Consider the following 72,089-nt stretch of genomic DNA (forward strand, 5'->3'; position numbering starts at 1 on the left):
TTCATAGTACAGATAAAAAAAACCCTGCGCTAAAGCGTCCTGTGCCTTGAAGGCAAACCTGAGCGGAATATTAATTGGCGGCGGAAACCGGTTCTACAAGCGACGCATAGCTTCAGAGATTTGACCCTTGCTGCGCATTTCCAGACATTCTTTGTTGTCTGGATCAATCCCTCCCCTGCCCTACAGTATTGCATAGCTTTCCCCTGTTCTTGCGTAGTAGTTGACCTTGGGAAAACTGATTCTGAAAATCTACCGACGCGTTCTCTGATTGGTCAATCAGGTTCTTCCTTTGTTCTGTCGTTGTGACGTCATTTGACCTTGAACGCACACTCCCCAAATTCCTTTCTCCTCTACCTGCGCGGAGTTCACCGTCTTCTGTCTGGCGTGTGAAACCATCGTCTTTCATACCATAATAACATACATTATTACATAGTACTAATTAATAATATTACATATCTCGGGTTCGAATACCGGGACCGTCTTCTTTCGTACCATTACCACCTTTCATAGCGGTTCATAAACCATAGAAAACTTATTTTCAATACTATAAACATTAATTATTATAGTTTCATACATTACATACTTTGTAGTAATGAATATGAAAACATATGCATAGCGTTTAGTACCTCTAATTACCTTTTATATACATATTTTTCATAAAATAAATAAATATATATTCATAAAAAGTTATAAACATGCAAATACATAAATGTAAAGTACTCTAAGTACATGCAAATGAATTCTAAGTACGTGCAAATTAGTTCTAAGTACGTGCAAATTAATTAACACCCGTGCAAATGAATTGCGAATATTAAATAGCGATTGAGCTTATCCCGTTCCTCTACTACTGGTCTAGTCCCAATTAGACCTTCCGTGCATAAAACGAACTTAAAAACAAACATATTACTCAAAAACTTCGATCCAGTCCTAAGTCTTTTTGTTTTTTTACCTTAAGCTTAACGCCCACTGAGACGCGGCAACAGAAGCGTTCTGTTGCCGCGTCTCAGTGGGCGATAACCTGTAGACTTCTGGCATGGAAATTCTCGCTTGGGTTCCGCGCGTTTCGCTGTAGTGGCGTTACACCATTTGATTTCAATAGAAGCAGACAACAGAAGCTCTGTTGCCGCGTTTCCTTGCGTCCCAGTGGGCGATATGCTTTAAATCTTTTAAGCTGATACATAAACCAACTTCCTTGTTTAGCTTTTATCAGTAATATATCAGTCATAAATTATCAGTTTTATAACGAAGCATGTCACTGTTGCACAGTAAACGGAGCTGTTACTTGAATGATCAAGAATTGGCCCTAAGGCACGTCAACGTTCACCTTTCATCTCGTGTTAAAAGTCATTTAATATTAAGTATCAAAAGCAAAGAAGAAGTAGCACATCACAAGTCACGATGTTGCATGATTATACATTTATATAATTAATTTCATGAAATTCTTCCGAAGTCACGAGTTTTACACGTTTATCACGAATGAATTGGACGCTATCAATTGTTGATTATTGTTATTTGTTAAGTTGTCGTGAGCTATGAATTTCTTGAGAGATTCAACAAAATTAAGTTTCTTTTTAGCTTGGTGCAAAAGTTAACTTTCTGGCGATACGAAGAAATGACTTAGTGTATACTAAACGCAAGGCCATGAAAATTGCCTGCTGGGCAGAATTGCGCTGTTGCCACGTATGGGAAAAGCAAAGCGAGAGCGGACAAAAGTCGCTGGTTCTCGCGCACTGTGTGGTGACGTCAACCGGACTTTTGTGTCATCCCTGACCTTATGAGCAAATGCTGTCAGTTTGTATCACATGGATTACAAAGACCAAATCTACAACGAGAGCTTTGATTCTCTTAAACCTCCTAACACACTGAGTTGTGCTTCGACCTGGCAACAGCGCGAACTTCTGCCAGCCGCCTAATTTCATGGCCGTGTCTTTAGGGTGAATTGACATGACAGATTTGTAGCGAACAGGCTAAACAATTACCTGTTATGAATACCCCATGGTAAGCCCAGCTTGCTAAGGCTTGATAGATTGTCACCACCCTGAGCCTGTTGCTGCCTTCATACTTCCCAAAATATTGATAGTTCTTTCGTGGGAAAAACGATGAAAAGCTGTTAGCAGGGACCTTGATTTTAAGTTGCTATTTTTTCCCCATAGGTGGAGTTATTATCCCAAAATCCGTCTTTTAACACGGGTTCAGTCGAGGTAGCTTGAGTTACGTCGTGGGTCGAAGGTGCGACCATGCTTTTCAGGCATATTTCACTTTCCTTAATGTAAAAAAAAAATATTTTTGTGTCTAGTGATCTGTTAATTATATTGCTTCTTTATTACATTTCTTGTTTCAAGATGTTTGTTTTCAAATAGCGTAATACCGTCTCATACCCTTAAGGGGGATCTTTTGGGAATGTAGCTCACTAATCATCATTCATCCTTGATGGTAAGCATGGTGAGCTTGATGGTAAGGCGCTAGAGGTACTAAATTTACACACTTAAATGGCAAACATGACACTTGAGTTTTACACCCCTAAAGACTGGATCAGCATGGGTAATGTAAGGATATACCTGTCACTGTACTGCAACTGAAGATCTGCTGGGAGAGGTTATGCTTGTGACTGTACGTAGAGTCTGACTTGCGACGCGCGTAACACACTCTCCCTAGAACCTCCTCCTCTCTCTCTATTTAATCGTAACTTGCTCCTCAATAACTGCATTAGAACTGCCCCCGAACTCTCTGCCTCCCAGACATTTATTGCAATTCAATTTGCTAAACAAATGCACAGTCAGGCCTGCAGCCTCTCCTGAATTTCGCCTGTTTACATGATTATACCGCTGATGACCAGGAAGAGCTTTAGTGCTGTCTGGCACTGCATTCCTCTGATGTTTCTGAATATTTCCTGATTGGAAAACGATGGTTGAATGACCTGTAAGTTGGAGTTCGTTGTACATAATAATTAAAAGATACTACGGATCGTTACGATACTTACATCGTCGAAGTGAACAACTTTCAGCACTCACAGAAAGCGCATGTTCCTCAAAGGTGCCATGAAGAACTCCGGGACAGTCCCAACTGTGCTCCACAAATATGATTTAATATCAAATCAGTTAGGGTAAAGGGTGAACAGATCGAGCAGGTGGACAGATGGCGCATCACGTGACTAGAAGTGAAGGAGCAGGCCATTGTCGTCACTCTGGAAGAACGAGTGAGCTTTGTGTTCCAGATAAATCAGATAGCAAAGATATTACAAGGCTTTTACGTCGTCAGGATATAGCTGGTAAATGAAATAAATTTATTACTACTATTTAGTAAGCATCATAGATCTCACAAAGGAAGCATTAGAGAAACTTTAATAGCATTCTCGTCTGTTGCACTTCCATAGTTGTTTTGTATATTCGGGTCAGTGTTGCCATCTGTTGAGGTTTTGTAAAAAAAATCATCTCGACGATGTGGGGTAAGCCGGCGCAATGTTGAGTGGGACAGGTGGCGGCACCTTTTTTATTTACAAAAAAATATACAAGTTCAGTAATCTGCTACGGAGTCTGATACTATTGTTTTATCACTCATAATCCAAATGTTCTACTCGTTTCATTACCTCAGCCTTTACTCTTTCCACTTTGTTTACAGAAATATGCCAAGAACACGCCAAAGAACAAAGGAACGAGCATCTTGGAAGACATCAGAAAACTGCACAGCGCCTGATTAACGAGAAGATGAAAGTGCTGGAAGAAAGTCAACAATTCCACAAACCAGAGTCTACCAGTGAAGGCGACTTCTTTCCAGGAACTTATGGATTTAACGCTAGGGGCTCATGATCACCTTCGATTATTCAGTAAGAGTTCTGGTTTTAGCTCCACGTTATGCACAGGAATGCTAATTGGGACTGCACCTACAGTTTAAAGAGGGATCCGAACCACCTGGCCTACACCCGGTATCGAATTCATCTTCGCTTATGTTATCTGACAGCAACGAATCTATTACCGACAATGAAAATGAATGAGTGCCTACAACTGTGCCAAGAGTTATAGCAGAGTATCTCTGGAGCAAGGAAAACAAGTCTCTGAGCAAGTAGTGAGGCGAGAGGGATCCATCAATGAATACGTTAGAGGGAATGGGATTGCGCGGAGGAAAAGCGACTGCAGTTATAGCATGACAAGTTAAGTCCCGATATGCGCAGATCGCTGCGGAGCACTTCCTATTACGTCATCCTCTCCACCACTCTTCTACGTACTGGTCTGGCCTTGAGACTACGAGTGGTGCCAACTCAGCAAAATTAAGCTAAAACAAATATGACAAACTAGTTTTACTGTGTAGATTGTCGGTGCCGGCTCATATCAGTTTATCAGTGGTTCATTTGATTTAATCCGGTCTTTGAAAATGCGAGCGGTGCGCGGATCGTAAACTGTAGTATTACGCACGCGCGTCAAAGTTTATAAGTAAGAGAAACTAATGGGCGAATGACTTCATTTTCTGAATGCGACATCGAGCAGTGGCCTGGTTTTTTTAAATCCGATTGTTGTGGGGGTTATTTTGTTTATCGTACAACAATCACTACGAGAAGGCAATCTGATAACACGCTTGCCTGTGTTCTTTTTTAAAACACTGAAATGTTCTTGCTCTTTACTCTTGGCTGCATATTTTTGAAATGCAAAAATCAAATCATGCCGGGTCCAACGAAATACACAATCTGCTCTGGAATCCCCTTAGAGGACAGGCCAGATAAATTGTTTACAATGTTGCAACATATTAGCGAAATCAGAAGGAGTTACATAAACTTTAGTATAATGTTGTCGAGTCCACAAGCGCCGCCATGGGAGTATCTAAATGGATGGTTTCTCAAGTTTTAAAAGAATTGGATTGGATTGATTTGTTGTTTTAAGTCCACTTTATGCCCAGTAAGGCTAATCGAACCCGGGATCCCTTGATTACAAGGCGACGACGCTACCACTGCGCCATCAAGGAGTTCAAGTTTTAAAAGAAGGAAAAAAATCGTTGGCGGAAGGTGAACTGAAGTTCTGTACTCCGACAGGTAGAAAACAGCCCAGGAAAAAAAGAATACAAATTTCGTTGAAAATCCTCAGACCATTCCGCTCCCTCCAGGTTGCAACACTGCGAACCAACGTCGCTGCGAAGAATGGAGTGGGGAAATGTGGTGTGAGCTGCGCAACAGCTATTTGCAGCGTCTTGTTTTTAAACTTGTCAGGTTATACCAGCCTTCACAGCGGCGTGTACTGCGTCTCTCTGACCAATCGATTTCCCGCCTTTGCCGCTATGCTGGGCCTTGGTCCAGAGATAGACGGGACAGAGTATAGTTGCTAGCAGGCCGTATCAAGGTTTGTGGAGGCCCTTGGGCAAAATGTTTTGTGGGGGGGGGGGCATTTTTCTTTATTATTTTTTACTATGAGCTTTATTAGCTCAATATGTTAACCACCAATGTTCAGCAGCTGAAATGGTAGACTTGATTTTAGAATCAGTAGCCATTCACAATCGAACATATCGCAGATAGGTTTGCAGGGAGAATAGCGCAGTAAAATAAAGTTACAGGTCGAAAATTGTAGCGGTATAGCAGCAGTAAAATTCTGCGTCTAAATGTCTACAGTATATTATAACTACAATATATAGTAAATACTAAGATGGTTCAGACGGAAACAGAGAACTGAGGAGTAGATTGTACTTACGAACATAATTTATTATAAATGATATTATTTACAATTAAGAGTAAATATGTCCCTACATATGCACGGTCCATATACTGGACAATTACCGACAGGTTCATTGTGTAAGTTGTAGTAACTACACTTTCTTCAAAAAAATTCCCAAAGGTTTAACACTTATAGTAGACACAATTTTCTTGCCTTTTTCTCCGAAAATTCATCTACTATATCATCGAAGTTCAATGCACGAAGAAGTTCATGTTTAATGCTTAATAAACAAAGATTGGATAAGCGATCTTGTCCCATGGCAGCACGAAGCCTGTTTTTCACTCATTTCATTTTTGAGAAAGCGCTAGTATCTCCACAAATGTTTTCTCTAGAAAAACTCACAGTTCTAATGTTATTAACGAAAGAAAGTTATGTACATATTGAATTGATTGTTTGAATAAGTGTGCCTTATTTCCACACCACAGGCAAATCAATCCATGATATAAAGTATACTGAGCTTCAGATATTTACAAACAGATCGACTGAGAGCTGTGCTACAATTGGATCCAGAAGAGTGTAGACATACGACAAGATTAAAATTCCTTTTATTTTTAAAATATAACTTCTTACGTAATTTTTCACAAGTATATCCAGATGGTTAATTTTTTTTTGGTGGGGGGCCCGGGGCAATTGTCCCAGTTGCCCATATGTTAATCCGACCCTGGTTGTTAGGTTCTTTGTATTGTTTTGCAGTTCATTCACACAAAGATTGTAATTAAATATCTCCCTGTCAGAAAACCCAAGTCATTACAAACTTTCAAATCGACATTCTGTCGCATATTCTGAAGTTATTGTATAATTTTAAAGCTTTGAATGGAAGCCTCTGTCTGAAACTCATAACTACGACACTGAAAAAAGTACACATCTCTCATAAGAAGTAGGCTGAATAAAACAATGTGGATTCCCATGATATATACAAGCCTTTATTGGGATACTCAGGAACAGAAACAGAACTAAAGAATAAGGAGGTGATTTAAGCTTTGAAACAAGAAGCAGGTGAGACTAAAAGATATTCCAGAACTTTAAAAAATGGTCACACGAGGGAAGCACTGTAACAAGTGTTGGATTTAACCCAGATTACAATTGGCACAGCAATCTCTATGATATGTAGTAATACATTAAATGTGACTTTCCTCTAAAAGTATTTTCGTTCTTTTCCATCTTCCCACTCATTTTTGTATGGCTCCATTAACGTGTACAAGTTCAAGAATCATTTATAATCATCTTCATTTAGTTTTTGACAAGGGAATAGAAACAGGATTATGTTGAATCCCAAATTTATCTAGAGGTTATCATGGTCTAGCATTATTTAAATATTAAAGATTATACTTTTTAAAAAATATATTGAGAATGTTATTTATGAAAGTTTATAGGTTGCACGTACAAGAAAGAGTAAGTCAGTAAGCAGGTGACAAACATTTATTAACAAAATATATATTAAGTGAAACACTCACTTGAAAAACATTTTTTTATTGCAACATATCTCCACCAACATTGATAAGCTCATCATATGGCTTAGAGTACCCGAAAATCTTTTGCATAAGTCTTTGGGCTGCTGTTAGAGCCACCGTAGCACCTCACGTTCAACATCTGCGAAACGTTTGGCGAGAATTTATCGCCACAGTTGTGCACCGTTTTAGGCGACAAACACTTCTCACTGTAAACAGGAAATGTTTCCTTGTGAAAATCCATTGGCGGAAGTCCTTTTGCCGACAAAAAAACGCACAACAGCACGCCGCTCTTCTAACCAGTGCCAGATCTACAAATTTTCGGCCCTTCCGCAAAATATTACTAAAGGCCCCCTTTACACGGTCCTATGAAAGGAAAACATTTGCTGTTATTCAGTTTCTTCAGTAGGCTACGCGTGTGTGTGTATGTGCCTCTGGAAAGATTTTTTTATTATTATTATTATTTAGCGTTGCTTTTCTTCCAGTTTCGGCTAATCACAACATGAAATGATTGGATGATTAGGATGAAATTGATGAAGAGTAACACTTGCAAAGAACACCTATTCCATGGTGGGATTCGAACCAGGAACCCCTGGTGTCGCAACGAGCCGTGCTAACTACCCCGCCACGGAGGTCGGTATACCTCTGCAGAACTACTAGTAGGTAGAACTGTACTTCTCATACAGAAGTTTTGCAAACTTTTGATAAGTCACTTTTGAGTAGCTACTGGGTACAGAGTCTCAAGAAGACCTTGCTATAAGGTTGAAACGTTACGTTTAGTTTATGTTTTAAAATAAAATAAATTTTCTACCTTGGTCAGCATATTGAGTTTTTTACTTTTGAGACATTTGAAAGAGAACTATTCAGCTGTGATTGATGGACCAATACCTGCTTCATAATATTTCTGTAATTGCTCTGCATTTGCTATCGGTTCGTCATAATTTGCAGAGGTACAAACACGTTTTTTTTGTTTGGGGGGGGGGGACAAGTACCAGGAGGATAAACGTGCCAACAATAATAATGGTATTATGATGATTATTATTGGAATTTTCTTCTAGTATCTTTTGAATTTGAATTTGAATTTAAAATTTTGGGTGCGTCAGCACTAAGGCTATTTTGCACCCGTCACACAATACGGGGTCCAGCCCCTTATCTTTACACATAACAACTCTAACGTTGCTTAATTAAAATCATAAAATATTAAAATGTTCTGACTTTCGTTAAAAGCTGAGGCTGCAAAGAACACTCAGCACACACAAGGACATAAAACAGGACAACACACACAAAATTATACTGGCCATAGTGCCAGTCGCCAGAGCCTCGTTAGTCTCTTGTCCAGGGTGCACTACGTGGAAGTGAAGTTGACTTTTGGGCGCCTACGTGGAAGGTACCCCTTACACCCCTTCTAGTATCTTTTCAACGAGTCCAATATCACAGGAGCTGAAAATGGAAAACAAGCACACAAACTGTATTTTTGAAAGACAAAAATGACAAATATATCTAATTATTATTGTACATATGACATGCGTAACTTTCATGTATGTAGAACATATGTTTTACACATGTGCAACATGGAGCGACGAAAAATTGGAAAATACATATGCAACATGTTAACACTAAATAGTGCACATATTCAATATTTCTTAATACATGTATATATTATTTAAATACATTACGTAATCAATTCATCCGCCTCATAACAAACCAACAGCAAAAATGATATAAATTGTCTCTCACAAGCGTTTGCTTCTTTTGCTCAAAACAATTATTCGTAGATTTAAAACAAAAGTGTTTACCAGCAACAGTCTGAAGTACATATTTGGTCTTAATTCTCTCTCTAATAATTTATAATGCATTACAGAAAAGAATAGTAATGCGTGTCAACCGAGGAAGACAATTTTTAGATCCAATATTTTCAAACTAAAAACAATATTGATTTAATAGTGCGCGAATAATTTCAAGGGGAGCCATGGCATTCTCTTTTTTACAACTTTTTAAATTTACATCGTTAGGTGCCCAGGTCCGACTCCTGCCGCCCCCTAGCTACAGCTTTGAACTAGATGATACTAAGAAAAGCAGGTACTGCGAGCGAAGCTAGCAAAAATAAATAATTAAGAAAACAAAGGGGGGAATTGCCCCTCTGTGCCCCCTGCAGGTGATATTGACCATCGGGAAGTAAATGCAAGAAGTATGTTAAAACTAATTCCATCTTCTGTATTATTTTGTTCTGCTGCTCTTAGATTCTGATGTTTAACTTTTCTATAATTCAATGTTTGTCCCCCTTGCCCCCGCTAGAATTTGTTTTCGTCCAAGGTTTGATAGGTAATGTCACCCCTGCCCCCATGTGGTTGCGCCACTGATGATTTGGGTTAGTTAAGTAAGCAAATCAGGTTTGTTGCTGAAAAATGAATGACAAAGGCACGAAATGTGATCAAAATCAGAGAGAAACATTTCAAAAATTCTCAGATTTTTACTGAAAAATGAAGCAAATAGTTTCGATCGATATCAGGTAAAGACGAGTGCAACAATTTCAGAAAAGGGAGAAGGCGACGTGATAACCCCAAAGTAAATAGTAATTTCGTTATATCCACGGGTTTTTTGATCCTTACTCCGCCGAGTAAAAATCAAATCAATTGGTAGTCCTATATCACAAAGCTAAAGAAGAGAAACCCCGTCGTTAGAAAGAAAGTAATGCTTAGTTTGTGGTATGGAGCATCAAGGAGAAGTTATTAACCAAAAAGTACTGCTTGTTAGCCAACTTAAAATACAGGCTGATTCGAAAGTTCCGATCCATTTTCACTATACTTAAGTTCTTGTTTTTTTCTGAGGTAATATAAACCATGCTCACTAAAAAAGAGAGTAAAGCCATAGTGTGTGGACGGATGAAAGGGTTAACCTATACTGAGGTGCAGGCGATGTTTTGGCTGAAATTTCACTAAACTGCTCCGTCCAGGGCAAATATCAGAATCTTGATGAACAAATTTCTCAGAACAGGATCTGTCCTGGATGAAAGACGTTCAGGAAGACCATCGACATCGGCAGAAAATGTGCACAGAATACAGGAGGCAATTGAACGTAGCCCTCGAGCCTCAACACGCAGACTCAGCAGAGTGATAGGTGTATACCAAGCATCCGTATGGGTTACATCAAATCAAAGGTTTACCAGGTGAAGATAATGGGCGGGAAACATCCCGGAATTTAGAAATCGAATTCGAGCTGCTGCGGACACCATTACACCTAAAACTTTTCAACGAGTGTTCCGATCAACTGTGGAGCGGTGGGGATTGTGCCTAGACATGGGGGGAGGTCATGTTGAATTACGAGGGTCACTATTTATATTTTGAGCCTAACATTGAAAAAACAGGAATTTGGCATTGAAAACTGCTTTATTGTTTTTCGAAGTATTCTCCTTTATGGTCAATACACTTTTGCATTCGTTCGAACCATTTGTCAAAGCAGTTTTTCCAATCTTCTTGAGACACCTCCATAATATGGTTTTTGAAAGCATCAACGCGTCATCCGCCGACGAAAATCGTTGTCCACGCAATTTATTCTTGACATTCGGGAACAAGAAGAAGTCATTGGGTGCCAAATCAGGACTGTACGGCGGATGACCCATCAATTCGATGTTTTGACTGCTCATAAAGTCGGTTGTTAGACGAGATGTGTGACAGCTGGCATTGTCTTGATGAAGAATGATCCGACGGCGTTTGTTTGTTTTCCGTATTTGACCGAAGACCTCTGGCAAACAAATTGTTGTGTACCATTCAGAGTTGACCGTTCTACGTTCCTCTAAAGGCACAGTTGCCACATGACCAGTTTTCCCGAAAAAACAGGCGACCATTTGTTTCTATGTGCTTCGAGCGCGAACAACTTTTGTTGGATAGGGTTCATCTTGAAACACCCATACAGTCGACTGCTGTTTACGTTCATATGCATATATCCATGATTCGTCACCTGTTACAATCTTATATACGTCTTTTGAAGCACCACGATTGTATTTATTGAGCATTTGTTTGCACCAATTGACGCGAGCGTCTTTTTGAGTTTTTGTCAAATTGTGTGGGATCCAACGAGAACATACCTTTCTCACAGCTAAATGATCATGTAATATTTTATATATGCTGGTGGAACTAATGCCTATGGTTGCCTCAATCTCACAGTATGTCACATGACGATCTTGCAGTATTAGGTTTTGCACAGCATCAATGTTTTCTTGAACAACAACTGATTTTGGACGACCTTCGCGAATCTCGTCGGTGAGCGAATGGCGGCCACGATTAAATTCGTTATATCAGCGTTTCACAGTGGCAAAGGATGGGGCTTCATCGCCAAATGTGGAAGTAAGTTGATCGATGCACTCTTGTCTTGATAATCCACGTCGAAAATCGTAAAATATCATCGCACGAAAATGTTCACGAGTTAATTCCATTTTATTGTTGTCGCGCAATCTCCAAGGCAACATAAACAACACAAATGAAGCTATTGACAAAACATTTGAAGTACGTTATGGTCAATAATGCCAGACGATTCCGTGCAAACGTCAAATCGCGCCTAACTTCAATCAGTGTTGCCAAGGCTCAAAATATAAATAGTGACCCTCGTACTTTGATTCCACATCCTAGGGAGGCATTGGATTGATATGTGTTGTTTTCCCATCAATAAATCTGTTTTTTCTTGAAAATGGATAAGGACTTTTGTTGTTTTTATATACACATATTTGAGTATTTAAAGTGCATGACAAGGGCCGCCTAAAGGCTTGCTCATCCCCCCGCTCCTACTGCGGGGTTTTGCGATTTTATATTCGGCACTGCATTGTCGTCATTTGTAAACTCACCTACCCATGTATGCTTCTGCTATCTAGCGACTGCTAAGTGAATATCACCAAGCTAAATTGTGCTGCCACCTGATACCACATTTAGAAACTACTCACTAATATTTTCAGTTATCCCACATCAGTTTTGACCAATTTACCGACTCCCCTTCGTATTTTAAGGAAACTGTTAGCTCGCTCTCACGAATAAGGATCAAAAGATAATGGCATACATTATACACTAAAACGTACCCGAGTAATAACTGTCAGTCGGAAGTACTTTATTGTACACAAAGAGCAGTAAATTCACGAACCGTGACATTTCTGGCATCCCTAGAAGATTCTACACAAAAAATCATGTCACACTGCTTACTCTTACTTCATCCGGGTGTAAAGAAAGTGTAGAAAAAAAGAGCTCCTTAAAATTGGTTGGAAGTGACGTCATTCTGTGATCGGTTTTCAGGTGTGTTCGTTCACCTACTGATGGAAGGTTAAAGATATTAGAGATGTGTTAACTATGTATCTGCGATTTACTCTAAGATTATCGTGTAACAAGTTTATTGGTCATTGAGTTTTAATAATTATTAGAGTAATTATTATTATAACAATTTAGAATATGAATTAGATTAATTACACAAAATTTTCTAGCTTTCGTACTTTTCTAAATACTAAAATAGAGATAACTGATCGTCACATTGCAATCAAGGGGTTCCGGTTTCGGTACCCGGTGAAGGCACATAGTGGTTCCACTTTAAACTGTAGGCCCAGTCTGTGCATAAAGTGGACTTAAAGCAAGTACTCAAACTCGAGATAACTGATATATAAAGCCCGGATTTTTATGTAATATCAACCCCTAAAATATGTACATAAATATGTAATAAAAATGTCTGAAATATGTAAAAAATATGTAAATTCATAATGAAATATGTACTATAAATATTTATTCCAAACGTTACTTCCTATTTTTGTTACATTTTTTCCTCACAAAGGGATATGTTTATTTCAAAAAGACTTACAAAAATTGAAGTTACAATATTACAATGCTTACATTAAGTATTTTTTATGTTCTTATAGAGCAAAAATATTAACCACAATTTGAATATATTCAATATTTAATATACAATGTCACCAGGTAGCATTCAAAATGTTCAGTAGTAAATTTTCGTTGCCCAAATTTTTCACTCAAAAAGCACTTACAAAAATTCAGGTTACCTTTGATCTTGGGGCAGGCACTGTATTTAATTATTTAACTTACATTATGTTACCAGGTACATTTCCAAATGTTCAGAAGTAAATGTTTGTCGCCGATCAGATAATATGTTCTTGTACGCAGAGAAACTTCTCTCCACGTCACAAGAAGTAACCGGAGCGTACTTTAGGAGGTGAATGTGGTCGGGAGAAATATCATTGGGAGGGTTAACTGTTTCACCATTGAGAATGCGGCTCACTGTAAATAAGCTGACGTAACCTGGGTTTCTTTCAGTCACTGCGTCAAATTTTCTTCGAGCTTTCTCTCCCACATCTCCTCCAACAGCAGACAATTTCTCTCTTGCATCCTCATATATATCCATGGCTTCCAGGAGAGGAAGCCCAACAGTTTCAAGTTTTTTATGCTTGTATCAATCCAACCAAAATTTGCTGTTTATGTATGCCATATCGCAAGCAAGTTTGGTGTCCTTGAAGAGATTTTGAGCAGTGCGTACCGATACAGCTGAGTCCGCCGAAAATGAGTCAAGCACAGATTTCACTTCTTCAAAATGTTCGTTGTAAAACTTACTTGCCCGGATCCAAGTGCCCCATCTAGTAAGAATAGGTTCCGGAGGAAGTGGTACACCTGGCAATTGTTCCTTGTAAACTTGCACACGTTGTGGTGCCTTCAGAAACACCTTTTTCGTGGAAGAAATAAGTTGGTTGACTTCCGGGAAATTGCCTCTCACCTCCTCAGCAATGCGTTGGAGAGCATGTGCCAAGCAAGTAAAGTGGATCAAGTTAGGATAAGACACTTTAAGTGCCGTAGCAGCTTTAAACATGTATGATGCACTGTCTGTGAACATGAGAAGAACTCTCTCTTCTTGTACGCCATCCGTACAACAATTTAAGACTGTCATTCACAAATCGTGCTATGGTGGAATGATTAGTACGCTCTAGAACTTTGCATGCAATGAGATGTGGTGTAGATGGAGAATCAGCAATTAGCGTTCCAACAATGAAATTACTTACATACCGTCCCAAAGCATCAGTTGTTTCGTCGATGGAAATCCACACATAGGAACAGCCTACTTCTGCCCTAATTGATTCTAAAGTTTCTTTGTAGGAATGTGGAAGATATCGCTTTCGAAGGGTTGACTCGTCAGGAAGTTTACGGCCACAATATTTTTCCAGAAAATCCCGGAACTTCGGTACTTGAATTTTATACCAAGGGATGTTTGCTTTAATCATTGCTTCGCACATTTCCTTGTAAAACACACTGAATGAAGAATACTCTTGCATCTGGGTTAGTAAAACTTGCTTCTTTTCACTCCGTAGTTGTTTGTTTTTCACATGAAGTGAAGTGAGAACATGTTGATCTAATTGAGACTTCATATTGCACCCAACTTTTTTATCGCACACTCGACAAAAAAGAACTTTACCATCCGTAGTAAATGCATCATCGACTGCTATCCAAGATCGCAACTTTTGAGATAACGAGGAGGTAGGCGGAGCCATTCCAGCTTTCTACAGCTAAAACACTGTTTAAATACTGAGGCAAGCTCTTCTTAAAACTCCAATGGTTAAAATGAAAAGGCGACGAAATATATATACGAAATTCTACGGTTGAGTTAACAATACTTCATTCAAGATTTGTCGCCGCCGGCTGCAAAAATCAAAACGATCACAACAATGTACGGATGAAAGGTAAGTGCCTCTCAGCGTTGTACTTGCCGCCTTCCATTCTTGGTTCTCTTCGTTCGCTGTGTGTTGCTTGTCGCTCCATGTTACAAACTGGAAACTGAAACACTGTCGAATCTTGATGTAATTGTTACGATGCGGCGAATCAACGAACTGCTATGTACGTACAACGAAGGCAAATCGCACTTTTAAGTTACTATATTTTTTAGACCTGGAAATGGGGAGGGGAAGTGAGAAGATTCTTTTTTAACTAGTAAGCCAAAAGTTCATTGGATTTTCCTTTTAGGGACTGTTTTATGTAAAAAATATTTCATATCTTAGGAATATGTAACATTTAGTAAAATATGTAAAAATATGTAATATAAAACTTCACTGTGACATCTCTACTGACGTAATTCGTCAATATATTTTAATTCCACGCTTGTACATATAAAGGAAAAAATATGTAATTACATAGAAATCCGGGCAGCCAGATCGGTGGTGTTGGTTTCGTATTTTTGTTATTTGTTGTCGCTTTTCTTCCACTTTTGGCTAATCGTGACGATGAAGCTGAGTGATGACTAGGCGAAATTGATTAGACAATTACGAAGAACATCCACGCCCAGACCGAGTTTCGAACTCGGGAACTTCCGTGACAATATCGAAACGATCACTTAACGAACTTGGCCACCGAGCAGTGGTGACGTCACAACAGACTCACATTTGAGTCCAAACAAATGTGACACGTGTTTTTCTCATATTTATTAACGAGAGAAGCACCAGTAATACGTAACATCTGTTGTTTTTTTTATCTAGGCGTGGCCTTCGTTCATTTGTTTCCAGTATGGCGTCCAAACGGTGATAAGTTGGTGGTGTGATGTCCGCTAGCGCCAGAGTTTCCTGGCGAGCAGCGGCCAAGACGCGAGGCTCGACGAGGAAGTGTTTCGTGCAAAGCACAAAAAGCGAAAACCCGAATATAAGCCACAGCAATGGAGAGGTTTTGTCATGTGCGGGAAACAACCTCCTCACATTGATGCATTCGTTTATGTTATCATCGGTCCAAGGCTCATGGAAAAGTAATCCATAAGTACATCGGTGCCGCTATGTAATCTAGCTGGCGTATTGTTTTTGTGAACTATTGAATAAAAAATGCGATAGGAGCGAGGAATTTCTCATTGGAAGTGGTGTCTTTAATGATTGTGACAGCAGTTATGAAACAAATTTGTGATGTGTATAGTGCATCCATGTAGAAATCAGATATCGGAGAACGCGTCTATATATCGCACATGCCTTATGGAGATTAAGGTAAAGAATAACCTGAGTAAGAAAATCATGCATTTTCATGATTCCACTTCCGAGCACAGCCGAAGCCGGCCCGAAGCTCAGCCGATCTCAGGTGCAGTCACGCTGCCGCTATGCATGATGGGAAACCAGCAGCCTCACGTGACTGCAGCGGCGCCTCCCATTGGCTGCGATTCCGGATCGGACGGAGCATTTTCTTTACTCGATGTCCTACGCCATTCTCATCTGTAAGGTATTTGTTATACACAGACGTATTAATATCGTACTATGTGTAAAGTGAAGCCAAGTTTGAGGTTCCCTTGCTGGCCACTAAAATAGTTTTAATCTGTGGTTTTAAAGTAAAATAAGTCACAATATATAAAAAAGTTATAATATAATAAGCTATACGTAAAACATAACCTATTTTTAGATGCTGACTACTGTATCGTGCAAGGCCCATTCTGAAAGGAGGTGAATGACTCACTCATACAGAAAAACCTTACTGTGTAAACGTAACCTTGAAGTAAAAATAAAAAAAAACTACGTTAATACTTAATTGCTTTTATTCCCTTTCCTTCGGTAGTAAAAACAAAAAAAGAAACAATGGACATTATTGAATTATTCAACCACTCTCTTATAATTTATGAAAATATCAAGCTTTCGTTTTAAGAGCGAATGTTACGTTTAAGTCATTTATTTTTGGCTCATTTTATGTCAAATCAACCGATAAGAAATATTTTTGAACCTTAAGGATTCAGAATTTTTGGATTTTTTGTTTTTAAATTGTACCTATCAAGAGGACAAAAACTTCACAATTTCGGGTCCTAGTTTTTGAGTTATTGACTTTCATAAAAGCAAAAATCCCAAAATTTGACTACATATTGAAATCTTTAAACAGCTTTCGATCAAAATCTATTTGACCTAGACAGCTCAAATTGGTTTCATTCTCTTCTGCTTTTAATGAACTTTAATTTGAAGATCAACATGACTCTTGTATTTGAATTTTGTAATTTTTAAAAAAACTTGAAAAATGTTTTTTTTTTTTAAATCTCAAAAACACCATATTTAATTTTTTTGAAAAAAAAAATGTTTTGAAGACATCAGTTGACTATTTCTGTGCAAAATTTCATAATAGGATGGCAATGGGTTTATATGGAAATTATTTTTTTCTATTCTAATGTTTGCGAAATTTGTTACATTTGTTGACTTCCATGTTAAAACCACAACTACTGAGTTGAAGTCTTCATATTAGTCTATTTTATAATTTTTGGAGTACAAATAACATGAAAATACCAAACATTTTTCACTTTTAATATCAGGTAAGCAAATTTGTAAATGTAAGAGGGAAAGTCATTAAATAACGGGAATATTATTTTAAACTTCATGGAGATTTATGCACAACGAAAATTTGTGTTTCGGCACTCAAAAAGGTTCCTTAGCATCATGCCATAAAGGTGTCGTGACGATCGAGCCGTATGCGCCTGCGCAGTAGCTCGTACAGCATGGCAGCTATAATTTTAATGTCATTCTATGGGTCATTGTTTTAGACGTCCGACCTCTTATGATGAATGTTGGACTTCTGAACTAGACAGATACTTTACCCAGGATTCGAACCTAACATCACTAGCTTTGTAGCGCGTATACATTTATAATTAAGATTTTGGAAAATGATTTCACAATGATGCAATTGTTTTAAACGTTAATACCTGAGCATTTGTCCCGTGGTCGTTTCTGTCTGCAGATACAGGCAAAGCACCTCTTAACATATTAAGTCATTAACTTACATCAAGAAATTTGTGCATTTGGGTCAGCGGTTATAATCCATAGGTAATGCTCTGCTTGCCTTAAGTATTACGCTCGATCTGAAAGAAAAAAAAACGTGAAAAGCCGCTTGGAAATCTTGCAGTCTAGACGGATAATGGGATGTGTGAGTTCAGCGAGGAGGCATGCAGCTAGATCTCCTAAGTCGTTATTAGCCAAAAACCCGAATTGAGTTTCCTCATACGGGGAAGAAGCAGATGGAATCTAAATCACTCTACGTGGACAAGTAATTGCCTACGTTGAGACCATGTAGATTTAGACGAAGTCACGTAACATGGGAGGAAAGATCTCCAAAAGGTGATGTAACAAATCGTATGGATTACAGGTGAAAGATGTTAGAATTGCACCAGGTCTTGGCGGATGGCCATGCATGGATATCTTTTACGCAATCTTCTTCTTCGTGGCCTGGGAATGCAGCGACAGCGGATGATGGTCATTGGAAGACTAATGGCCAACCCGAGGGCATGATCGCCTCTGGATCCGTGATGATTTGTCGAAGATAATTCCCTCAATAAAATTGAATCTGCTGCTTTATCATGACCCACATCCTTGGTAATTTCTTTCCTAATCAACATTCAGATGTCTATAAAATAATATTACGAAAACAACTTCTGATGTCCTTGCAGATTTCATTATTAGACCTCGGATTTTTAGATTCTAAAAGTGTGCTTTTAGGTTTCTAAAATAGGCTCTAAAAATCCAAAAATAGGTTCTAAATATCCTAAAATACGTTCTAAAAGGCTTACGTTAGGCTCGAATAATCTTGAAGTAGGTTCAAAAGATCTTAAAATAGTTAAAAATTCGTGAATAATACTGTGAAAATGGGATACCTATATGCAGAAATATGCACTATCTTGCATAACGTTATGTGTGTTGCCTAACCCTAGCGATGGCCAAACATTTCCTTGGAAATTTGCTATTAATTCTACTCTTCCACGTATAGTTAGGCAACAATCGTTTTTCATGTTATTCACAGTCAAACTCCACAATTTTGTCTGTGAGGATCATCTTATATGCTGAAAATAATCTTCCAAGAAAAGCATACTCAGTGGTGCAAACTTCAATGCTGAAATGTTAGTTTGCAAGGGGTAAATGCCACAAAGCACCGAAGTGACGCGAAAGTGAGCAAGACAACGCCGATCAGAAGTTTGCAGTTTGGACTGTACAGGTAACAGTGGTACCAGACATTTTACTTTGTTTAGAGCATTGAAAAATCACCATGGACTTGGAGGAAGGAAAATCTACAGAGAGTACGTTTCAAACAGGCTTGTCATTGATTTTTTTTCGTGACCAAACAAAGCAAATGCCTCTGTGTGAAATAAAAATCCTGTAAAACCTTTAAAAATATATAAAAACCTAAAAAAAGGGCTTCGTTTAGGCGGTTCTAACAATCAAAACAGGTTTTTTTAGGCATTATAAAACTTCATCAGTCGTTGCGTTTTTTAACGAAAAGCTGACATAACTTATTATTTCTTACATACCTGTAAAGGTAAAAATAGGTTAAAAAACCTAAAATGCGAGGTCTGATCATAAAATAGACACCAAACATTAAGCAATGCCAAAATGTAAAATCTACATTTCGTTTCCAAATATGGCTCTGAAGCATATCGCCCACTGAGACGCGGGGAAACGTGGCAACATAACCTCTGTGGTCTGTTTCTATTGAAATCAAACATCCACTACTGGGATATGCGCGGAACCGAAGCGGGAATTTCCGTGCCAGAAGTCTGCAGGTTATCTTAAAGGTTATGGCTCACTGAGACACACGGAAACGCGTTTGTTGCGTCCCATTGCCGCGGTTCTCAGCGTCTCTTTGGGCGATAAGCTTAAGTCAGCGATTCTCAGATCTCTATAACCACGAAGACTTTACATCTTTCTATACCTGTGAGTGCGAAATTGATTTACAACGTAGTCACTGAATTCAGGAATTTCGTTCCTGAAAAGTAAAGGTTTTACCTAATAGCATATGTAAACTTTTAGTTTTTCTGATGTACTAGGTATCTCTCACTCACTCTCTAGCCTTTTTAAACCCGAAGGTTTATGTCTGCAGCAACACTGACCTTCCATCTGTCCCTATCCTGGGCAAGATCAGTCCAATCTTTTCCATCCTTACAGATTTCCTTTAGGTCGATCTCAACGTTATCTCTCCATCTTCGTCTTGGCCTTCCTACAGGTCTTTTACCATCAGGTTTCCCAACAAGAATCCTGTAAATTCTTCTTTCCTATTTCATTTGTGCCATAAGGCCTGCCCACCAAAGATACTAGCTAACTAAAAAACAATTATATTTCATAATATAACAATAAAAACCAAAGAATAAATAGAAATAGTTGCTCCCTTTCATGTGAATTAGGAGAAATACAAATTCCTGTTCCGCCCACAGTTGCGGTTAGGGTATAATCACATGATCTTATGCTGATAAGCCATTAGGCGAAACGGGAATACACCGCTAATTCACTACTGAATCTAGTTCATTAATTCTCTTTAAATTAACCTAGGGACAAAAAAATAATTTTTAAGAAGCACATACTTGTTAGTTCTTACGAACTATTACGTCACGCTTGCAACCCAAGTTTTCTTCTTGTGAATTTCTGCATTTGTGTGTTCAGAACGGTTCTTTCTACGTTAAACGTGTTAGCTGATGGCCAACTAATAGAAGTCTAGTACTTTAGTCGTCGAACTATATCGCACCTATTTTACAATGGTGTCGCCACAAGAAAGGTGGGCAAAATATCTTGACGTGGGTTCTTCTTGGGTAGTCAATTCTGCTGAGATATTCTCTCCTCCTTTCCTTCTCTCTTCCCCTTCTCTCTTTCTTTCCTTATTCCTCTGCCTCTCTACGTCGTTTTCCATAATTATCTTTCTTTCTCTCTCATTACCATCCTCTGTTTCACTATCTGTATGTTTCTATCATTCTCTCTCTTTTCTCTGCCAAAGATATCATACTCATATCAATTAATCTCAAATCTCTTTTCCATTCAGGACAGGCGAACACACACATCCATGTCTTATCTGGGATTCGAAGTCGGGACCTCTGGTGCCGTAGCGCACTGTGCTAAACACTCCGTCACGGAGGTCGACAGCCGACTAGACTGTACTAGAATAATACCCTTGTTGCCTGAGACATAATATGCATGCCTCGGTTTTTCATTTACAGAATCAGTCAACGAAAGTCCACCACGCCATGAAGATTGCAATGTCCTAGATTTCTAAAGACAATAGACAACACACAGTAAACAGAGTGACTCAATAGATTACGGACACAGCAGCATGACAATCAGCGCCGATGAAGTAAAAAGATTGTGACAAATGTCTCGTACATCTCGTGTAATAACAGTTTTTAACCTTTGTTCCTTTCGTGAGGTGGTCGTTCAAAGAACAATGGAAGGTGTTGCAGCTTGCATTTCTCAGTCCCAATGGAGTGTTTTGTAATCCCAGTTAATTATGAATCAGAGGGGGAAAGTATTTGCAATAAACCACGTCGAGAAAAGATTGATTCTTGTATAAAAGAAACAAGAAAGAAAATTGGTCAATAATCTTTGTTGGATCATTATTTTTGTGAGAAAAATATATCGTTTCACATCACAGCATCTTCATCATAGTCACAAGATGTTTGGGTTAAAAGTGCAAAAATCGGAAACAAAATCTTCATTTTTTTTCGTAACCTTGAAACATATACATACATACATACATATATATATATATATATATATATATATATATATATATATATATATATATATATATATATATATTCACACACAAACAGACATATACAATGTGTGTGCCTTCAGAGGAAGTTAATTTTGTACAACAACGAATTAATTTAATGAATTTATATAAAAGTAACATTTAACTATTACACAATGTGATACATAAATATTAGATACAATTCTCAAAGTTGGAAGGTGTTTAAATTGCAAAAATTGCAATTTAGGGAGGTTTTTGATCTCAAAATTTCAAAATTTTTCAGGGATAAAATTTTTACAGATCTATGTAAGATAAAATTTTTAAGTCCCAAGCGTCTCGATCGAGATACCCAAATGTAACCCTCATGGTCCCAAGCGTCTCGATCGAGACGCTGTGTCAAGGTCGTAGTTTTTACTTTATAACTTTTCTATTTTTGGCTAGAATTTCGATTTTTTTTAATATTGTTCCTAACACATGTATTTAACAGAAATGTTTCTTGCACCTTTTCTTTCTTCATTAAAATGGAGGGGAAAAGACGGGAAAAGGGACTGCTCTTTTGCGTCTCTTTTCAAGGGAAAATTTTTGCCGACAAAGGAAGACGGGCTTTGTTGTTCTAAAGCAATGCTTTTCACTCCCGCCTGTTAACTGCATTCGAAGGAAACTTCTTTATCAGTATCCGATGTCAAAATGAAAGTTTTCCGTGAGGGCGCAAGCATGGGGTGGGGGTGGGGGAGGGGGAAGACTGGTTGTTGAATCTGCGTTTTGAGAATGGAATTTCGAAGCGCGCTGAAGGAAACCTTTGTTTTTTTTTAGCACAAGTGTCCACAAGTTGCAACATGGGTTACCCTGCATTGTCTAAAAATAGAATTTCAAGCAGCTGCAAGAATCGGCGCTCATTTTTCACTGCGTTCTAGCTTTTTGTCCGTGAATGTTGTGCGTAGGTGTCGTTTTGTGCCCAAGTGCGAGGACATTTTTTGGGTGAAGTGACAATTTTTCAAAATAATTTTTTGGGGTTTTCTCCCATCCGCCTCCATATATACGCCAAATTTGCATAAATTTTGCATTTTGTGCATTTTGACATTTTGTTCGGGGGGCGGGGGGAAACAATTTTTTTTAAGAAAAGTATTTTCTAGGGGATTTCCCTCCTTTCCCCCTCCATATGTCGCCGAATGTGCATAAATTATATATCGTCTGAATCTGTGATTCATTCTGCGTACAACGGTATATCTTTTATATCTCTAGAGCATTTAGTTTCTGAGCTATAGTCATTTCAATGTAACTCTGCAGTTCGCTCAATTCCGAAGCTTGAGACAGTGGCGTACAAGCCTTTCGTTTCAGGGGTACAACTCGCGTAATATTGGTCATATGACAAAAATGAAAATATTTTTCTGTTTCTTACATGCCAGCGATAATTTATATGTGCATTTTGAACTTTTCATATCCTTTTTTTCGGGGGGGCGGGTGAGAAACCCCTTATTTTCTTTAAAAAAAAATATTTTGCAGGGGATTTCCACCTTTCCCACTCCACATGTACGCCGAATGTGCATAAATTATGTATCGTCTGAATCTGTGATTCATTCTGCGTACAACGGTATATCGTTCATATCTCCATGGCAAATAGCCTCTGAGCTAAAGCCATTTCAAGGTACCACTGCATTTTGAAGCTTGAATCAGTGGCGTGCCGACCATTACTTTTTGGGTGTATAACTCACGTTACTTTGGTCATATGATAATAATGCAATATTTATGTGTTCCTTACATGTCAGCGATCATTTCCATGTGCATGTCGACACTGTCATGTATTTTTTTTCTAGGGGCTTAGGGGGGAGGGGAACTCCATTTTTTCCCGAAATTTTGGAATTATGAGAGTTAGCCCCTTCCCACCGCCACATATACGCCGAATTTGCTTAAATTTTATATAGTCTGAATCTCTGGTTCATTCCGCGTACAACGGTATATCACTCATCTCTCTACAGCAATTAGCCTCCGATCTACACTCATTTAATTGAAACTCTGCATTTTGCTCAAAATCGGCTCGGGACCAAGGAAGTTACATGTGAAAATGGCCTTGGGACTCAAAAGGTTGTCAATCACTAGATTTATTACAAAGACTGAGTCCATACTATAAATGATTTTCTATTTAAAATTTCTTTATGTATTTGAAAATATAACTTATATATACAAGTGAAGGTGACAATTCCGTGCAGTGGCGGTGATTGGGTTTCAAAACTGGGGGGCAAGAACAGTTTATTTTTCGTTCGAGAATAAGGTTTAGCATAGTGCGGGGGCAAAAATGGCAAAAAGTGGAGGGCAACTCCTCCAACCCCCCCCCCCCCCACAAACACCGCCATTGGTTTCGTGTCATATTTTCGGTCACAGATATCTAGACAACAGGAAAAACAAGCCAAGCAAAGATACACTTGAATACTCAAGAAGAAATTATAAGCAGATGTAGTTTTTCTGAATTTTGGAAAAAATAAGATTTTTTAAAAGGGAAGAATATTACACTAGGAAACAGCCATTTTGTATACTGTTAGCGTATAGGTGTTCTTAACAAATTTCGGTTTGCTGATTTCGGATTTGCCAGTCATTTTCCTTCATACGCGTGACGTCATATTTAGTATAAACTGGGTAATGTATGCACCGCTGAATTTCACTTTTCTTGTAATCTGGCAACACTGCAAACTGTTTGCTTGCCATATCATCATGTATACCTTTAGTCAGTCGTGTCTTATTTGTTGGTATGTGAAGTTTATTGTAACTCTGTTTGTTACAATAAAATATATTATTATATATCGTAAAAAATAAACATGCAGTTTACAGAGTGTGAATTGTGCAGTGACACAGTGGATTGTGCTGTGATAAAATATGTCGACTGAAAGAACACCTTAGCTGCGTATATCACCCTAACACATTCCGTTACATTTCTGACCAATGCAGTCCAAAATTGAAATGCAAAAACATCACAGATTGTTTAAAGATAGTGTACCAACTGTACTTTGGTTGTTCACGCTGGGAGATCAAGACCACCCATGGACCTCACATGGTACATGTCATAGCTGTGTTGTAGAATGGTTGGATGGTATTCAGTCAATGCCTTTTGATGTATCTATGATGTGACTTGAACGAAGGGACCACGTGACAGACTGTTATTTTGTCGCACTGTAATGCGTGGCTATTTCTCGAAGAATAAAAGCATGTATGTATGCCGATGTGCCGAAATCGGTACCACATAGCGAGCGATTCACAATTCCTAAATCACAATCCACCACATTGGAATTGAACATTTTTCGTGACCAGGAAGGTTCTTTCAAATATAAAAGATAGAGTTAGATAGAAAAATATAGGTAGGTTATTTTTCTGCACGATAAATTTCAAATCTTTTATTTCATCTGAAAATTAATTGAATAACATCGCCAGTTGTCGACGCACCTGGTACTGGACTCTGACACGACCAATGTTGCCAGTACATTTCGTTTTTTTTTAAAAAAAACATTTATTTATGAATATGACATAATTAACCTGTAATGCACAGAATTACTCCCACATCTCCTAATATGCCTTCATTGCACGGTACTACATGCACGGGGAACTTTACCTGTTTTTTTTTTACATTCTATGCATAGAATGCATAAAAATGTATTGTTCTTATATCAATTCGATACATACCCATTGAGACCATCGACACACATAAAAAATGTTTTTCTGTCCTTCGTACAATATTTTTTTTACATCTTACAAGCTTTTATTCCATACTGAACGTTCATGCAGATAATTATTTTCATGTTTAATGTTTATAGAATATCCACATAAATAAAGATAACTAATACAAGGTTCATGTCTGTATCGTTTTTTGTACAAAAGTTAAGAACATTCAAAATATCGGTTTCGTGACTTTTGAGACACCCTGTATATGTCGGAATCATCCAGGATACAGAAAAAAAGTTGAAATTTATTCCATAGTGTTATCGAAGACGATTTGCTTGTTTAGGTAAAATGAGCAACGCGGGCCACAGTTTGGCCTCCCTTTTCCCCTTGCAACCAACACATTGCATGTTGCATGTGGTTCACTGGACATAACTAAGAGACCAATTACAAGACGCCTCCAGCCGGTTAAATCCACAAATAGGCATTCTTGAATTACCTGTCCATCACAAGTGAAAGTGACTCATTGTATTTCAGGAGGCAAGCTTCCGTGAACCGCTCAAGAGAACGCCCTTCCGCTACAGGAGGAGGCCAAAGATGATCGAGAACTGATCGCTAAGTAATTTATTTTTCCAACCAGGCCGTGACAGAAAAAAATTAGGCAAGAATCGATCACGTTTTCAGTCTTGAAAGCTACTTTACCCAGTGGCATATTCTAAATAGAAAGAAAGCTACCTCCTTAAGTCCCTAAATCCACATGGGGGCCTCCAAGCCTAGGGCATTTGTGAAGGCTTGAAGAAACGTTACGAGCTGTCATACTTCCCGCAAATATTCAAGGAAAATATTTAAGTTGTATCTAGTAGGATTTATATAGAAACACTCACCAGACACAAGGAAAAAAATAAAATTTCCCGGCCTCGAATCACATCTTCAGGTGTAGAAACAAAGCATTAAAACTACACTCTGTCCTGATTATGTCTGGAGCAAGGCCACGCATAGCGGTAGAGAAAGGGTGGAAATCGAGTGGGCAGAGCGAAACAGTACACGTTGCTGCGAAGGCTGGTAACTGCAGTTTCTTCTCCCTACACCCAATCCCATTCTCTCTAACGTGCTCATTGGTGCAGCCGTCTCGCGCAGGGACTTGCTTTCGTTCGCTTGCTCCAGAGAAAACCGGGACAGAGTGTGTCTTGTGACAGGCTTGTGTCCTGTCCTGGACAAGAGAATGTTCTTTGTGAATCTTCCTTCTTCAACATCACGTAATAATTGATTGAGTTGGTGTTTTAAGTCCACTTTATGCACAGTAAGGATAATCGGGAGCTACAGTTTAAATTGGGATCCCAACCACTATGTGCCTCCACCGGGCATCGAACCCGGACCCCGTGATTACAAGGCGACGACGCTACCATTGCGCCATCGGGGAGGCCCCAGTTCCATGTAATAAACATTCATCGTCATTGTCGCGATTATCCGAAATAGGCAGAAACATGACGTCAAGCAAGACAAATACAAATGACGGACACATCTGAAAGAAAAAAAACTTTCCGTGGATACCGTGTGGTTTGATAGCCATTTATAAAAACATGGGAATTTATAAACGCCCAGCGTGAACAATTTGTTCCATGGCGTTTAAAAGATTAATGGTGGGAACACAATGGTGAGAACTTTGCTGCAACAGAACATCAATTACACTTCGGCTCCTATGGCAATGTTGCAGATATTTTTTGCACATGATTCTCATGAAATAATTGAACGGGAAGCAAGTTGTTGCATAACCTGGGAGTTCTTTTTCACACTCCACAGTACAATTGTTATTCCGCCAGCATAACAATGAAACATAACAGTGGTTTGTGTGAACGGACGCAGTCGAGAGGGACACTCTTGTAGCTCGTTCATTTACTTTCTGATGGTTTGTGTAACGAAGACGATGAGAATAAACAATGTGAATATGATGTTAATCACTTACATTAGAAAGGAAGATTACCTTGGGAGAAGAGAGATGGAAAGTATGATGATGTGATTTCAACCCTCAACTCAGTGACGACCAACGTTTTCTAAATGCACAAAAGCGAGATATTTTAAAATGCAGGCTCTGGCAAAAGTAACGTCTGATGCCCTGACCTAGCACCGGAGGATTTATTTTTGGGACGTGACATTAAGCTTAACGCCCACCGAGACGCGTAGGAACGCGGCAACAGAATTTCTGTTGTCTGCTTCTATTGAAATCAAAAGGTGTACACGGAAACGCACGGAACCGATGCGGGAATTTCCATGCCAGAAGTCTGCAGGTTCTCTGTTCGTGCGTTTCAGTGGGCGTCAAGCTTTAAAGATTTTGTGTGCAATATGATGATTTGAAAGACAGCATCAAGGAATAATTCGCTCACATTACAGTCGAATTATGTCGTAAGATTTGCTTCTTGCAAATTTTGAATATTTTACCTAAAATGTCGTGGAATGTGCTTCCGTGTGGTGGTGTGGTGTGGTTCCATTAATACATGCCTGTAATTTTCTGAATGAACCATGTACAATTCTGATCTTGTAATAAAACATTTGGTGTAGATTAACAACTCATGAAGAAATGGCGTTACTTCGCCCGGAACCGTATTAACCCCGAAGTTTTAAAATTTCTTTCAATTTTGTGTACGCGAAGGTTTTGACTGATTGATTGAAATTAACGTTCCGGATGCTTCAGTCCTTATGCTCTTTGCACCCATCACATTATACAGGGCCAGTCAGGCCCCTTACCATAAATAAGATCAACACGTGTCTAAAATTTCCTCAGCCATGTTAAAAGCTGAGGCTGTACAGGGACACTCAGCACATATATGGACAAAACACATGCCACCTCCCAACTCTGCACATGAATATACTAGCCGTAGGTACAGACTCCAGAGCTTCGTTAGCCTGCAGACTGCAGTTACCGTTGTTTGCCACGGTGAAGTGAGGTGCCTTCTCAAAAGTTCAAACTTATACCCTCTGAAGATTTTGAATTTGAATCCTTATCTGAGCATGGCATTACCCAATGATCATTCGTTCTTATGTTCACGATCACCCTCAAAGACACAAAATTACGTACTATAAGCAAAATACAAAAAACGCAAATTATTATGATTGGTAAAAAAATTAAGGAAATTCTTACTGGCTTCTCCGCGTTACAATCCACCAACGATTATAAGTTAATGCATGGTGTTTGTTCAGTGTTTACTTAAATGTTTCATGGACGATCATGATATTATTATTCTTGATTCAAAATATGCGGAAAACCACAAAAATCATACTGTTTGTCCTTTTTCCTATGGCTTCCAAGGTTTGTAGGAGTGTTAAATATCTTCAGGCAAAGACGTACGTGATGGCACAACAGTAGCTTCTTCCTTGATTTTAAACATTGATTTCGAAAGTCTCGATTAGTGGTCCTTACACGTGTAAAAACTCCTTTGGGTTCAAAGACATGGGTGTAAGAACAGAAATTATCTGCTGGTTTCCTGCTTTCGGGTAAAAATCCTTCAGTTCTGACATCCCGTGTGAAGCTACCGAAATGCCCCCAGGCGCGGTCGTTGTGAATTTGTCCTTACCACACGACAAGAACGATAAAATCGTGATGCCTCAATATCAACCGGTGTTTCGCGCTTCCAAATCAAATTATAATAGTTTCGATGTAAAAGAAACCTTGTTGACAAATTCTGTCAGGATCCCACGCTGGCCATGTCTCTAGGAAGAATACGCAGATGATCTAATTACTCCAAACGCTACCTGAAGTCCATGAGAACAGCTTCAGAGCATTAATCACCGATGAACATGTAACAGCCCCTAGGGGTGCTCGTGCGTTTGAAAATCAGGAATTTTTATTATTATTTTACGTAACTTCCGGCTACTCTGCACAGTATTCTTTTGCAGAACTTTCACTGCTAACACGTGACCTATGATTCTTCTTCTGGCCGATCACCGGAGGCTAAGAACAACAAGATCGACTCCCACGAAAAGCCATAAGATCGGTTCTGAAGATCTTTTTAGGAGCTTTGTACACGCCCCCTCTCTCTCCTCCCCTTCGCAGGATTACATCACCGGAACCATGAGTTTGGGCGGCAATCTCAGGGAATCTCCCCTTGCTTGCAAGGTGACATACTTTGCCACAGAGGAGCTCATGGGATTCTCTCGTTTCTTGCACCCTCTCCTCCTCTCCCCTTCCCCAACACTTTCCTCTGCCTTCCACGCCTCTTGCCTGCGCGCTCGGTTTTCTGGTAACCCCAGAGGTCATCTTGCTGATTCTAATTGGACCGACGGCAATGAACCAATCCAGATACACTTGTATAAATACTGGATGGATGCAAAGCCAAGATCGCACAGTTGTTTTGTGGTGCGAAAGTTGGAAAACCCAGGACACTCCACGGACCTACAATGAGGCTGGTAGGAGTTCATTAATTTTGTATTACCTTCAATGTGTTTCCACAAAGAGTAAGGAATTGGAACATGTGCATGGTGTTTTACTGTGGCAAGCTTTTGACACGACAAATCACTTGACAGAAGATTGATTGGTTTGTTGTTTTAAGTCCACTTTATGCACAGTAAGGCTAACCGGAACTGGACGTAGTGTTTAAAATGGTATTCGAACCTCTATGTGCTTCCAACGGGTATTGAACCTGGGATCCCTTGATTACAAGGATGCTACGTTTAAATTACGCCATCCGAGAGTTAAACTTGACAGAAGAGAACATTAGTTTTGGAATCTAATCTAAGGGTCCGGAGTTCGATACCCGGTGAAGGCATAGTGGTTCGGTTCCCACTTTTAACTTTAGATCCAGTCGCAATTAACCTATCTGTGCATAAAGTGAACTTTCAATAAACTCAATGTAGTTTTGCAACCACAAATCTGAAAATCTGAATGTAAGTTGTGAAACGACAATGAAGAACTTCGAAAGGAATTGAGGACATCTTTCTCTGATATATATTACTTGATATGTAGGACATTTTCGAAAGGAATTTAAGTAAAAATTAGAAACTTTGAATCAAAATGGCTTGATTTCTATCACATTTTTATCACTTTGCATTTATAATACAGCGTTTACCAGCATAGGATTTAGTAAATATGAACTATTGGAGCTCAGTAAAAAATTAATTAATATTTGTAATCTTGTAATTTCATGTTCAAGCCTCATGTATTTTTCTCATATAAACTTTTCATATGTGCTTGAATGACATATCTTCAATAAGCGATTTCGTGGACGAGAAAGGCTTTATGATACTTCCATTAAAAGTACATCAACCTGGTCAGTTTTTCCATAAGCAATCTACTAAAATTATTTTATAGAATTTATTGAAATATCTTCTTCAAAGATAAAGACGATCCCATTAGCATTTTACATGTCTATATCAAGAATTACAATGCTCATACTTGTCAATAAAAGCACCAAAGTTTGCATATTGTTAATATGGTAAATCTAAATTCTAACTCTTTTATTTTAAGTTTAAACGTGTTGTACAAGTTATAAAAGAGGATATTTTTAGTATACTAAACAACAAAATGGTTAAGGGTCACTTAATAATGTTACACGTATGTGCATAGGTGAAATAAATAACATCGTGTATACAGAGGGAAAAAGAAAGGGCCTGTAACTTTATGATTCGAATTCGAATAATATCTTCTAATTTCTTCTATCTATATAAAGGGTAATTATATACAAATATACGCACGTGTAATGTACATAGAGACCTCATAATGCACATAAGAATTTCTACATCAGTGAATGAAGTTACATGCAATACACTTGTCCAAAAAAAATGTGTATTTTGTTAATAACTTGTAACCTCGAAATAGTCAATTATTTATCGTAGAGTTTTCAGTGTTGGTACGGAATCAGTTAAGTATCGTTAACACATATTTCTTTTGTATTGATTACGACACACTTGAAATAAGGTTTCCATAACTTTATAACACCAGAGGGAGATGTCCCTACCATTAGATATATATTTCTGTTACACTAAAGTTAAAGGTGATAATAACTTATAATATGGCCTTAATGATACCTTAATAGAATTTAATGTGAGAAATAAAACTACAATAATGAAAACACCTATAATCGCACAATATTCATATTTAAATGCTGATTTATTGATTATTCTTGATGATCTAAATTTGCATGTGAGTTTCATATTTTAGAATCAGCTTCCTTTGTTAAATATATATTTCTCTTACGATTGCTTTCACATAATTATTAGGGCCTTATTCCGACATGCGATCTGAAATAAGTTGATGTACGAAATCATAAGAATTATTACATTTTAAATACTTAATCTTAAAAATAGATAATGAATATTACACAGAAGCTTAACGAATTGCGTTCTTATTGTAATTGCTTTTATGTCAAGTGTACAAATTGCTTTTTATTGTTATTGTTTCTGTAATGCTTTGCTATTGTATTTACAGAGTCTAATATTTTGGGAGGCAGTACGTTGTGAATTTAATATCAATATGTCTAGTGTGTATAATTGATAGCTGCGAAATCTCAATTTATTTCTTGCTTTCTCTTTACATATGTGCCTAAGATATTATTTGTGACATATATTACCGAAATATGATAGGCTTCCTCGTGTATTCAATGCGAAAGTGATATTTATTGTTTCGCTGAAGGACTGAACTATGTTGTCTTTTGATATATCTAATTGGGCAAGTTTTATTCATACATATTGAAAGGGGATAGGAAAGGTTTTAGCATACACTGGGGTGTTATCTGTAAGCTTGATCACAAGGAGGATTGTTGAAAATTAGATGAATTCGGTTTCCATTTACCTTACCATTCCACCGCCACCTCTCGTTCTGCCACTTTTGTGTTATTTTATCTAACTATAGGAACCATTTCAACTTTATTGCAAATATTATAATTCGAGCCCTTCAAAGCTTAGATACTAATTATACTCTGATTTCTACGATATTCTATAATTTTACCACGTTTACATTTTCTCACAGGGTGCTCCACGAAATATCTATTTCATTTCATTAACTAATTTGTTTCGGGGCTATATACACTCGATGCATTTTCAATATCATCTGCAATAGTTTTTACGGGTGGCGAAAATATGACAAACAAAACTGAGATATGGACGCGTTAAAGTTACAGTGGTGTAAGTCACTTTGAAAAAAAATGACATAGACACAGAAACCAGATATATATACCTAAGTGAATATGCTAACAGAAAACGTGAAGTCAATCAGAGATTCATTCAATAGTCAACAGACGACAGTTTAAGGTCTAGTGATAAAGGAAACAGCTGTTGTGTTGATCAGCAAAGTGCTGTGAGTCAGACTATTTTTTCTAAAACAAAAAGTGACTTACACCACTGTAACTTTAACCCTTCCATATGCAAGCATGATATAGTAATATAAAAGTTGAACTTGATCGAGATATGAGGAGTTCAGAGCACAAGTGGTGCAACTCCACTTTTCGTGAAAATGAAGTTACATGTATAACTTAGAACTGTGAAGTATTAACATTTCTGTGCTAGTAGTAAGTATCTCCTAAGTTTCAAGTTCTTGCTCATAGAGGCACCACTATGTCTTTGTGATCCAACAGCTAAACCCAGTAATAAGTTATCAAAATGTGGATTTTTTTTCCAAAACTGTCTTGTATCGAGATACGTCACTTGTGCTCTGAGCATGCGCACTCTGCAATCTGTTATGAAACTTTCCCGAGTTGGGCACGGGTGTTCTTTGCTTTCCATCATCAATTTCATCACTTCGTGATTAGCCAAAACTGGCAGTTGATTTGCTTTATTTTACTTCTCCTCTTGTGCCACTTTTGGCTAATTTGCGAACATGGCGATGAGTGATGATTTGTTGAAATTGATGAATGGACACGCATAAACATCCATGCCCTGGCCGGGATTCGAACCCAGAACTCCTAGCGCCAAAACTGACAGAAAAGCTAAGCAAAATAAACCAAATCAATTAGTCCCGATGCTTTCAAATCATTTTGCTCTAACTTTCTAGGATTTAATTAAGACCACGACTAAAAAAAACACGTGAACAGAAACGGAAGTGCGAAATTAAAACAGAATAAAATATTAACAATTATGCATAACAAAAAAATGGAACTGAATGGGTGTGGTATATTGTCTTAAGACTACACAGTTTTAAAATGTTATTTTGAAATCCGTTACACACACACGCGCTTGCGTGACGTGTACTATGAAGTACTTTATCTTCTCTCCCCTTCAGATACAATGAAATGAGGTAGGAAAGGTCAAAAATCCTTTTATTTTCCCTTTCATATGATCAAGGAAAGCTTTCAATAATTAAAGAAGAAAAAAATGCATATTCCTAACAGTATTAGTTCACTCAAGTGGCATAACAATGGAAAAGCCTGATAAATTGTACTCTTCATTCCATAGGAATTAATTCCCAAGGTTGTGTGAACGATGGGTACAACGATGTGACCATTAATAAGACAATGAAGCAACACTCTCTTAGCAAAGAACATTGCCTTGGTGCATCATCTGCCCATGAATGCACCAAATGCTAACTTCCTCTTTTAATTGGTAAATTCCCGGTCAAGGTTCCTTGATGACCAGATGATCCAATTGTGATTCGTATAGCACAAGGCCGGTGAGAAAGAAACGTGATTTTAATTCCAACGGCATGAAGATGAATGTGTTGCATTTGATAAAAATCGCGTTTGATACAAAAGGGAACTGACCTTTCAAATACAAAGCGTTCATTTGTTTCCACACTGTTAGCCAAGTATGAATTGACCTTCCTGGTTCCTGGAAGAAGTGAAGATGAAGATTAAACAATCTTCATTTGCAACTTGAGAGTACATCCCACCTTCCAACAATGTGCATGTAAATCAACCAATCTTTATAAAATGCAGAGCACTGACAGATTCCTGCGAGTACTATCAAGAGATTGTTGTCAAGGAAAACCAGCGACAGCGGAAGGATTAATCATCTAGGGGTGCTTAGGGGGTGCGATGTTGATAATAAAGAAAACGTGAAACATGTTTTAGTGACTATATCAAACACCAACCAACTTTTAGGGTTTCTTTAAAAATATGCCAAAGAAATTGAAAACTACTCGTGACTTGCTCCATTTTTACTTACTTTGACCTCAACAAGTTCGTTTACAGGGAAGTAAATACAGATTTTCTTTGAGACTAGGAGCAATAGCTTGTCTATTGTATACAATAATAGCGGTCTCACTTCAATACCTAACATTCGACGCTCAACATGACGACATGGTTATAATTTATGTCATAAGAACATGAGATGACACTGCATCAGTTGATAGTGTTTCTAATTGAAAATAGGTTCTTAAAAATGGACGCGGAAGGGGTTGCGGGAGAAAGTTAAGGGGTGCGCAAGAACCCCTTAGCACCTCCCTAGCGCCTCCTCTGAGGAAAGCAAAACACACGTAAACTATGAAAGTAAACTTACGTTACACCTGCAGGATCATTGCAATTATCTCTTTCCAACTAATGCTTTCTCTTCTGCTGTCGGTTTCTGATTTTCAAATCTCTTCCTAGCTACTCAAAACTGATCATGCTTTTTTCATTTTCCTCCTAGGGTCTTATGTTCAGGTAGGGGCCTCCCCAATGGCGTAGTGGTAGCGTCGTTACCTTGTAATCAAGGGGTCCCGGGTTCGATACTTGGTGGAGGCATATAGTGGTTCGGATCCCACTTTAAACTGTAGGTGCAGTCCCGAATAACCTTACTGTGCATAAAGTGGACTTAAAACACCAACTCAATCAATCAATATAAGGGTCCACAATATGGCAGCTGCATTGAGTGCTTCATGAGATACTCTACGTATAGACCCAGCTGTCATTGGAACGACCAATACGATAACTCCCAACCCACGTGAATGACTTTACATTGGTTAGATTCTTACAACAGACAGAGATGTGCCAATTACGTCATATTCGGCATTTTGATGTAGCAGGTTAGTTACGTCCGTCTCGAAATTACTTAGCATGCGTAACTGGCACTCATTTATGTACAGACATGGAAACGTCTGGGTACGTAGTCAGGAAGGAGTGCTAGTGGGGCTGCAGCCCACCCCCCGAAATCCTACAAACATCTAATTTAAAGAGTGTATAGTGGTAATTAATTTTACTTGCTTAGCAGGATTAACCGTAGAATAATTTGTAATATACTTAGAAATTCAGGGCTTCTACCACCCATTTTTAGCTTTTTCACATTTTGATGGAGGCTTCTGATAAAGGATGACCCCTCCCCGAAATAAAATTATGGCTACGGGCCTGGTCTCATTGAAAGTCAGTCTGGTATTTACAACACAAAAGTGTCCGTGACTGTACTACGTAGTATATTGGCGTGTAACAATACGATCAAACTTAATGTTTAGGTAAAACTTACTACCACTGTATTAAACTATTAAAGAAATCATTCGCACGCAAAGCTGTACTATACTAAATAAACTGTAGTATAAGCCCATGGCAATAATTAACCAATCCGTATAGATGAACCAGTATGTTAGTTACTAACATATGTGTACATTTATATACATACCATTGTTTTCTGAAAGTATCGAAAGAGGGCACCAAAGTGATTGGTTTGAACAAGTGCGCCGCAATGTGTTGTACGTACATAAAGAGAATACTTTGGCATATTTATATCTCTTAGGTTAATCGCAAAGATGATGAATGATGAAATGAATGTTGGATCAACCAGAGTGAAACCAACCATGCATTGACCAGGATCCTAATCAATAATATCTGACTTCACAGTTTTCTAAGTTTCATTTAACATTTATCATCGTGTGAAAAATGGAACAGCAATATTTACTTAGGTATTGAAGTGTAAACATTACCTGATCTACATCGCTGAGAAGAACATAGAAGAAAACAGGACGTTCTTGATGTGATTTTCTCATCAATTTAAGCAAAATAGTGGAACAAGTCTTTATGTACATCACGTTTAGTGTTTCCATATTCCCATTATTATGTTACAGTAGTTGTTCAGTATTTTGAGGTTGCTGCCTGTGAAGTATACATTCCCATGCATTCAGACAGAAGAAACAGTTTGGCTCTAAACTGCAATTCATGGTCTTTAATCTTCTCGTACGCCTCACTGTCATCAAACGATAATTCCCGCGGTTCTTATTTCAAGGCATCATATTATGCAGCTTCTTCCTATAATCATGCAGGACTAACCTCACAAAACCGGTATTCATATCACCAGTCCTTCTTGTTCAAGTATTCAAAGTCCTTCCCACAGAACACCTTAGTATTTCTCGTCATAATGAAAAGTCTTTGTTGTGTTACTTCTGTATTTCTAAAATATGTTACTTTGTTCTTTGTTATTCAAGCAACATACATATATTAGATGTTTGTTGTATTCTGTCAAAACTATCTCTGGAGCAAGGTCTAGCACAGCGGCAGAGAAGAAGGGGAATCGAGTGGGCAGAGCGAAGCAGTACACGCTACTGCGAAGGCTGATGAAGTCGTTACCCCCACCCCTCCAAGCAATCCCACTCCCTCTCACATGTTCATTGGTGGAGCCCTCTCGCGTCACTGCTTACGCAGAGACTTGTTTTCCGGGACAGAGTAGATTGTGATCTATGTTTACAAATTTTGTGACACAAAATTCAATAACTTGTTAAAAATGTATTGATGTAAATTTTTTTCGTGCTGCCTTCATTTCAACTCAAAACTTATGTAAATTTCTTCCGTTTGTCCTTAACTTCTTTCATTTAATTATTTTCTTTATTTTTTAAACCCCTGAAGTTTCGGATTTGAATCCCAGTCTGTTCATGGGTGTTCTTCTTTGTGTCACTTCATCACTCATCCTCATCGTCGCGATTAGCCAAAGTAGCAGAAAGTGGTCATACAAATATTAGTTACAAATTAAATTTCATTACATTTCCTCATTTCTGTTTGTATAGCTCTTTCCACTTTTCCTGATTTTCCTTTCCTCTATCTTCTTTCGTGTTACATTCTAACACTTGTACTGCCTTGATCTACTCTTCCTTCATGTTTTTCACCCTTCATCTTATCTCTCGCTTCCTTCATCCTCATAATTTTTACTCGCATCTCTACTCTATTAATACTTTGTTCTTCGTTTCGTCTCCAATTCTTCTATTATAATTTCATTTGCACGGTTCTTAGATAAGCTGAATGATATTTCTGTCTTTAGCATTTGCATATATTTTCATCGCCAGTTCTGGACCGAGAGGTCTACTTCCGATCTCATGATCGAAATTCTCGGGTTTGAGTCAGGGCCTGTGGGTGAGTGTACGTTATGTGTGTCCCTTCATCAATTTCAGTTTACTCTATGTGTGTCCCTTCATCAATTTCAGTTTACGCTATGTGTGTCCATTCATCAATTTCAGTTTACGCTATGTGTGTCCCTTCATCAATTTCAGTTTACGTTATGTGTGTCCCATCATCAATTTTAGTTTACGTTATGTTATCCCTTCGTCAATTTCAGTTTACGCTATGTGTGTCTCTTCATCAATTTCAGTTTACGTTATGTGTGTCCCTTCATGAATTTCAGTTTACTCTATGTGTGTGTCCCTTCATCAATTTCAGTTTACGTTATGTGTGTCCCATCATCAATTTTAGTTTACGTTATGTTATCCCTTCATCAATTTCAGTTTACGCTATGTGTGTCTCTTCATCAATTTCAGTTTACGTTATGTGTGTCCCTTCATGAATTTCAGTTTACTCTATGTGTGTCCCTTCATCAATTTCAGTTTACGTTATGTGTGTCCCATCATCAATTTTAGTTTACGTTATGTTATCCCTTCATCAATTTCAGTTTACGCTATGTGTGACTCTTCATCAATTTCAGTTTACGTTATGTGTGTCCCTTCATGAATTTCAGTTTACTCTATGTGTGTCCCTTCATCAATTTCAGTTTACGTTATATTCATCAATTTGAGTTTACGTTATATGTGTCCCTTCATCAATTTCAGTTTACGTTATGTGTGTCCCTTCATGAATTTCAGTTTACTCTATGTGTGTCCCTTCATCAATTTCAGTTTACGTTATATTCATAAATTTGAGTTTACGTTATGTGTGTCCCTTCATCAATTTCAGTTTACGTTATGTGTGTCCCATCATCAATTTTAGTTTACGTTATGTGTGCCCCTTCATCAATTTCAGTTTACTCTATGTGTGTCCCTTCATCAATTTCAGTTTACGTTATATTCATCAATTTGAGTTTACGTTATGTGTGTCCATTCATCAATTTCAGTTTACGTTATGTGTGCCCATCATCAATTTCAGTTTACGCTATGTGTGTCCAAACATCAATTTCAGTTTACGCTATGTGTGTCCCTTCATCAATTTCAGTTTACGTTATGTGTGTCCCTTCATGAATTTCAGTTTACTCTATGTGTGTCCCTTCATCAATGTCAGTTTACGTTATATTCATCAATTTCAGTTTACGTTATGTGTGTCCCTTCATCAATTTCAGTTTACGTTATGTGTGTCCCTTCATGAATTTCAGTTTACTCTATGTGTGTCCCTTCATCAATTTCAGTTTACGTTATATTCATCAATTTCAGTTTACGCTATGTGTGTCCCTTCATCAATTTCAGTTTAAGTTATGTTTGTCCCTTCATCAATTTCAGTTTACGTTATGTGTGTCCCTTCATCAATTTCGTCTACGCATCGCCATTGAATAGCGAAGAGTGGCAGAAAAGCGACGTACAATAACAATAATACTAACAACTTCACCTCATTTTGGAGTCATGTGGTCCACTGACCTCCGTGCAGGAGTGGTTAGGACGCGTGCTACGACGCCAAGATTCTCGGTTCGAATTCCTGCCTGGGCGTGTGTATTGTTTTTGAGTGTTCTTTCATCAATTTCATCATATCATGATTCATTCTTAGCGACGCTATTAGCAGAAAAGCGACATTAAGTAACAAAAATCAAATTCATCTTGTTCTCTAAGGAATATTCAAGGTGACAATTTTGTGCCGGCAAAGAATACGGTAAAAGTTGGTTCTTTGTGTGGAGGGAACGCCGTAATATCATTTTCATTTAGTAACATAGGAAACTCATTTACATTGTGTCTACACTCTGTCCCGTATATCTCTGGAGCAAGTGAACGAAAACAAGTCTCCACGCAAGTAGTAACACGAGACGGCTCCACCAATGAACACGTGAGAGGGAACGGGATTGTGTGGAGGGAGGAAAGCGACTGCAGTTACTAGCCATCACAGCAACGTGTACTGCTTCGCTCTGCCCACTCGATTTCCTCCCCTTCTCTGCCGTTATGCGCGACCTTGTCCCAGAAATAGCCATGGCAGGGTATACTTTGCCCTATTGAATGTTAGTTCTATATTCTGAGACCATTTGACACACTTGATCACAGGGGCTAACAAGGCTGAGCATAGCGTGAGAGAAGGGGAGGAAATCTAGTGGACAGAGCGAAGCAGTACACGCTGCTGCGAAGGCTGGTAACTGCAGTCGCTTTACCCCCTCCACTCAATCTTGTTCCCTCTCACCTGTTCATTGGTGGAGCTGTTTCGCGCCACTGCTTGCAGAGAGAGCTGTTTTCTTTTGCCTGTTCTAGAGATATCTGGGACAGGGTATAGTAAGGAACACCATAACGAGCACCGTAATTTGCCATATCTACATCGTGACTGTACTTAAGGATTAACAGACAAGATTATATTTTTTAGAAAGCTTTTTTTTTGCATGTCGGTAATTGACTAAAAAATCAGCGCACGGGAAGGTGATTTTGAGACTCAGCTTCTGTACCACCTACATCGTCGACGTCATGTTACCAATGTATCAACATGAAGCAAGGATAATGAAAATGTTGGCGTCCACTCACAGGCCAAAACACAAGCGTCTCATTCCACGTCGCCACGTTTGATGTGTGTGTTTACCATTTCGCTAATTATACGAGGAGAAATTTATCTCGTCACGTCCTGCCGAGAAACAATTAGCAGATGACGTAAGCTCCGGGAATCTTCATGGTTTTGTCTCACGTTTCCTCTTTCAGTTCCTAGTCACCTCCGCCCTGCTGTCTGCCGTTGTGGCACGCCCCCAGTACGGCGGCTTTGGTGGGAGAACGGGAGGAGGCGGCGGGCGGCCAGGGGCGTTCGGAGGGGGCGGTGGAGGCGCTCAGCAGAACCCACCGATTCCCATCCTCAGCTACTCCAACATCCACAACCCTGATGGCACGTACAGTTACAGGTGAGTGGGTTTATTGTGTTTTATTGGTTATTTATTGTTGCTTTCTACAGTACGATTATTTTCTTAGCATCTCTGGTTGTAAAGATGTACGCTTGGCAACACCGCACACAGCGATGTCCGTTGAACCGTGGAAACTGCGGGCTGTCACTGCGAGTCAGTGCGTGCGTGGTTGCCACGTTCCACGTACATCCTTAATACGTTGAATAAAAATCTGTATAACATCGGATTCTCAATGTGAATTAACAATGATACTGGACTTTAAAAGCTAATACAAAGAGCTTCAATACAAGACCAATATTGTATTTTTAAGATTACCCAATACTAAGAAAAAGGTGTTTCACAAAATAGATAAGAACGGTCTTTTGAACAATTTTAGAAATCTGAAAATTAAGATTTGTGTTTAAAACCTTCCTGCCTGCGTCATATTAAAATTTCATCACGATCGTGTGACAATCTTTTTTCTATTTATAGAATTTCAGAGATCGATCGTTTACAAAACTAAACGAAACGGCACTTTTTTGTTCTCCCGACGATGAAATTTCGAAGGGATATTCAAAAAAAATTTGATTAGCATAGATTAATGCAGAATTGAATAAGCTAAATTTTGATGTAACTCGTTTCTACGTAGGTCTACTGGTTAATTTCTAATGGACATTTCCACTACATTTTTAAAGAATCATTTATAAATTCTACACCATCGACAAATAACCCCTGCAATTTCCCACGTTCATGTGCATGCATTTTTAGGTAAAATATCGAGTTTCTAATTTTCGAGCCGAGCGTTGCGCGCAAAACACACCTGCGCCATGTTGTGACGTCGTCGTTCGGCTCGTTCTGTCGTCTGCACTTCGAGTTGGCTGCATTTTGTGTTAGGACGCGTCTGTGTTTGCTATGAGATAATGGATTGGTAAAGATACGAAACTACTAGGACAGGGAATGGTCGTTACCACTAAGCAAGCACTAAGTCAGTGCTTTACTACAGTTTTCTTTGCTGAGTTAACATTACAAATAAGATTTTTTGTTGCCTTGCGCCGAAACAAGTTTCCATCTTGTGAGTTACAAGAGCAGAGCAGCCCGAAATTTATAGCTAGTCAGTGTTGTGGATATCACAGTGGACAATAAAGATTCCACCATTATGCACAAATACGAGTACTAGATGCTCCAATAAGATATTTCTCAATGTACCCACGAATTAAAATAACTTGTTTGTGAGCGATTTACATGGCGAGGCCACATGAATGATAAGCTACAAGAACAATGAAATTGATCTGTGAAAGCTATGTAAAAGTGCAAGTTACTAAAAATACTGTTCTATTTGATTACATTGCAGTGCATTACCATGCACGTAGCCAGAAATTTTTGTACGGAGAAGGGGCTTCAGGCTCTAATAAAAATTAAAACATTAAAAATAATAATAATGGTTTTGATTGTTATTGCACAACAATAACTATTATAAACTAATAAAACAAAAGTTTTTATTTCTATAATAATTTTATTACATCCTTTCTTGGGCAGGCTGTTCTATTCGGTCCACCAGATGAGCAAATATGCAGCGCAACTGTTTTTCTATTTTTTTTTTGTTTTTTTTTTACATGTCAAATACAGTTAGTGTACTGAAATGCAAAGTACTATATTTTGTTATTTACATTCACACGCCTTGTTCAAGAAAAAACAATAAGTTAGGAGTAAATTTTGGTCATATAGTGCGACCTCTCACATAAGAAATCTAATTTTTGCAATTTGGAAAACTTGAATCACCTATTCCTGGGATTAAATAATAAAAATATGGTTCCAGCACTTTACACTCAACTTTTTTGATCTCGCGCATTTTTTACTTTAATTTTTCTTTTGCAATCGTGGGCGTCGATAGGAGGGGAGTCGGTCGTCCCTTTGGAAATTGGCAGCGTTCATTTCAAGTTACAAAAAAGAAGAAAGCTTGTTATTTTTATTGTTAATAGGAGAAATAAAGATAATTTAGTTAGTATTTGAACAGAATATAGCGACAGTAGAAAGTGTATTAGATCAAAAAATTTAAAGGAAAATATAGGAACAAAGTTGTATCTCCATGTTCTACCATTTAATCCAAGAAATAAATGGGTCCACAGTTTTCAATATTCCAAAAAATATAGTTTTGTGGGAGAGGTCACAACATAAACCTTATGAGTAAAATTTTCCCAAACCTTTTACAGCCTTTTCGCGAATGATATGCAAAAGTTAATAACAAATACAATAACTGTGAATTTCAGTACACTGAGCGAAATGTGAACAAAAAATATGTGAAATAACTTTGTACTAGATATTCACTCAACTGTTTACTTTCATTAGTATATAATATTTATCACTGTAAAATAACAATTCTATTTTTATCAATTATTATTATTTCTACTATTCAAGGTTTATCATTTCCCGAGCTCCAACAAAAAATTCTGGCAACGCCCATGGTTGGAATAATATCTAACTGAAATTTATTTACGTTATTATTATTATTTGCAATAAATATAATATCCCTTCAGTTTTTTGTAACTTGAAATGAAGGATGCCAACTTCTAGGAGCTGGTCAACGGATCGGTTCGAACCCCCGCCCTTCCCGACGCTCATTTGCATTACACGCATTCATTTTAAGCTACGCAAGAAAAATGAGGAAAAAAAAACCTGGTTTATACCGTTGTGCAAAGAGACACTGACATTTTTCTCCAGGTAAACTTATTGCACTGCAGTAATACCAGCACTACTAAAATAAGTAAAATTAGGAATCATTGCTAATGAGAAAAATCTTTCAACAGAATAATATTAAATGATCTTGAATAAGCTGTCGATGAAAGTAAACAGCATGTCAAATTTCCGTTGCAAAACTTAACTCGCTGCTTTCGTCACTCCTCTTACCTCTGCTCCATCCAATATCAGTTGTGCAAAATATGGAGCTACCTTGAATTCATCTGCACATGTTAGATTGCCGGAATTGTCTTTAGAACATCTCTCGCATGTCATAATCGAAACGTTAATTTTGAAAATCACAGAGAATCCTCTTCCATGTTCAGCGTTACAAACACGAGGAGCAACGAACGCCTTCGTGCATGGATTTCTAGAGCGCTAAGCAGACGACCGAGTTCACTGCCGAACGAGAACGTCATAACTGGAATATCCAATCAGAGGCTGTTCTGTTTTCGTGTATAGCATCAATTTGGCACAGCTTCTAAGGCCAAATTTTCGCAAACTATTTTGCACAACGTTAATATAAAATGAATGGGATGCACTGATACAGTTAAAATCATATTTTAGGTTAGAGTGGAAATGTCCATTGCAGTCCAAACTCATGTGTCCATAATATTTAATCCTAGTTTATGAAAGAAAAATTATTCTGGCAGTCGTCCTCTGAATGAGACTCGAACCCGGAACCTTTGGAAGCCACATCGTGAGTCGAACACTGGACAAATGACCTCTGGACCTTTGCATATGTATTTTAATTTTGACGTCTCTTTTCTGCATCTTGAGTTAATCGCAGCGACGAGGATACGCCCGTCACTTATCAGTATTCAGCAGTTTTTTTTAAAAAATTATCTCTTTTCCAAACACACAATATGAAATTTCAATTCTGAAAATTTACATCCATTTGAATTTATTCTAGAACATTGGATAGATTCGTGGCAACGTAAGCCCATTTTCTATAACAGATATCTAGACAATATCAAAAGTAAACCACATGAATATTTACTTGAATGTTCTATAATAGGGGTAGCCAGAAATAGTCGTTCACTCATGGAGATATTTTCTGTTACTCATCAATAGTTGGCAACACTGTTATAAATTAATTCATTTGTCACGCTACATAGTACTTTGTAATCTAATTCTTGTAAAGTTTTTTTCTCATCTCAGAAACTTGTAAATTGGATAATTATTACTTTCTAACGTCAATAATTTTGCACATACAAGTTTAACTTAGTATATCTATTAAAAATAATAGATAGTAAAGGTTTTACGAATCACAAGATTATCATCAAAATTCACTTCATCCTTGGTAGCTAGCAATGTATTTTGAAATATGAGAAGTGGCTCCATCTATCGGGCAGTTTATCTATCTCTTGAAGAAATTCTAAACATTTGTTAATTTTTGAGAATTTTGAATATCGTGAGAAACTTTCAGAAAGGTATTTTGCTACATGGGTCAAAGGCCCAGTTATACTATAATGTGGTGCTGGAATTAATAATAAAATAAAATAAGAGGGTTGATGAACAAGTAAATTCAGGTTAGCTGATAACGAATGCGTGCACTGAATGTAGTGAATTAGAGGAAAGGTTCCTTAACCAATAACTATTATTTTTACCAAGGAATGGAACACAACCTTGGTCATATCACTGGAAATCCTTGCACCAAAGACGGACTTTATTTCACAAAAAACTGGGTAGCCGTAACATGCCACGTAGCATTTTCTGGCTTTCAACTGAAACCCATACAAATTCTAACCTATAATTCCGGACAAGCTTAAAGAAATTAACCTTCCACAACCCGCGCTGAGTGCCGCCTTTTTAAAAAAAATGAATTACTGTCCCTACCAGAGCAATAATGGTCGCGAAAGCACCAGGTAACTCATCTTCAGTATTTTTCCGAAAACATAGAGGCGTTGGCCCCTTTTTTTCTGTCGTTCTTTCAGTTGATTACACGCCCCTGAAGTGACCGGTCCCCCTTTGGTGGCACTCAGTACCGCGCACGGGACGTTTCCTACCTTAAATCACAGCTATGTCTGTTCTTACGTATATCCCGTAAGAGTACGAGAAAAAAATTGAGATTTGTACATTTTAAAAATATTTTGTACATTGATTGTTTTTTCTGCGAGTCAGAGAGACTTTGACAGAGAATTTTGGAACAAATAGTTCCTTTCTAAGCCCATATAAGTTGTATGATTTCAATTAGTTTTGAAAAATACTTTGAAAAATTTGAAAAAAAAAGTTGATTTTTTTCGAAAAATATGTTGAAAAGTTTTGAAAAATAGTTTGATATTTTTGTGAATGGTGAGTTTACTTTTTGGTGCCTTCATTTTATGGAAAACTTTTAATTACTTTTAGAATAATATTTTGGTGCATTTGCTTCAAGAGTCTTAACTTGTGATTGTATGACACACTGTCATCTTTCTTTACTTTTCTTCTAATAGCTAATATAAATGTCCGAAATGGACATGTTTGCATTCATGTATATTTCCCCTGATTTCCAGTAAGTGCTAGTGTAATTCAAACTCGATTTGCATCAATCACGTAAATAACGTTGGTTTTGATGAGGTGACACTGAGTGCCGCGCGCGGGACATTTATGCTGCTATGAGGACGGATGACGGAGGGACCTTACCTTCCTCACAAATTTGACCATTCGTGTGACCACCACATGTCCTTCCAGTGTTCTCAACTCATAAGGACACCCATGTGGCTGAACATGGTTTGATTGCTGAGTTTCGGTTATCTTTTTTTGGAATACCCTGTAGGTTCAGCCAGGATTAATCTGTCTGGCAATAAAGCGAACTTAAATTAAGTCTATATATTTTTATCTGAAATAGATATGAACATCGTTTAACAGGAAAATACCTATGCAACTAATGGTTAAGAAAATAAAATTTACTAGGAACCGGCGAACATTAAAAATTCATTACTTACGATATTCGAATGTGAGATTAGTTGAATTTACGAGATAACATTTTTTTTTTTCGTTTTCAACTTTTTACTTGGCCAACTATGTACATCTCTAAATAGGAGATGAAGTGTTATAAAATCGAATGTTTTAGCACGGAAAGAGAAAATTTAATTGCAAACTCTACTACTAGATGTCACTAGCTATTAGCAGGGCTATTATACGTCTAAAGTAATTTTGTAAGACATTTTAATTCGACTTAACAAAACAAAAATTCAATATTAAAGTGAGATCTTAATGCTTTGTAAAGTTAAAAAGCAAAGTTTAAACTTTTTGTCAAATTGTTATTTCTAATCATAGAAATTCACTTGTGTTGATATATATTTTTCATGGAATATAAACTGCCATGAATGAAGTTCTATCAGTAATGTTGTATTTCACTTAGACGAATCAAATACGTAAAAAATTCACGCTAAATTTTTTTTGTTTAATAACAATAAAAACACAACTAAACTTTGTTTTCATGAAAGAAAAACTACGTATGCTGACTGGGGCAGTCTGTATTTCAGTAATAAAGCACTTAACGACGTTAAGTTTCAGCCCAGATTTGAAACAAAACTAAAATCATTCCTTTTTAGTTTTATTTTGCCAGACAATTTCGTTGAGTGGGTTCAAAGACGGACAAAATACTATCAGAAGGGAACACACTTCTACAGTTCAGGATTATCCCTCTTTCCATTCCTTATCCATTCCTTACTCTTTCTAGGATTATATCTCTTCTTTTTCCTTTATCTAGCTTTCCTTGTTCAATGTCCGTAAGATAAATATTCGTAATCCCTATTGGGATATTTATGAAAGTACGAAAATAACATTTTGTGTAACGAATTAAGATTCAAATGCTTAATTTATTTCTACGTATATTACTACATCGTGTACCAAAATGATTATCGGGGTTTCAAGCAGTTGACATTGCAACAGACGAAGGTGAATATTTATATCGAACATGTACGATAAGAACGGCTGTGGAAGTTTGCTTCCCTGAGCGCTTATCATTTGTTTCCCATCAGTCAGAGCGGCGTAGGTGTATTACAAGATGGCGATCCCAGTGCAGCATGGACGTCCGCAGGATTTTTTCCAGGGAGGGTCAAGGAAGGTATTTTTTTCAAGGGGGGGGCAAACAAGGCACATTTTCCCCCAAAATAGTGTTGTTCCCTAAAAAAAACATTGCTTAAATTTGAATTTATGGTGTTCATGCAATAATTAACACATATTATTGTGGCTAAAATGAAATTATAAGTGTGAAATACATATTTTTTGGTTGACTTTCATTTACCAGGGGGGGGGCACGGCCCCCCTTGCCCCCCCTTCCGGACGCCCATGCAGTGCAGACGTCCTTTTGTATCCTTGGATTTGCAAAGTGCGGTTCTGCTGTTTCAGCTGTTTTCGACGGCGATTTGGTAGAGATGCTCTATCCGTGCGTCGGGAAGCATTGGTCGTTAATTCGGCCTCTTAGGAACTTATTCAATTTTTTTTATATATTTGTATGAATCTATTCCTAGCGTTACTTTGCGCCAACTCCGCCACATTAAACAATATGGCACCTTATTGCCGCAAACAGTGTTGGCAACTTACTACCATAATGGGTGCAGCACTACAACTAATCGAGCGTTCAAGACCTCCTTACTTGATATTGGCTGACTCCAATTGGTGTAACAGGAAACCAAAGTCGGTGGTGCTAAACAAGGTCAATTCAGGAATAGCACCAATAAGAGTGTTCACTTAGGCCAATTCTGACGTTGGTTGCTTTCAAATGCCCTTTTGACAGAGAACATTTTATGTATTAGTACAAACATACCATACATTAAACCCTTAGGCAAAACACGCGAACAAACTGATTGATTTGGTGTTTTAAGTGCACTTTATGCACAGTAAGGCTAATCGGGACCGGACCTACAGTTTAAAGTGGGATCCAAATCACTATGTGCCTCCACCGGGCATCGAACCCGGGATCCCTTGATTACAAGGCGGCGACGCTACCACTGCGCCATTGGGGAAGCCCCAGGAACTAACTTAATGATTTCATAAAATTAAGTATTAACGATTGCAGACATCTTGGTGTAGGTCGATATTGATATAATTGTTAGAAAGGAAGATTTTCAGATGAGCTTGACATCCAGTATCATTCATACTAATCTGAGGCGTTCGTAAATTTCTCCTATTCTAGTTTCACACATTTAGATTCTTATTTTAGGTTCTTAACCTATTTTTATATATTTCAAGTAAATAAGAAAAAAACAAGTTACATTAACTTTTCATAAAAACTACGTAACAACTAATGAAGTTTTACAGTGCCTAAAATAACCTACTTTGCTTGTTAGAACCTCTTGTAGGTTCATCCGTCTAAATGAAAACCTCTTTTTAGGTTCTTTAATATTTTTTAATGTTTTACAGGATTGTTATATCACACGGATGTATTTGTTCTGTTCGGTGACGAGAAATGAATCGACTGATACTTTTGAAAGATACCCTCTGTCGATTTCCCTTCCTTCAAGTCCATAATATTTTTTCAAAGCTGTGAACAAAGCAAGATGTCTGGCTTCACTGTTACGTGCACAGTCAAAAAGGAAAAACTTATGATCCGTGTGGTCTTCATGACTTTCGTGTCAGTTCGGGGCTTGTGGCATTCACGCCTTGCGAATTAACCTATGAGCATTAAAATTTGCACCACTGACTATGTTTCTGTTGAAAGATCATTTTCAGCATGTAAGATGATCCTCACAGAATAAAACGCGGAGTTTGGCTGTGGGAAACATGAAAGTGACAATTATGCAATTATACCTGCGTAATTAATTTTCCAAAACAAGTAACTTCCGATAAGAGAATAAGTATAGTATCACATCTCCAGTACCCACTTCTCCTACTGCGATTCCAGTAAGACACCCTCTCCACCCCCCACCCCTAATCTTCTCGAAGTCACTAATCTCCACACTTGTTACTAGACCTTTACTTATTCAAGATGATCAAGAACTTTTAACAGATAAAAATTAACAACAAATAGAGGCTTTTAAACTTCCTACCTCTACCAATTAGTACCTTTGTCAACTTCTAATCCCTAACCTAATAACTCTTTTATCCCATTCATAGACTTTACACTAATACCTTCCGATTACTAACCTATTCTGTCTCATTTAAGCTTAAAATTAATAATTGTAGATCTAACACTATTAGGCCTATATGTAAACCAATTGTTATTCTGGTCTCCGAATAACCATCATACCATCATGTACAAAAATGGAAATTGCAAATAAAGGATAAAGAACAAAGATAAATAGGGGAATCCCGTAAATATTTCGTGTAACTCACGCTCCGGTATAATTTAATGGACAATAGCGCATACCTTCGAAAGTATGCGGGAGGAGGAGGGCATTTTTCGGGGGTTCCCCCCTATAAGAAAAATATAGTATCACAATAATTGTAGATAATTTTGAAAATGGTGAATACAAATGAACATTTGGTTAGAAAATTAACATGTAGTTGATATATAAACCTATTAAAATTTCTTACGGTTCTTTTGGTGAAATTTTGTTTGTAACGATATTAGCTAATCAGTATTTTCCAGTAATTTTGATTCAGGAATTTTCGAGACTAATTTATGATTTTTAGAACCTATTTTAGGATCTTTAAAGCCTATTTTAGTAACCTAAATGCACACTTTGTGAACCTAAATATCTGATGTCATAATAATAATAAAGTATCACCTCCCAGTCTCACTCCATGATGAAAGTCGCTGAGGCAAAATTTGCTCCGTTACAATCCCCATAATATTGTCTCCAAAGTCCGAGAAAATTAAAAATCACATCCAAAGTGCGCGAGTCAATAAGATATAGACCGAATGCGTAAGTTGCCGCTATCGAAGCAACAACGAATGCGCTAAATGGACGAGTCCAGTGTCAAACTAGGGGTGACGGCTGCAAGCGAAAACCAAGTTCTGTGCTGGTGCTAAAACAATATGGAAGCTTCACACTTAGTAACATCCCAGGTCAAGTGGGAATGTTAGCCTTCTTAAATCCGAAGGTATGGCTGCAGCAACATAAGCCTTCCATCTGTCCCTATCCTGGGTAAGATCAATCCAATGTTTTCAATCCTTACCGATTTCCTTTAGGTCCATCTTAACGTTATCCCTCCATCTTCGTCTTGGCCATCCTACAGCTCTCCTACCATCAGGTTTCACAACAAGAATCCTGTAAACCCTTATGTAACCTTCTCCACTCACCTACCTCCTCACCCCTTTTAGGTCCAAATATTTTTCTAAGGATTTTATTTTCAAATACTCTCAATTTATGTTCCTTTTTTAATGTAAGGGACCATATAATACTACAGGCAAAATTACTGTTTAGTATATTTTAACTTTTACTAGCTATTGTACGAGAAGGTAAAAGTCATTTCCTGAAATAAGCCAGCTTCTTATTTCCTCTTTAATATCAATTTTATTTGTTAGTACTCCTAAGTACTTGGATTTGGAAACTGATTCAAACGAATTGTTATCAGTAACTTAATTTTGATTAGGTCTATTACCAGTGGCGGCGAATAGGGGGCGAGGGGGGCAGTTGCCCTCCCTCCCACTTTTGCCACCTTTGCTCCCGCACTATGATAAAGCTTATGTATCAAGAGAAAGTAAACTGTTCTTGCCCCCTAGTTCTTAAACCTTGTTCCCCCAGTTTTCGGATACAATTGCCGCCACTGTCTATTACCAAACTTAGTTGTGCGATCTGGGCTTCTAAACGAGTTTAGTACTATTTCATTCCAAGAAGCTCCTTAATATTCTTCATGACCTTAATCAACATTTTGAAATATTGAAAATGCTATCCAGTGGTCGAACTCAAATCCATCGCATCAAAGACGAGGCATATCTTATCCGCTAAGCTCAAAGAGAATGAGGAACACGCCGCGTGGCATTTATCGGCCTTTTATTTTCATTAGAATCAAACGTTTCTCGCTGGTAGAGATGGATGTACCAACCTGATCTCCACTGCAACCAGGGGATGCTGTAATTGCTTAGCATGTGAAAAATCGTGAGCCATACGTACCTCGAAGCTCAAAACGAGACAGAATCATGTCAAAATGATTCGGTTACAAACCAGAATTTTCACATTCAGTTATTCCTGTTATGGCCTGCAGCTAACAGCGAGATGGAGTTACGGCTGTCATGAAAAGTTTGAAGTTCTGACCCTTGCCCGACATTCATTGTGAACACTAATGACCTACCAAGAGGAAGCTTTCACTTTCATTTTGCTCACGACATATTTTAAACTGGCTAGATAGATGCATTACTTCCATTTCCTTAAAGTTTGTGTGTGGTTTTATGTCTTGGCTGTAGCCGGTCGGGTCACATAGTGATTCGGATCCCACTTTAAACTGTAGGTCCAGTCCCGTGCAAGCTATCTGTGCAAGAAGTGAACTTATTATTTATTTATTTATTCAGAGTTTCAGATACAGCACTAGTAATAACCATTTTACACTGAAATCGTAATAGATAAATAAAAACAAGTCAAGTTCGTTTTAGGTAAAAACAAGAAAGGTAAACAAAATTGACAAGACATAAACAAGGAAGAACAAAAGATCTAGAGATGCATTGTTAGTGACGATCGGAAAGTACTTTCTGGGGAAAAAATGTCAATGTTTGTGGGTAGTTTAATAAAGAACTAGGCCAATCTGTGCAACAATGTTACATATCAGGTAATGGTTCAACTATAGTGACCGATGTGTCACGCTAGGTCTGATTTTATTTTGTTTTAACAACGAACCGAATCATAAGTAGAAATTCTGATCTTAATTTTACATGAATGATTTTGTGGGAAAATGTCATGTATGTTTGTGAAAGTGCACCGTAGAGACTGCAGAGCGTGCAGCGTTGTGAGTGAGGGAATGGGCAAAAAAGCATGAAGCTTGGTCTGTTAAGTGAGAAACCTCTTGTCATCGAGTCGTGAGCAACAGTGCAGCATTTTTCACCATATCTCTCCTTAGGTTGGCCATGCTGCCTTCAGCGCTGGCGTGCTGAAAGATGATACTCTTGTGGTTACGTGGCCGAGGTTTTATCTTAATCGCTCCATATTTCTTTCTTTTGTAACAGAGTGAACATGGCCGCGCTACTGGCAGTGTGCACCAAGGTAGAACAGAGATCAATGATCTGAAGCTTGTCGTGGATGACTAACATGACTAACAATGGTGTGACCAGAATTTTCGAATTGGAAAGGGGTTATGTACACCTTTTTTTAGCAGTCGGACCTCATTTTGCCATCTAGTCCTGCCTTTGACGTTCCTTTTGTTTAGGAATACTGGGCCAAAGAAGGAGGGGTTATACCCCCCATCAACCTCTCGCCCTCGCGAACGCCACGTGCTGGAGGTTGATGGGCGTCCTACTCCCGCTTGGTGCTTCCAGCTTGTCCGGTCATTTTTAAACCACTCTATCAAATCATACGCACTTCTACGGCGCAGAGCACTGTCTCCGTATTGCACTGAAAGCCGAAATTCAACCCCTGACACACCTTCGAAGCAGAGAAAGAGATCAGATCTATCTCCGTTCTACCTTGGTGCACACTGCCAACAGAGCAGCTATGTTAACTCTGTTACAAATGAAAGAAAAATTGAGCGATTGAGACAAAACCTTGGACACATAACCATAAAAGTACCACCTTTCAGCACCCCTGCGCTGAAAGCAGTGTGTCCAACCTAAAGAAAGCTATGGTGAAAGTGCGGATAATTTGTAACTTCCCCTCGTAATCAAGACAGGTACTTCCTTGAAAAGGAAGACACCTTTACTCCACAGTATTTTTTTACCTCTCAAGGCACGCGACTCTTTCACTTCTGCTCTGCCGCTTGCAAACCTTGAGGTGCATGCGTGAAACTCGCACCGTACGGAGCGCTCGCTGACCTCCACAAGTGCAAGTAAATTGCTCAAGCCTGATCCATTGCACAATTTACATCCACCGGGAATCGTACTAGGAACCCATTGATTACAAGGCAACAGCGTCATTATATGCCTTCAAAAGGAAGACCTTCATTTTTAAAAAGTGCATGCGATGATGTGAACATAAAGATAAACATGAAAAATGTGAAAATGTAAGTCTCCCATATGCAATTACATAGGTTATTCAGGAACAAATCACTGGTTAATGCGTATTCGTGAACAACACACATGCTTGCATACAAGGAAACATTATACATTTTTGCTAATTCAAAAAAAAAAAAAAAAAAAAAAAAAATAGCACTTTAAAAGAATAATTCAGAAGTAATTATTTATCACAGTAGCTTGTTCATAAATATATCTCCTATCATAGATCCAGCAAACTCCACCTTTCTCCAATAAAAACATGACCATGTATATAATTTATTTATGGTTTCAATAAAGAAGAAATTAGTTCCTCACCATGACGCAGTGGTAGCGTCGGCGCATTGTAATCAAGCTCATAGAGGTTCTGATCCCACTTTGACCTGTAGTTCCAGTCCCAATTAATCATTCTATGCATAAAGTGAACTTAAAAATAAACTCAAACAAATAGCAACGATTATGTGATCAGAAATATGGGTTTGGCGCTATCAAGGGGAACGTCCTGCTTTGCCCACCCAGAGGGTGGCGATATCAAGGGAGACGTCCTGCCAGAGGGTGGCAATATGAAGGGGAACGTCCTGCTTTGCCCGCCAGAGGGTGGCGATATCAAGGGGAACGTCCTGCTTTGCCCGCCCGGAGGGTGGCGATATCAAGGGGAACGTCCTGCTTTGCCCGCCCGGAGGATGGCAATATCAAGGGAAACGTCCTGCCAGAGGGTGGCGATATCAAGGGGAACGTCCTGCTTTGCCCGCCCAGAGGGTGGCGATATCAAGGGGAACGTCCTGTTTTGCCCGCCCAGAGGGTGGCGATATCAAGGGAAACGTCCTGCCAGAGGGTGGCGATATCAAGGGGAACGTCCTGCTTTGCCCGCCCGGAGGGTGGCGATATCAAGGGGAACGTCCTGCTTTGCCCGCCCGAGGGTGGCGATATCAAGGGAAATGTCCTGACAGAGGGTGGCGATATCAAGGGAAATGTCCTGACAGAGGGTGGCGATATCAAGGGGAAAGTCCTGCTTTGCCCGCCCAGAGGGTGGCGATATCAAGGGAAATGTCCTGCCAGAGGGTGGCGATATCAAAGGAAATGTCCTGCCAGAGGGTGGCGATATCAAGGGAACGTCCTGCTTTGCCCGCCCAGAGGGTGGCGATATCAAGGGGAACGTCCTGTTTTGCCCGCCCAGAGGGTGGCGATATCAAGGGGGACGCCCTGCTTTGCCCGCCAGGGGGTGGCGCCTGTTAAGTCACCCCTCTACCAAAGTTCCAGTGCTCGAGTCCCATCCTGGTTATAAGTGTTCTTTGTGAGTGTTCCTTCATCGCTTTCATCTAATCGTCTCTCACCCTCATCGTCACGATTAGACAACATCAGCAGAAAAGCGATGCTGAGTAACGAAAATTCCAACACACGGATCAATGGGCACCTCTGGAAGAAAATCAAATCAACCAAGGAGGAGTGTTTTGTTGATCATTCCACTCCCACAATGGCCAAGTGCAAAAATGTATCGAGCCTTAACTCTATTACCTTTCAAGGTTCTAGGAACATCCAGGGAAGTGTGGTGGCACTTGCTCCCCCTGAGTGGTAAAAATTTTGATTTAATTAATTGTGCTTTTTACACTGGAAAGTAAAATAAATGTTATTTGTTTTTTCAAAGGATTAAAAATAACGCATTGCCATAGTATCGAAGTATTTATTCCCTACCCTCACTGGGAAGTATTTACCTCTGGAGAAAGTTTTGTTTTGGTGGCAAGGTGTGACAAAGAAATCATTTTTTTTTACTTCATTGAGTAAAGCAATTTTCATTATCCTGTATCTAAAAGAAAAAAGTTCTCAAATAAGTAAAACACATTCCTGTACATTGGTAATGCTGTGTTCACATAGGAAAAAATCGTTAATGAATATTAATGCTACTTAGATATTTAAGAGTCTCGCATTTCAAACAATGTTGTAATTTATTGACAAACCCCTCTGTGGACACTGGCTTACGCAGATTTTTTTTCCGGGGGGATTTGGAAATGTAGAGGTGTATATTACATAGCTACGTTCTGAGGGTGGGGGTGGGAATACAGCACAAGATATTTCGTAATTGTCGTTTTAAACTTTTGTTTTGAAAGTTGTGCAATGACAAAATTGGTAATCAGGGCTCATTTTAAGGGCAGTTTGCATTTCTTTACTGTTTTCATCTGAAAAGTTGTACTTTCTTAAAATTTCGGGCGGGACTGCAACCCTAGTAGGCACCCTCTGTGTACGCCAGGGTCCGGGGATTAATTCTTTGCCGATAACCTAATCTTACATATTACTTCAAGGCATGTTCTCTTCTCTTTCAGTTACGAAACGGGCAACGGAATCGCAGTGCAAGAAGAAGGCTATCTGAAGAACCAGGGCACTGAGTACGAGGCCCAGGTGCAGCAGGGTTCGTACTCGTATACTGCACCTGATGGGACGCCCATCACAGTCACGTATATCGCGGACGAGAACGGCTTCAGGGCAGAAGGAGCCCATCTGCCCACGCCCCCGCCCATCCCAGAGGCCATCCAGAGGTCGCTGCAGCAGATAGCCGCGGCCCAGGGCCGAGGGGGCGGTGGGCAAGGAGGGTTCGGAAGCACGCCCAGACCTTACAATTATTAACCACCAGATTAACAATGGCATTTTGTCCACGCAACCTTACTCGTATTGATTTACTAATTCCTACAGTTGTGTATGTTTAATCTGCAATGTCTCAATCTAATTCCCTTGAAAGAAATGCAGTTGTAGAAATTGGAGGGGTATCCTTGATTGTTCTTGGATATGAATGTTGATTTCTTTAATAATCAAGTGTTTATATACTTAAACTCTTCAGTGCTGTTTACTGTTACTTCAACAATGAAGTTAACAATCTTGCTAATTCCATTCATTGTTGGACAAATATAGGTGTATTGGAGATCCTAAGTGTCAAGTACGTAAAACCATTTTTTCTGTTGTAACAATGACAATAAGTTTGTCAGCAAAGCTTAACTATACCCTGTCTCAATTGTCTGCAGTCGTCCTCGCCTTGTAATCAAGGGGTCCCGGGTTCGATACCCGGTGGAGGCACATAGTGGTTCGGATTCCACTTTAAACTGTAGGTCCAGTCCCGATTAGCCTTAATGTGCATAAAGTGGACTTAAAACACTAAATCAACCAAATTGTCTGCAGCAAGGCCGTGCACCGCGGCAATGAAAGGGGGGGGGGTCGCATGGGGAGAGCGAAACATTACACTCAGTTGCGAAGGCTCGTAACGGCAGTCGCTTTCCCCCCTCCACGCAATTCCTTTCCTCTCACATGTTCATTGGTGGAGTCGTCCTGCGCGTCACTACTTGCGCAGAGACTTGTTTTCGTTCGCTTGCTACAGAGATATTTGGGACAGAGTATACTTCCTTATTGTTTCCTGAGTACATCTCTACAATGTTTCTTTTCAAACTGTGTCAGAACGTTGCAGAAATGTGCAACATTAATCAGTAATTTTGCCTTTGTTCTCGTTTACAATGATCTTATTTGAATGGTCCAGGAAACTTGAGATAAACAGTTTCTTCCTTCCTTGAAATAACATATTGCAGAATCTCACATTTTACACTATACTCAGTTTGGTTGTTGCTTAAAATTACTGGTGATATGTTCCACATGTTGATGTTTATTTCCTTTGTTCATTCTGCATTGATAACGTAAATTTATTTAAATTAGAAATCAGAAAAAAAGCTTAGAAAATCGTTGGTGAAAAGGGCATAATTCGTCTAGGCCTGAAACGTGCCATCTACATGTCACAAGTAAAACATTGGAGCAAATATTGAGATTTGCTTCATTATTAAATATATAACTTATTCTCATATGTGGTTACAGGTATTCCTTCAGATTATGTGTCATTATTTACCTCACTTTTCTATACTTCGTTATGTTCTATGTTCTGGTTTAATATTTCTTCATTTTCAATGTCTACAATTTTAGTTGCGTGGAACAATAACATATCAACCCTGCATAAATGAATAAAGGAAATTATTTATATTAACTTTATGCCAAGGAAAGGTGTAATTAATGCTTTAAGGTTTTAAAACGTGAAAAAATACCTGTGCGAGTATTATATTTATAATGCATGTTTCTTACATATATTTTTGTTACAATAAATATATTCATATAACCTTCATATCCTTGAAAATATTTAACATAAGCTTCTACAATTTACCTTGTATCAGCAGTAATATATTATCCCCAGATGGGCCTGTGCCAATATGTAAATACGAGTGTTCGTGTTTTATTTGTATGAATGAAGAATGTTTTATATCTTAAATATGCCTGTAATGGTTCTTTAAATATGACGTATCCTGATACGAAATAAATATTATTGTCACTCAACTCAGTGTCCATTGTTGATTGTAAAGTGGTTGTTTACGACAAATTACTAAAACTTTCTGATTAAATGTTGTGGGACAACTAACATGAAACGCTATAAACGAGTAGATGTTAATGAACGTTAAATTAATGGGATTCTGAAAATGATATCGAATAAGAAAAATTGTAAAGGTAAATACAATTGCATTATAAATTAATTCATACTAGACACAAACACACACACACACATTGTGTGATGGAAATTGAGCGAATCTAAAATTCATTAAATGTCATGCAACAATATACATGTATACAAACAATTATATACACGTATTCGTATAGGCCTACACATATACGAGAGCTAGTAAAAAAAGGAATGAGAATGATATTTTTTACTTTTACTTACGAAATACATTAGTCAGGGTCCAGGTTGAAATGGTATTTTTCGAAGTAGTCCACATCGAGTTGTATACACTTGGCCCAACGTGTCTGCCAATCCTGGAAGACGTGCCGGAACCCGTTTTTTGACATCGTCTTCAGAACCGCCTCCGCCTTCTTCAGAACTGCCTTCGATGAGTCGAAACGCTTGCCACACAGCTCCGATTTCAGACGAGGGTACAAAAAAAGTGACATGGAGCAAGATCATGGCTGTATGGAGGGTGCGGAACAAATTCAATGTTTGTCGAGCCAGATATTCTGCAACAACGTTGGAAACGTGAGGGCGTGCATTATCCTGGTGTAGGTGGCAACCATATGGATGCAACCGAGGGCGTTTTCGACGGATGTGTTCAGCCAGGGTCTTCAAAACTGTCACGTAATACTGCCCAGTAACCGTTCTATGCGGGGGCACTTCATGTTGGTGGCAGACCATTCCATGGTAGTTGAAGAAGGAAATCACCATTACCTTATTCGCCGACGGAACAGCTTTGCCTTTCTTTGGCGTCAGAGAACTGGGCGATTTCCAGCCTGTGCTCGCCTGTTTGCTTTCGGTATCGTAGTGGTGAACACAACTCTCGTCACCAGTTATGATAGAATTCAGGTAGGTCTCGCCATGCTTCGCTACCAGACGCTGAAGCTGCCCACACACCTTTACTCTCACCTGCTTCTGTTCAGGCGTTAACAATCTCAGCACCCATCTTGCACATACGCGTCTCACGTGCAAGCGATCGTGCAGAATGGTGAACGTACTAAAATACCATGGGAAATGTGTAACAAGTCCGCCAGTTCATCTATTGTTATTCGGCGATCTTCCCGAACAATGACGGCAGCTGTGTTAACCATGATCTCATTCACTTCGGTGGCCGGAGCGCCGGGGCCGCCCTGCTTTGTGTAACACGGTCCCCTCCTTAAATTGTTTGAACCACCGAAATGCGGTTGATTGTGAAAGGACATCTTCGCCGTATGCCTGCTGTAACATTTCGTATGCTTCCGTGGTGGATTTCTGCAGACGGACGCAAAATTTCAAAGCCGCGTACTGCTCCTCACACACAGCCTCCATTTTCCGTATGCCACTTCTGACCACTCGTGTTTTGCTGCGCAGTGTTGCCAGACGCATGCGCATACGCGCTTGCAATTTTATCTGCCGATTCCACGAGATACGTTCTTCTCGCGCAAATTTGTTTCACAGCTGCATGTTCACTGTGTGATATAAAAAAAAACATTCTTACTCTTTTTTGACTAGCCCTCGTATAAACATGGGACATGCCCTAAAAAATAAATTTTACAGGAGAAAAGTTTTGCTTTTGCCTGTGTAACTTGGTTCGTCCTATGACATGTAAGATGGTAGTTCTATATTCCTGGAAAGAGGTGTTGAAAAAGGTTCACATCATAATATGCTAAATTAATATTGAAAATGAAATATTGATAGAAGACCAACCTGTGTTCACTATGACAAGCCAAATATGCATAGCCAAACTTCACAAGCTGTCATAAACATTTCGCTTGGCTGCTCCTTGTTTCTCTTCCACAGTCCACAATCACATACACACACAAATAAATACACAAATTGAACACATTCTATATTCAATTCCTTAGGCCTATTGGATCCGTAGTGATGTGCTGTTGTTTTCTATTTTAAATGGAATGATTTAATTACGCCACAGAAGTACGAATGTTGTAGTCTGCAAGTTCAAAGAAGTCAGTAAACAACTCCAATTCCCAGCATAGCGTGCATTCTACGCTTTCGTGAGTTTAACCTGTGTACATCCCCCAGTCTGAACCAGGCCAGTCCTGACCTTTAATTTGCCCCACACAAATCAACGTAGTTCCTCCTTCCAACTGTGCGAATTAAGCTTTGGCTTGGGTGGGGGGGATGCCACTCAACGGCGTCTTCGTAATTTCACTGCGGAGGGTAGATTTTTAGGGGTATGAAAATTTGTGTTACCAGCCGGTAAAATAAAATAAGGGCGGAAAAAGGGCGATGAAATTATTTGTGGGGGAAATATCATGCAACCCCCTCGTTAATTCGCACACTGCTCCTTCCCCATTCTCGATACAAGCTTTCGTTTCACTCATTTATAGGAAGCGGGACATATTTCACTCACTGCTAGTTCTTTCCTAAGATCAGAGATGACGTTGTATATCATATATCACTTTATTCTCATTTTTGGCTTCGAAATGCGATATATCTCTTTCTGGGCAGTCCCATCATATACATATGTAATTTCGAAGTTTCATATATTTATTTCAGACAACTTATAACATCTGTAGTATGGCTCTACTGTGTATCTGTGTTATGAACCGTTATTTCTGAGTAGTGTATCTCTGTTATTACAGTAGAACAGTTGTCCAGAGTTACAATCAAGTACTCCTCTTCTAATTTTCGCTACTCCGTTAACATTTAACTAGAAAACGTAAAATATGAACACTGTAGTGTATGCCATGTACACGCATTCATATTACAACATTAAAGCAACTACAATCTGTACCTGAAGCCTGGAGCAAAGCAGCGCATAACGGCAGAGAAGGGGAGAAAGCGAGTGGGTGGAGTAAAGCAGTGCGCGCTGCTCCAAACGACTTGTAGATGCGGCCGCGTAGTCCCATCCATGTAATCCCTTTCACGCGTTTATTGGTCAATCCTTCCAAGTCACTACTTGGGCAGAGGACCTGATTTTGGTTCCTGGCATCAATAAATAATTTGGCATGTTGTTTTCGCAACGATTTACAGTAACAAACATACCGGGTGTTTCAAAAATAATTGAGGGGCTACAAAAATTTATTGCAAGTAAACTATTGATCTTATGTTAATGAAACCAGTCCAAAACGAACGAGGAACGCAAACAGTTTGTGCGTGTATGTTTTGTTAAGCTGAGAGTTCATATCCCTGCCGCTAGGTGACAATCAAATCACCCACATCGTTCACAGTTTTTGTGCAATGTTTCGGTCCCCAAGATCACCAGACCTTACACCGTGTGATTTCTTTTTGTGGGGTTTCATCAAAGACAGGGTATTCGTCTCACCGATGCCGCGTGCTATCGCAGCCCTAAGGGATAGACACTAGCGACAGCCCCATGTTGATGCGGGTGTGGCAAGAACTAGACTCTCGTGTCGATGCGTGCCGTGTCAGCCGTGGTGCACACAATGAATATTTGTAGGTGTTAAAAAAAAACCTGTTTCAGTCCCTCGTTTGTTCTGAACTCGTTTCATTAACGTAAGTTCATACTTTAATTGCAATGAATTATTGTAACCCCTCAATTACTTATGGAACACCCGGTATTTGTCAACAACTTGTTTTAATAGTTATAATTTAATTGTTATATATTTATCGTTATTAATAATTACATTTAAATTATAAACAATAGCATTTTCTGTAAATATCAATATATTTAATTTGTTACAGTTAAAGTTATTTTAAACAGCTACATGACATTAACAATAATTTCAAAATCCTGTCAATCAGTATGGTCTTGCCTAATTTTGAAATGATGTTTATTTTATTATGCAGTAAGTACCAGGTGGTTATAATTAAAGTGACGGTGTTCAGAGTGGTACAGCACGGGCTGTAATGAGAGTAGCAGTCTGAAACTTCGTAGATATGATAATGAAGCAATGCGCTCGTGAATTATGCAAAAAAAAAAAAAAGTTCCAATTCTCGCCAACAGGTAAAAAATGGCGCTGTAAGCAGTCAAAACGTGGAATTTTCCGTAACTCTGACGTCAAAGTCGGTGACATTGCCTAACCATTGTGTGAGCTCCCTGGTTGTTGTTGGTGACGCTTGTTGCTTTTTTTTTTTCCTTTAGTGATGTGAATGTTCGCCGAACATTAAAAGTTTGATTTTTCCCGTGTAAAAAGCAATGGCTATTGCGAAGAAAGACCGTGCACTGCTAGTGAAGTTGTTTTACCAGAATGGGAGCAATAGTAACGCTGCACTGAGGAAATATCGCCAACAGAAAGGGCTGAGAAGAGGGCCCATGTCAATTAATGGGCTGAAGAATATGATGAAGAAATTCGAGAAAACAGGTGAATTGGGTGTTGCACCAGGGAGAGGAAGGCGGCCCATCCCCGTGGAAGTTGTGGACGAAGTTGCTGTAGCTGTAGCTGACCGTGCAGCACATGCCTCAACTTCTGCAACCAGTGCTAGAGCTGTGGTGTCACGGTATCTAGTGACATGTGAAACACAGTTCGATATAAATTATTTTTTATATATTGATTCATTTTATGCATAAACATGAAAGTGTGAGGTTTGATTTATTTTGTGAATAAACTCGTATCCGAGCCAGACGTCGGAAACTGGGGACGGGTCTTTCTTGAGTGACAGCCGCCGCTTAGAACATGACATATTTGCACCAACGCAGAGATAAGGAAAGATTATTTTCGCCGCTACCGGGCTCGAGTCACAGCGGGCGTTCGAACCCATGTTCACGGATGACCAGAGAGATCAGCTGGAGCTCAAGCCTGCAAGGATCGACGACGCGCACTTGACCGCGTTTCAAGACAATGGAGAGAGGTCATTTCCATCCCCTGAGAAAGCGAAGCCAAGCCACTAGAGCGTCCTGTTCAACGGAAGAATTCGAATCTCTTATATATAGGCGGTGCTACCATCCCAAACACAGTTTTTACCCGGATTTCACCGAGAGAGCATCTCCGCGCTACACTCTCGCGTGATCATTGCTTTGTGTCCGTGAACTTTGTTTCCTTACGTACTGTGAGCAACTTGCAGATAGGGAGTTACCAGTGTGCGCCTTATTTTGGTGAAGATTACGCGGTGATTTGTTTTTGCCAAGCGTGGACTACATAAGGATGGAGGGCTAAAGAAGATAGAGAAGGGGGGGCGTCGCTTCCCTGACGCCTGCAACGACGCCGAAGCCAGTCAGACGACGCCGAAACCAAACACTGCCCAAAGCCCGAAGGACGCTTTCAGATCGACGTCCCAACCAAAGCCCGAAGGACGTTTCCAGATCGACGTTCCAACCGAAGCTAGTTACCAGAGAAAGAGAGGGAAGGATGATACCAGAACGACGCCCAAACGAAGCCCGGCACCAGAGAGAGATGATTGCAGATCGACGTCCAATTGATGCCCGACACTAGAGATATTCCGAACCGGCGCGTGACCACGTACACCCGACGCTAGTGACAAGAGGAACGCCCGAAGTACTGAGGAGGTGCAAGTACACCATGTCGTCGCAATTATTCCTCGTCGCGATCGACCTCGGAGGACAATTTCGCCACAAAGGAACCGTGTGCAAGTCCCGCGTCCAGGAGAGATGAATAACCACGCCATGTAGCAGAGTCTGGTACAGTATACTTCAGAGGGTCTCATGTACATGTAAACGTGCGTCGTCAGTATCAACACCGTACAGTTAACGCCGAAGTCTCACTTATTTGCAAAGTTACTCAGGAAAACCCAAACCTAACTTCCGCGTCTAAAAATTGTTTTCGTATTGTTATAAAAAAGGGTAATTTCATGTTCAGATGTTCTAATTTAATTGTCTGCATTCAGCGTTAGAAGCTCCATTTCATTTATTTAATATTTAGTATAAATTGTCAAAGTGTGCTCCATTTCTTGTGTAACCGACCGCCCCGTCGCGCCATTTAATTTGTCAATAGTTGACTGATGAGTCCTTTTTAATTATGGAAAGCGTAGTTGTTTTTATTGTAAGGTCGTGTGCGTGAAATAGTATTATTTGTTGCATAGTGGTTTTTAAGGTAATTTTTGCTCGCGCCGACGAGTGATTAGTGTATTCCGGCAGCTGGAGCCAATTAAGTTTTTGCATCCCTATGTAATTGAGTAGTTGTTCTCATTGGACGAGAGAGGCTTGTGTCTAATGCCCCCGTCCGAGAAACTTGTATAATGTCGTTCTTACGAGTCAACGCATACGTTCATTCGAACGAAAGATTTAACCACGCCGACCCAATTGTCTTAGTTAACCGCTTTCCGAGGGCTGGCACTTAAGTTAATTTAAAAGAGCACAGGAGCCGGCAGACAAATGCCCTAAATTCACATAAAGGTTTAGAAATTAAAAAGAAATGGTATGTTAATGAGATCCATGATTTGTATCCATACTTCACATGTAAAAATACCTCATGTGTGTGAAAGAGAGATAGAATGAATGAGAGAGCGTGTGAGGAGGCTTTGTAAACAGTTGTTGATTGCAATATTTTTTGTTGTTACAATATATATTCACTTTTTACCGTTCGTCAGTGTTGTTATTTGACGTTTTTCAGGTACCAGATATTATGCTATTAGTGTTTTATGATTGTTCGAATCTACATATCAAAGGTAAACAAAACAGTGTAACTTTTCAAGGTATTAATCTCCGCCTCGCAATAGTATGACAATAAACGACCGTCTCAGTACCGAACTTGATAACTGGACCGTGAGTCACGACCGGTCTCCCGTACACATAACGACGTTTGGCCCCGTGCCGGGGTATGATTGACACGTCATTTCGGGGACCGTGGGTGCACTCGTTACATTTGGCACCGCGAACATGGGACGGCAACTTTGTCTTGTCTTTCCAGGAAAGCCAGGTTGCGAGAGCGGTAGAAATTTCATTGTTGTATACGTCACGCATAAAATTCTTGTGTTAGGTTCCTGGTTATTTGTGTGTTTTTCGTTTTGTATTTCGAGGGTTATTTTCATGTATTTGTCGTAGGTTCACGTGTAAGGACACGTTTTTGGGCGTAATTGGTAACAATAGGGCAGATATTTTTTTCGGCGAAAGCAGCAAGGGCAGCTGCATAGGGCATTTTTTATGTACTTTTTGTGTACTATTTTTGGTAGTTGGCGTAATTTATGGCATCAGGCTGAGTTGCGGGATAAGGGATTCCCGACGGACCTCCTTTTTCTTTTTATGTATCGATTTGTAATTCACATTTTGTGTGAGCTCGCGTAAGTTTGCTTAACTGTCCCAAAGTGTGACATAAGATTGAGCAGATAATTAAGGAAAGGCCTTCATGAGATTAAGAAATCGTCGCATAGACTGTTTGAACAAGAGTGACGTCATGATGGTTTGCAAGGTTTGTGGACAGGAATTTCATGATTTCGAAGTCGACAGCGAGGGAGATTCCGGACCGGTTTGTCTCCAGTGCAAGAGCCCGCCAGGAATGGAAAGGGAGATACCAAGTGCCCAGGGGGGTACATCGTCACGTGCGGACAGCGACCACAGCAAGGAAGAAGATGACGTAGGAAGTGGCAGTGGTGCCAACCAATTCCAGCTGCTTCTCCAGATGCTCCAAGGAATGCAGACCGAGATGCAAGCCAACATGCAAGGAATGGAAACCAGGATGCAAGCCAACATGCAAGGAATGCAGACCGAGATGCAAGCCAACATGCAAGGAATGCAGACCGAGATGCAAGCCAACATGCAAGGAATGCAGACCGAGATGCAAGCCAACATCCAGGGATTGCAGGCTGAGGTGCAAGGGATGCAGACCGACGTGCGAGGGATGGAAGAACGCCTACAAGGGACGGTTCGCGCCTCCGGAGAAGAAGTGACGCAACGGCTCCTTCAGACGATCCAAGAATCCGAGGCTCGAATCGAATCCAGGATCGCCAGGACCGACGCTCGCATCGATGAACAGGAAGCCAAGGTGGCAACACTGGCGCAGAGCGTAAGTGAGCAGGAAGGTGCTTTGCAACACATCGCCCAACAATGTGCACAGCTGGAGTCAGCCTGTAATCGGAGCAACGATACCCTCGAGCGACAAGTGCGGCGAGCAGCGAGCATAGCGGAAGGGAATTCCGACAAGATAAAGGAAATCGAGGATAAACTGCAACAATTGAACGTAGCTGACGTCCCGGGATCATCGCGAGAGCCGGCAGCCATGACGTCATCACAGCCAGCTGCGGTCCCCTCGTCTTCAAGGCGCGCGAGTGACGCAAGACCGACTACGCTTGTCAACGGGGGAAGCGAAGTGGAACCTGGACTACATTATCCATCGCCGCGACCGTTCGAAGCCCAAACTTCAAACCGGGAAGATATACGGACTGAACCAGCACCAACGAGAAGAGCTCTGTTCCCGCCTGAATATAAAAAACATTTCAAGAAGTTCTCCGGGGCCGACAGGATATTGCCGTCTGCCTTCATCGAGGAATTCGAAGCAACGGCCCGGGAGTTAGGACTTGCGGATGGGGAGCGATTACTCGTGCTGAAAGGCCTAATGCAAGATCGGGCAAAGAACTGGCTCGATCGGAATGAAATACACTTTCATTCATACTCGGCGTTTAGGGAAGCGTTCTTGACACACTTTCAGCGCCCCATGCAAGTGGAAAGGATGCTTATCCAACTGAGGAACGAGAGGTACGACAGGAACGGGGAACTTACTTTTTCGCGATATTTCTGGCGTAAGTTCAATGAGTTCCAAGCTCTCCAGCCACAGATGACCACGTCGGAGATAATTGCGGCCCTAATTTATCATTACCCGCAAGAGATAAGACGGCATCTCAACGGGGCGTGCGTTTACGATGCAGAAGCCATGTCGCTCACTCTAGAGAACCTAAACCAGTGCGAAGAGGAACGCGAGAGGACACGGAGTGACAGATGGAACAAAAGGAGGCGACCGGAGGATGAAGGAAACCGGGGAAACAAGCACCCACGCGTCCATTTCGTCCATAGGAGGTACGATGGGCAGCAACGCGCTCCAGGAGCCGAAGTTCGCCAGTTTCGAGATGATCCACCTTCGCCACGACAGAGACGCCAGTATCGGGGACAGAGACGTCGAGGTGGTCAAACTCCTAGGTCACCGGGTCACCATGGCAACAACAACGACAGCAGCTTTTCCAACGGCCGAGTGAACAATGGTTATTATCAGCGTCACCCCGACAGTAGACCAGAGAGCCCGCGTTCTGACAATGGCCACACAAGGCGGAGCCCGCCGAGGGTTCAAAGGAGTCCGACGCGAAACGCGAACGGGCCGAATCCCAGCAACACATCTCCACAGCCGGGCCCGTCAGGTCGTCAGCGCCGAAGGGAGGAATGGGATGGCGAAACATGGTTAAGCGACATCGCGCCATTTTAGAAGTATAAAATAACATTGCGCCATACCCAGAGTGTAGAAAATGTATATTTATTATGTAAATTGGAGGTATCGTTTATATCATGTGTTTTGTGTTATCGAACTGGTTTATTTTTCTTGTACAGGGTGTTAAAAAATTTGTAGTCAAAATTTCATGCCCCTGAGTAGTGAAAAATTTTATTCGCCTACAGAATTTTTTGATCGGAAGGAGGGCGAGATGTCACGGTATCTAGTGACATGTGAAACACAGTTCGATATAAATTATTTTTTATATATTGATTCATTTTATGCATAAACATGAAAGTGTGAGGTTTGATTTATTTTGTGAATAAACTCGTATCCGAGCCAGACGTCGGAAACTGGGGACGGGTCTTTCTTGAGTGACAGCCGCCGCTTAGAACATGACATATTTGCACCAACGCAGAGATAAGGAAAGATTATTTTCGCCGCTACCGGGCTCGAGTCACAGCGGGCGTTCGAACCCATGTTCACGGATGACCAGAGAGATCAGCTGGAGCTCAAGCCTGCAAGGATCGACGACGCGCACTTGACCGCGTTTCAAGACAATGGAGAGAGGTCATTTCCATCCCCTGAGAAAGCGAAGCCAAGCCACTAGAGCGTCCTGTTCAACGGAAGAATTCGAATCTCTTATATATAGGCGGTGCTACCATCCCAAACACAGTTTTTACCCGGATTTCACCGAGAGAGCATCTCCGCGCTACACTCTCGCGTGATCATTGCTTTGTGTCCGTGAACTTTGTTTCCTTACGTACTGTGAGCAACTTGCAGATAGGGAGTTACCAGTGTGCGCCTTATTTTGGTGAAGATTACGCGGTGATTTGTTTTTGCCAAGCGTGGACTACATAAGGATGGAGGGCTAAAGAAGATAGAGAAGGGGGGGCGTCGCTTCCCTGACGCCTGCAACGACGCCGAAGCCAGTCAGACGACGCCGAAACCAAACACTGCCCAAAGCCCGAAGGACGCTTTCAGATCGACGTCCCAACCAAAGCCCGAAGGACGTTTCCAGATCGACGTTCCAACCGAAGCTAGTTACCAGAGAAAGAGAGGGAAGGATGATACCAGAACGACGCCCAAACGAAGCCCGGCACCAGAGAGAGATGATTGCAGATCGACGTCCAATTGATGCCCGACACTAGAGATATTCCGAACCGGCGCGTGACCACGTACACCCGACGCTAGTGACAAGAGGAACGCCCGAAGTACTGAGGAGGTGCAAGTACACCATGTCGTCGCAATTATTCCTCGTCGCGATCGACCTCGGAGGACAATTTCGCCACAAAGGAACCGTGTGCAAGTCCCGCGTCCAGGAGAGATGAATAACCACGCCATGTAGCAGAGTCTGGTACAGTATACTTCAGAGGGTCTCATGTACATGTAAACGTGCGTCGTCAGTATCAACACCGTACAGTTAACGCCGAAGTCTCACTTATTTGCAAAGTTACTCAGGAAAACCCAAACCTAACTTCCGCGTCTAAAAATTGTTTTCGTATTGTTATAAAAAAGGGTAATTTCATGTTCAGATGTTCTAATTTAATTGTCTGCATTCAGCGTTAGAAGCTCCATTTCATTTCTTTAATATTTAGTATAAATTGTCAAAGTGTGCTCCATTTCTTGTGTAACCGACCGCCCCGTCGCGCCATTTAATTTGTCAATAGTTGACTGATGAGTCCTTTTTAATTATGGAAAGCGTAGTTGTTTTTATTGTAAGGTCGTGTGCGTGAAATAGTATTATTTGTTGCATAGTGGTTTTTAAGGTAATTTTTGCTCGCGCCGACGAGTGATTAGTGTATTCCGGCAGCTGGAGCCAATTAAGTTTTTGCATCCCTATGTAATTGAGTAGTTGTTCTCATTGGACGAGAGAGGCTTGTGTCTAATGCCCCCGTCCGAGAAACTTGTATAATGTCGTTCTTACGAGTCAACGCATACGTTCATTCGAACGAAAGATTTAACCACGCCGACCCAATTGTCTTAGTTAACCGCTTTCCGAGGGCTGGCACTTAAGTTAATTTAAAAGAGCACAGGAGCCGGCAGACAAATGCCCTAAATTCACATAAAGGTTTAGAAATTAAAAAGAAATGGTATGTTAATGAGATCCATGATTTGTATCCATACTTCACATGTAAAAATACCTCATGTGTGTGAAAGAGAGATAGAATGAATGAGAGAGCGTGTGAGGAGGCTTTGTAAACAGTTGTTGATTGCAATATTTTTTGTTGTTACAATATATATTCACTTTTTACCGTTCGTCAGTGTTGTTATTTGACGTTTTTCAGGTACCAGATATTATGCTATTAGTGTTTTATGATTGTTCGAATCTACATATCAAAGGTAAACAAAACAGTGTAACTTTTCAAGGTATTAATCTCCGCCTCGCAATAGTATGACAATAAACGACCGTCTCAGTACCGAACTTGATAACTGGACCGTGAGTCACGACCGGTCTCCCGTACACATAACGACGTTTGGCCCCGTGCCGGGGTATGATTGACACGTCATTTCGGGGGCCGTGAGTGCACTCGTTACAGTGGCACGTGAATTGTCACTCCCCTGGTCAACAGTTCGCAAGGTATTGCGGTGCATTTTACACTGGTATCCCTACAAGATTCAAATTGTGCACCAATTGAAACCCCAAGATATTCCACAACTCCGTGAGTTTGCCCATCGGTTTTTGGCACGCATGGAAGTGGATGACATGTGGCCGGGGAATATTCTGTGGACTGACGAGGCGCATTTTACTCTGGTCGGTACAGTGAATACTCAGAACTGTCGCATATGGGGTTCCACTCGTCCACATGTTGTGCAGGAACAACCATTGCACTCAGTTTACGTGACTGCTTGGTGTGGGTTCACTAGCTCCTTCATTCTTGGTCCGTTTTTCTTTGAGGAGATGACACCTCGAGGGCCTGTTAATTGTACAGTGACATCTGCACGTTATAGGGACCTCCTTGTGCAACACGTGATTCCAGCTTTGCAAGAACGGAACTGTGAACACACCACCATTTTCATGCAAGATGGGGCAACACCACATGTCGCTCGCCACGTGAAAGATTTGCTGCGAGAAACCTTCACTAATGACCGCATCATCTCTAGGCAGTTTCCAGATGATTGGCCTTCCAGATCCCCCGACCTTAATCCATGTGACTTCTGGCTGTGGGGATATTTAAAAGATCGTGTCTATCAGGGACATGTCCGGTCTCTGCCTGATCTAAAAGCTAGCATACAACGACATGTCGCTCAGATTTCACCAGACATGCTGCGAGCAACTGTCGATCATGCCGTGTTACGAATGCAGCATGTTGCTGAATTGGGAAGCCATATTGAACAGTTCTTGTAACCATAGTTCCTAATAAACATGCCAGAATCATTGTTCTCGTGTGTTTGATCTTTCCTGCCTATTTCCTGTAACTATACCACGTTTTGACTGCTTACAGCGCCATTTTTTACCCTGGTGGAGAGAATTGGAACTTTTTTTTGCATAATTCGCGAGCGCATTGCTTCATTAGCATATCTACGAAGTTTCAGACTGCTACTCTCATTACAGCCCGTGCTGTACCACTCTGAACACCGTCACTTTAATTATAACCACCTTGTAAAAAGTTTAATAATAAACCTTCAAAACCTCCTTTAGTATACGGACATGTCAACAAGTATAGAAATGTGACTAGGCATATTTATTTATTAATATTTAATTTTAAGGGTACATAATACTCAAAGCATAATGATTTACCAACCCGCTGTCTCAAGACTGTTGAGAACCACTAGTCTAGACAACCTACAATGTGTTATATACGTAGACAATCTATATATATATATAAAAATAGATGTATGTTTGTGTGTATGTGTGTATGTGTGTATGTTTGTACCGGCATAACTCTCGAACGCCTGGAGCGATTTCAACCAAACTTGGTACACGTATCACTTGCAATCTGGGAAGAAATACTGTGGGAGTAAGATACCCCTGGCACCCCTAGGGGTGAGGTGGGAACGGGTGGCATGTAAAAATACTAAAAAACTACGGATATTAGTGTGGAATCCATATTTTTCTGGGTCGCTTTATGAATAGTGACAGTTCCAATGCCGTTCAACTCCAATTTCATTACCTATCGGGATGGGGGTGAGAGGGGGTTAAAAATAAAATGTCAAAGATGACAATCATTAGTGTCGAATCCATAGTTTTCGGAGTCTGTAAGCTAATTGGTGACATTCACGATGACCAAACTTGGTCCACATATCACTTGCAATCTGGAAAGAAATACTGTTGGGGTAAGACATCCCTGGCACCCCTAGAAGTGAGTTTGGGAAGGGGGTGACATGTAAAATTACTCGAAAACTTCGGATATTAGTTTGGAATCCATAGTTTTCTGGGTCGCTAAGATGAATAGTGACACTCCCAATGCCGTTCAACCTCACGACACTCCTGGCACCCCTAGAGGAAATCGGGGAGTACGAGTGAGTAGCGTAATCCAGTCTTGGAAATTCTCTATAATGGCTGAGGGTTCGACGTGCTGACCCCACGTCACCCCATTACTGGTTGAAGATCGCCACACCTCGAGGTAGGATTGTGGGAAAGGGACTGGCAGTCGGGAGATAGACCAAGGCCCTTCCAGAGCCCCTAGCTTCGTAACGCGATGTGCTAACTACTCCGCCACGGGGTCCGGCTACCGACTAAGAGTCTTATTTTGGACTATTTTTTTACTACATTAGTAAAGAAAAGGAACACACCGTTTTGCAGATCATGCAGGCATCAGGAGTTATAACATATATATTTATTTATTTCAAACAGTTTCTATAGTGCGGTATACACAAATTTCCAAAGTACATACACTCATACTACTTTTTTCCCCTTCACTAGATTAATATAACAGTAAATGTAACGTAACGTTACTTTCAACAGTAACAGTAAGTGTAACTTCACTTCTCAAATTTAATGACTATACAGAACCAAGTCACTTTTGTGGGAAGTAACTACTGTTACAAAGCAACTTTGCAAAGACTGGTGGTTTTTGGATTGATTGAGTTGGTGTTTATTTTATTATTGTCCACTTTATTCACAGTAAGGCTAATCGGGACAGGACATCCTGATTTAGGGTTTCATATCTTGTAATGAAATCCAATATCTTAGTATTCATAGCTGTCGTGATGGCTT

At 39.7% G+C, this 72,089-nt stretch overlaps 1 protein-coding gene across 1 annotated transcript; it reads left to right on the forward strand.

Moving 5' to 3' along the window:
• The first annotated feature begins 29,600 nt into the window (after positions 1-29,600).
• LOC146002034 (endocuticle structural glycoprotein SgAbd-2-like) lies at positions 29,601-56,139 on the forward strand. The gene is made up of 3 exons (XM_083139746.1): positions 29,601-29,658; positions 40,220-40,413; positions 55,453-56,139. The coding sequence occupies exons 1-3, from the start codon at positions 29,650-29,652 to the stop codon at positions 55,751-55,753; spliced, it is 504 nt and encodes a 167-aa protein (XP_082995872.1). The 5' UTR covers positions 29,601-29,649; the 3' UTR covers positions 55,754-56,139.
• The last annotated feature ends 15,950 nt before the right edge of the window (positions 56,140-72,089 follow it).

The sequence above is a fragment of the Lepisma saccharinum genome, chromosome 18 (genome assembly GCF_977018435.1).
Source record: "Lepisma saccharinum chromosome 18, izLepSacc3.1, whole genome shotgun sequence".
NCBI classification, from domain to species: Eukaryota; Metazoa; Arthropoda; class Insecta; order Zygentoma; family Lepismatidae; genus Lepisma; species Lepisma saccharinum.

Excerpts from the sequence above, each read along its gene's own strand:
- LOC146002034 (XM_083139746.1), top strand. Across the intron at positions 40,414-55,452 it reads GATGGCACGTACAGTTACAG|TTACGAAACGGGCAACGGAA; the intron begins GTGAGTGGGTTT and ends CTTCTCTTTCAG.